At 64.3% G+C, this 66,647-nt stretch overlaps 1 protein-coding gene across 5 annotated transcripts; it reads right to left on the bottom strand.

Moving 5' to 3' along the window:
* Positions 1 to 12,987: 12,987 nt before the first annotated feature.
* Positions 12,988 to 60,241, bottom strand: SH3TC1 (SH3 domain and tetratricopeptide repeats 1). 5 transcript variants are annotated; one of them, XM_043573079.1, is made up of 19 exons: positions 60,123 to 60,241; positions 40,090 to 40,311; positions 38,431 to 38,505; positions 36,236 to 36,363; positions 35,401 to 35,506; positions 34,496 to 34,642; positions 33,637 to 33,841; positions 32,757 to 32,833; positions 31,825 to 32,020; positions 29,180 to 29,313; positions 27,673 to 27,714; positions 26,643 to 26,726; positions 24,338 to 25,996; positions 22,170 to 22,350; positions 21,025 to 21,175; positions 19,094 to 19,216; positions 18,280 to 18,430; positions 17,282 to 17,478; positions 12,988 to 14,925 (listed from the first exon to the last, which is right to left on the bottom strand). In XM_043573079.1, the coding sequence occupies exons 2-19, from the start codon at positions 40,277 to 40,279 to the stop codon at positions 14,668 to 14,670; spliced, it is 4,104 nt and encodes a 1,367-aa protein (XP_043429014.1). In that variant the 5' UTR covers positions 40,280 to 40,311; positions 60,123 to 60,241; the 3' UTR covers positions 12,988 to 14,667. The 5 variants fall into 5 exon arrangements, with proteins under 5 accessions (XP_043429014.1, XP_043429013.1, XP_043429015.1 ...); XM_043573078.1 differs by having other exon boundaries at positions 60,059 to 60,230; XM_043573080.1 differs by lacking the exon at positions 60,123 to 60,241 and adding an exon at positions 45,834 to 46,987.
* Positions 60,242 to 66,647: the final 6,406 nt, after the last annotated feature.

The raw sequence follows: 66,647 nt of genomic DNA, 5'->3' as shown, positions 1-66,647 counted from the left end.
ACAGATGGCCAGCAGACACACGAAAGATGCTCAGCACCATTCATCATCAGAAAATACAAATCAAAACCACGGTTAGATAGCACCTCCCACCTGTCAGAATGGCGAAAGTCAGCAACTCAGGCAACAACAGGTGTAGACGAGGATGCGGAGAAAGGGGAACCCTCGTGCGCTGTTGGTGGGCACGCACACTGGTGCAGCCGCTCTGGAGAACAGTGTGTGGTGTCCTCACGAAGGTCAAAACAGAACTACCCTACGACCCGCTTCAGGGATGGACCTAAAGGAAGTGTGAGCGGGCTACGGAGGGTTCTCTGCGCCCCCGTGGTCTTGGCAGCATCATTCACGCAGCCGAGACACGGACGCAACCCCAGCGTCCACCGAGGGACAAGCGGGTAGGGGGATGTGGCGAGTGTGGACCATGGGGCGTGACTCAGCCGTGAGACAGACGAACTGCCGGCGCTTGCGACGACACGGACGGACCTGAGTCGCGCGGAGAGAGACAAACAGCGCACGACGGTGCCCGTATGTGGGTCTACGGAGGCGGAGCTCGTCAGGACGGAGAGCAGAGCGGGCGCTGCCTGCGCTGAGGGCGGTGGGGGTGGGGAGACGCTGGTCCGGGGACACGAACTTCAGCGAGCGGGCGAATGTGGGGGCCCCACCCCACGGCGCGGTGGCCGCACCGTTTACTTGGGGGTTGCACAGAGCAGCTCTTAAAGTTCTCCCCACGAACACACGGACAGAAGTGGTGATTGTGTGTCGGGAGGGAGGTGAGCGTCCCCGCCCGCCCCTACCGCGCGGGCTCCTCTCGGGATGAGCGGCCACCCACTCCTGCAGGTGCCAGGACGTGATACAGACCCCACACCCTAGGTGTTGGTCTTGGCCTTCGTGTGGCCTCAGGGAGACAGCTCCCGCCGGTCCTCAGGCCCCCGCACACTGGGGCTCCTCACACCGGGTGCACACCGGGCTCAGTGGTTCTAAATCTCAGGAGGCTTTGCACACCAGGGCTCTGCACACCAGGCTCTGCACACTGGGGCTTTGCACACTGAGCTTTGCACACCAGAGCTCTGCACACCAGGCTCTGCACACTGGGGCTTTGCACACTGAGCTTTGCACACCAGGCTCTGCACACCAGGCTCAATGTTTCTAAGTCTCAGGAGGCTTTGCACACCAGGGCTCTGCACACCAGGCTCTGCACACTGGGGCTTTGCACACTGAGCTTTGCACACCAGGCTCTGCACACCAGGCTCGGTGTTTCTAAGTCTCAGGAGGCTTTGCACACCAGGGCTCTGCACACCAGGCTCAGTGTTTCTAAGTCTCAGAAGGCTTTGCACACCAGGGCTCTGCACACCAGGCTCTGCACACTGGGGCTTTGCACACTGAGCTTTGCACACCAGGCTCTGCACACCAGGTTCAGTGTTTCTAAGTCTCAGGGGGCTTTGCACACCAGGGCTCTGCACACTGGGCTCAGTGATTCTAAATCTCAGGAGGCTTTCCACACCAGGGCTCTGCACACCAGGCTCTGCACACTGGGGCTTTGCACACTGAGCTTTGCACACCAGGCTCTGCACACCAGGCTCAGTGTTTCTAAGTCTCAGGAGGCTTTGCACACCAGGGCTCTGCACACTGGGCTCAGTGATTCTAAATCTCAGGAGGCTTTCCACACCAGGGCTCTGCACACCAGGCTCTGCACACTGGGGCTTTGCACACTGAGCTTTGCACACCAGGCTCTGCACACCAGGCTCGGTGTTTCTAAGTCTCAGGGGGCTTTGCACACCAGGGCTCTGCACACCGGGCTCAGTGGTTCTAAATCTCAGGCGGCAATGGGACAATGTGTAGAATTTTGAGGAAAAGCTCTGCCCCCCCCCAAATTTCATTCCAATCAAGTTCCTCCAGTTTGTGAAGGAAACATACCGGTGCTTTAGATCTTTGAGGCTGGAAAGGTACGCCCATGTACTCTCGCTGCGAAAGACCGTCCGCAGATGAGCTAATGCCTCAGAGGTGAGTGGAGTCATGTGCCTGGCGGTTCGTAGCATGCGGCATAAAAGGACTGGAAGCAGCTTCTGAAGGTGGTTTAACCACAGAGTCAGGGAGGTGATGACACATCAGTCCCAAAACAGCAAGTGCCAAATTTAGTCCTAAAGGCAAAGTTGTATCTGTCACGCATTCATTCGGCAAATAGTAAACATTGCAGAGGACAGCGGGCAGGGGCCGGTCTTAGGTCAGTGGACAGAGTCCCTGCTGTGCGGGGCTGAGGTCAAACGGAGCAGGCGGACAACGAACGAGTCAGCGTAACACGTGTCTGGTGGTGTGACCGCTCTGGGAAACGTAAGCCAGCTGAGGCAGCTGGGAAGGCCTCCCCGGGAGGGGGACACTCAGCCCCGAAGGGAAGGAGGTGAAGGAAGGGGGATCCTGCAGGTTTGTGGAGAGGAGGGCTGCAGGCAGCAGGGAGGGCCTGTGCAAAGGCCCTGAGGCGCGGGGATGTTTGGAGTGCTCTGGACTGCTTGGAGGAGGTCTGGTTGCTGGCCGCTGACCAGACAGCCTTGTTGGGGGTCTGGGAGCTGGGAGGGGGGTGGAGGGGGGCAGAGGGAAGGGACGATGTTTACCTGCAGTTTTGCTCTAAAGAGCAGCAGAGAGAAAACTAAGAAGAGAGCAAAACCAATAGCGTGTCTTGGCCTGAAACACCAGGTTACGTTAAGATGCAGGAAGGGATTGGTGTGGAGGGAAGAGCACGGGAATCCCTGTGGGCTCGTGGGGCCGGGGGACGGGACTACAGGACACAGAGCTCGGGAGGTGTGAGGGAAGGTGGGAGCCTCCGCCTCCCAGATACGGTGGGAGGAGAGCAGATTTGGAAATTCTGCGTGTTATATGATTGTGACATTACAACACACACACACACACACACACACACACACACAGTTTTTACAGGAGGAAATGTTTGAAGTTGTCACTTCTCTGTACATGGTCTGTGGTTGGAATGTTCTTTTTGACTACTTTTCTACCCAAGAAATGTTTCTTAACTGCTTCTGTAAGCAGCATATATATATATTAAATTTCCTTTTAAGAAATCCTTCTCTGGGTGCCTGGGAGGCTCAGTCAGTTGAGCATCTGACTCTTGACTTCGGCTCAGGTCATGATCTTGAGGTTCGTGGGTTTGAGCCCTGCATCGGGCTGCATGCTGACAGCACAGAGCCTGCTTGGGAATCTCTCCCCGCCCCCCTGGCCCTCCCCTGCTCTCTCTGTCTCTCTCAAAATAAATAAACACACTTAAAAAAAATAAAAGAAATTTAACAAGCCTTTTTACATCCTTATGCAAATGAGTGAAGCTGGACCCCTACCTCACACCATATCCAAACATTCACTCAACGTGGATCAAAGACCTAAACGTAACAGTAAGACAATAAAACTCTTGGGAGAAAAATTAGGGAAAAGCTTCGTGACGTTGAATTTGGTGACTGTTTCTTGGATAGGACACCAAGGGCACAGGCCTCCGTCAAAACGAAACCCCTTGTATGTCAAGGACACAATCGGTCAACAGAGGGAACAGGCGACCGACACATGCACCTGTCCCTAAGGCCCGGCTCAAGGTCCTGTCCTCCACCCACACAGTTGTACTTGGGACCCCAGGCAGGGAAACGCCCATTCTGGGGTCACCGGGCAGGCTAGTGCCCAGGGTAGGTCTGACGCCAGTGTTTCTCACCCACGCCCAGCCTCCCCAGCCCTCCCTGGGCACCTGCTCCCGGGCACATAGCTGCGTCCTGGGTGGTGTTGCACCGGGAGGGTCTCAACCGTGCCAGGTGCCCAGAGCCTCGTTCCGTGTTCACTGCGGTCACGGAGTCCACTGGAAGGAGGGTGTTATAAGGCCACGTTTCCGTGAACACGGCCCCCTGGGGCTGCTCTCCAGCAAAGCTGCCCTTTGCAGCCCGGTGACAAGCAGAAGTGATTCAGGGTGTCCCCGTGCGAGGACAGCCACGTGGTCTCTCGTACCAAACCGAGTGAGGCTTCAGGGCAAGGTCCCTGCCCGCTCACCCCAGCCCGCGGCTTGCTCTTTCAGGGTGGGGCGGGGAGAGCCGGACGCACAGACAGGGACAGACTCCCCTGCAGAGAGAGCTGCTCGCCGCCGGGCTCCAGGGCTCCCAGGACCTCTCCCGAGGAAGAAGGCTTCACATAGCGCTTAGCTGGGGGTGTTTCTCCCCACGGCCCTTTCAGTCCGCCGAGCGCTGGGATTGCCTCGGAGGCCACACGGCCGTTGCTCAAGGAAGTGTGTCCCACGGGGCACGAAGGCTTCATGCTTCGTGAAGAGGGTGTCCCCGGGGTGAAAGAGACGACAATATACACGGAAGGGCCGTATGATGCCTTTTTGTAAAAATCAGATGTGCCTACTGGTCCCTCCTATCCGGGTCTGGAAGGAGACTCTCCAAACTGCGCCTCTCGGAGGCGGGACTCGGGCTGATTTTTCCTTTAATGATTGCCTTTCTCTACACAGACACATACTGAGGGTAAGACGGTCGAGAGTTACTTTGGAGCCGTGTTCGTGTGTGTGCACACGTGTGTGCGGGTGTGCGCGGGTGCCATGTAGGCGTGGATGTGCACGCACACACCTGTGTGCACATCGTGTGAGTTCGAGCGGTGTGGGCAGGTGTTTTGGGAACGTTGCTCCGTCTGGGTGCGTGTCAGTGTTTATAGGCCAGTCACTGTCTTCTGCAGCAGACAGGCCTGGTCCCCAGGGCCATTCCCAGGGCCAGGAGGAGGGTTCTTCCCAGACTTGCGGTCCTGGGGTTGTTTCCGGAGGGGGGAGGGGGGCTGGCCGCCTCCAGCTGGTGGCCGGCGGGCGTCTGGGATGCTCAGAGCTCAGGACTGACCTCGGGCGCCCGGAAGGCGGAAGGTCAGGTCCACCAACAACCTCAGGGGAAAACACTCACTTTCCCATCTGTCACCACAGAGGAGCAGAGCTTGGCCGGGCTGGGAAGCAGCCGCCTCCATTGTACAGATGTGGAAACTGAGGCCCAGGGAGAGCATGAAACTTGCCCAAATCACGGAGCTGGTGAGCGGCCGCGGGGCACGGACTCCTTGGCTCAGAGCTTTGCCACCACCCCAGGCTCCAGGTGGACGTGATTTGGGGGGACGCTATTCAACCCGTTCCCTGTCCTCAGGCTCTTTCCAGGCTCCCGAGCCAGATTTTCAGCCTGTTGGCAAAGGGCACTTGCTGTTGATTTCTCGAACCCCCCCCATTCCCGGTGCTGCTTCTGTCCCCCAGCCGCAGGCCCGCGGCCCTCATGAACGTGAAAGAAACGAGCCATTAGTGAGTAAGCAAAGTGTCAAAACAGACACTGATGATGGGGGCGGGTCCTCCCCTCACCCCTCCCAAAGGAAAGGAAACCCAGCTCTCAGAATCCAGACCCCAGACCCAGAACAAAGGAGCCCTCGGGGGGAGACAGGATCACACACACCGTGGAGGCCCTGAGCCGCCGGCTTCCCCAGAGGAAACCGCCAGCTTCCGCCTGGGCTCCTGCCTCCCACAGGGCCAGCCGCGCTCACACGGACCAACCTTCCCCGGGACCCACCACTGCCGGGAAGCCGGTCTCCGGTCTCCTTCCCAGGCTCCAGGACAGGCTTCCCCCTGTCCCTCCCTCGGGGGGACTCGGGCGGCTGGTATGGAGGGGACCGGCGCCCCCTGCCCGCCTCCGTCTGTGTTTGGTGGGGGGCCCACAGCCAGGGGTCTATCTGACATTACACCCACAGCCTCACCTCCCTTACTGCCCTCTATGGGGCAATGGAGGGGGGCCGAATGGCGCTCGACAGGTGGGAGCGGCAGGAAGACGCTCAGAAATGTCCACGTCCTAACCTTGGATCGTGTGAATGTGACCTCATACGGCAAAACAAGGACTTTGGAGATGAGTTTACGTGAAGGATATGAAGAGGGGGGTTAGCCCGGATTAGCTGGTGGGTCCGACCTGGGTTCGCAAGCATCCTTCTCGGGGGTGGGGGGAGCAGAGTGTGAGTGCACACACGGGGCGGGGGGGGGGGTGATGGGGGAGGTTTCCAGGATGCACCCTGGACATCCAGAGACACAGCCACCGGCCCAGCGGTGCGGCAGCCCAGCCCCCGAAGCCGGAAAGGGCAGGAAGCCATTGTCCCCGGGCCCCCGGAGGGAGGAGCCCCAGCCGACTCCCCCATTTCCGAGTCTGTCGTTTTAAGCCCCCCCGCGTGTGTTACAGCTGCCACAGGAAGCTAACGCACTCTTACCCTTGAACAAATGAATATGAAGTTAAAAAAAATCCTGAAATACTGACTCGCAGTCCAGACCCCTACGTCCACCTGCCGCGTTTCCCTCACCCCTGCCCCTTCCCCCAAAGGACCCACGCAGCCCGCGGAAGAGAGGGACGTGCCGGGACCAAGCCCACCAGGGCGGGAAACCCGGGCAGCGGGAAGGGTCCGACGAGCGGAGACTCAGTCCCTCGGTGGTCCCCAAGACTGCCCGCTGGACTCTGGACTTTCAAAAATTCTGACGCTGGGTCTCCACCTCGGGCCAAATGACGAGAAAGTCGGGCCCCAGTGACTGCAGAGACCGTGTTCTCTCCATTCGTAGGGACCCAATCACTTTGGTTTTATTTGTGTATGTATTTTTACTGTTTACTCATTTTTGAGTGAGAGTGTGCAGCAGGGGATGGGGGGCACAGAGGGGGGGACAGAGGGGGGGACAGAGGGGGCACAGAGGATCTCCAGCAGGACAGCAGAGAGCCCGAGGTGGGGCTCAAACTCACGTACCGTGAGATCACGACGTGAGCTGAAGTCAGATGCTTCACCAACTGAGCCCCCAGGCGCCCCTCACTTTGGTTTTAAGTGTGGCCACCTTAGGATGGGAACTTGGCCAACTGGGGATGTTCCTCCCCTTGCCCTCAGTTCTCAGGGGTAACGGTTGGCTCAGCTGCCGAGGAGACACCCCCAGCCCTGGACGCCCCTGCTGGCCGCAGGGTCTGGTGCTGGAGGCGGGGTGTCCCATCCTGCCGGCCCTCGCTCACACCCTCCTCGAGGGGGCTGCCAGCCAGGTGCCCCCCAGAGGACTCTCAACACGTCCACGGCCTCCACGCCGGGGGGTCTGACAGGCCGTCGCCCTCGGCCAGAGTCGCTCTGTTGCTGGAGCCGCGTCGGATAACGTTCTTCCCGCCACCCCGATCTGATTCCCTAAGGGAGTTCGGGGGCCCCACGGCAGAAGGGGCCCTTTGTAGTCAAAGTCCCCCCCCTTGGCCCAGAGCCTCCCCCACTCCCAGCGCCCCCACGAGAGGGTGCTTTTGTTAAATTGGTGAACCCGCGTGGGTACGCAACCCCCAGTTCACATCAAGGTCCCTCTCGGCGTGTGCCTTCTGCGGGCTCGGACACGCGTGTGATGGCAGGCAGACCCGCCGTTATGGTCTCGCCCGGCGCGGCCCACTGCCCTCAACACCCCTGGGCTCCGACCTGTCCTGCCCTCCCCGGCCCCCAGCCCCCGGCCACCGCTGATCTTACCGTCCCCGCCGTCCTGCCTGTTCCGCAATGTCCCGTGGATGGTTGGCCACACGGCGTGCAGCCTTTTCAGACTGGCCGGTTGCCCTCAGTCGTGCATGTCCACACTTCCTCCGGGTCTCTTGCCCGCTTGATGGCCTTCAGACTTTGCTCTGAGCCCTACGAGCCCGGCCCTCCCGGAATTAAAAACAAAACCCACCCGATGTCGAGGGCTGCTGAGTGGGGCCGGCACGGGGGAGGGGAGAAGGGGTGAGGGGTGCCAGGGAGGCTGCTACAGGCTCAGGACAGCCGGACAGCGGCGTCTGCTCCCAGAGCTGCCTTCAGTGACCTCGGGTGGGCCCCGGGGATTGGCCAGGCTGGGAGGGTCCCCTCCGCGGGAATCAGCCTCAAGGTGGCAAACCTCACGTGAGTCGAATCAGGATGGCGGTCGTCGGGGGCACCTTGTTTCTCCTGCCGGCGGCCTCGTGTTCGCCAAGGGGGCTCGGCTGGCTACGCAGAGGCCTCGGGGCTCCCGGCCCGCGGTAAGCAGCCGAGCCCCGAGCGTGCAGCCACGCTTTCCAAGCCTCTGCCTGCGTCCTGCACGCTCATGTGCACCGGCCAGAGCCGCTCGGGGGAGAGGAGACGCCGTCTCTGCAGGGAAGACGGTACCCGACCTCCTATCACGTCTGCGGACACAAAGAACCTGGACGTCTCCCGGGGCGCCTGCGTGAGGCTGGCCGGGGACTGTGTGTGCACGTCTGCTGTGGCATTTGCCCCTTTATTTAAAACAGTCCACCCTGTGTGCGTGTGTGTGTGTGTGTGTGTGTGTGTGGTTACATTGTATACACGTGCATATGTATGCTGTATGTATCACATGTAATAAACACACACACACACACACACACACACACAGAGTTACCCCCGCTCGGGACGCATGCAGGTGTCTTCTGCAAGTCTGTGTCTTGTCTTAACACCATGTCCGTGATGTCTTTTCATGCAGGATGACTTATCACTTCTTAAAAATGGTTATTTAGGGTCGCCTGGGGGGCTCAGTCGGTTGTTAAGCGTCCGACTCGGGCTCAGGTCACGCTCTCGTGGTCCGTGGGTTCGAGCCCCGCGTTGGGCTCTGTGCCGACAGCTCAGAGCCTGGAGCCCGCTTCAGATTCTGTGTCTCCCTCTCTCTCTCTCTCTCTCTCTCTCTTAAAAAATAAATACAACCATTAAATTTTTTTTAAGTTTACTTATTTTTGAAAGAGAGAGTAGAAATGGGGGAGGAGCAGAGAGCGAGGGGGACAGAGGATCGGAAGCAGGCTCCAAGCTGACAGCAGAGAGCCCACTGTGGGGCTCAACCTCACGAACAATGAGATCACAACCTGAGCCGAAGTCACAAGCTGGACGCTTAACCGACTGAGCCCCCCGGGTGGCCCCCACTCGTTTATTTTCCTTGGTTTGATGGTTTTCTGTGACCTTCAGGACCAGGTGGACTAGAAGTGGGGGGGCACCACCCGGCCCCCCTTGGACCCACACGGAACCCGTTCAGGCTCCACGGAGGGGAGAAAGCCCTCGTGGAGCTGGGGCGGGTCTCACTTGTTGAGGGTGTTTATCCCTGGCGGGGGGGGGGGCTGGGAGGACGCGGAATGCCTTCCTGCATCCGCCGAGTGGCTCCAGGGTCCTCTGTGGGTCTGCCCCATGGTGTTGGCAAACATTGGGGTGCAGCCAGATGAGCGGCTGAGTCCAGAGTGCTCTGGTTCCCTAAGAAGGTCCCTTCCTGCACCAGGAGGACCGTCCCCCGGGGCCAGGCAGAAGTGGGAGGCGACCCTGCCCAGGCAGGACCGTCTGGGCCGTGTCCTGGAAAGCAGATGTCCCTTTGGTCAGGGAACCCCCAACCTTGCACTGGGCTCCAGGATCCAGGCCGAGGCAGGAGCAGGTGTCTGTCGTGCTGGACCGAGAATTCCGGGGGGCATCAGCCGTGACCGCACTCTGCAGGGTCCTCCCTGCTGGCCCGCGGGCCTTGAGCCTGGGTAAGGACGGGCTCAGGGCCGGATGTGCACAGGGGCTGCCCCCATGGGGCAGGGTGGTGCAGAATGTGAGGAGAGGGGTCTGCTCTGGGCCTGTTCCCCCCCCCCCCCCGCCCCCGCGCCCTGTCCTGCCCCAGGGGTGGGGCCTGTTCTGGAACCTGAGACAGCTTCGGCTCCCTCCCTTGCCCTTCTCTGAAAACCCCGCCCAGCCCTCCCCTGGCCTCACCACTTCCCCAAATTGATGGGTCTCCAGAGAGGTTCCCCCGCCCTGCAGACAGGCGCACCAGAGCCGTCACAGACACGGAGCCCACCCTGCGTGTTCTGGGGGGGACGCCCCTGTTTCCCGGAGACACCCCGGCCCCGTGTTCCCTCTTCCCCGGGACACCATGCAAACCCGGCCCAAAGCCACAGAGGTTGTGAAATGCTTTCGTTTCTGGCTGGAGGTGAGGGCCGGCCTGGGGAGCACAGGCGAGGGTGGACGAGGGCCGTGCTCGCAGCTGGAAACGGCTGCCCCGGGGCGACAGTAAGGCCCCGCACCGCCCCTCGTGTCCAGGGGCGCAGGCCCACCCGGAAGATCCCCCTCTGCTCAGGGGGACCCAGACTGTCTGCAGAGGGTGGCTGAGAGCCCGGGGTCCCGACGCCCGGCCCTCCCCGTCTCTCCTTCCTTAACTGCAGGTGCGGGAGCCAGGCCCAGGCCTCACACGTGGACGAGTGGAGCCCGGAGAGCACGGACAGGTGGGCGCACAGGCGGGGACGGCGCTGGGGAGGGCAGCCAGCGGCGAGGCTGCACGCGGCCCCTGCAAGGTGGGGTCAGGCTGCAGGGCCGCCTGGCCTTTGGCCTTGGTCTGTGTTACCCGAGCCTCGTAGCAAACGATCACGAGCTTATCGGCTGAAAACGACACGCATTTGCTGCTTCACACTTTCTGGGGGTCAGGAGTTGGGCCCGGCTCTCTGCTCAGTGTCTCAGCCGGCTGCAGTCAAGGTGTCCGCGGGGGCTGTGATTTGAGCTGAGGATCGGGGACCCCTCCCAAACCACATGGTCGTTGGCAGAACTCAGTTCCTTGTGGTTGCAGGACTGAGGTCCCCGTGCTCGAGGGCAGCCGCAGGGGACCCCGGAGCTCCTTGCCATGTGGCCCCTCTACAGGACATTCACACCGTGGCTGTTTGCTTTCTCAGGGCCACAAGGAGAGCAGTTTAGATCTCTCCTTGCAGGGAAGGCTGGACCCTCTGTTAGAAGGATCGCCTGGTTAGGTCAGGCCCACCGGGATACTCTCCTGTTTGAGTAACCCCATGGTGACCCCAATAAGCCCCCGTTTGTTACGGCACCAGTGTTTCGAAAGCCGCCGTCAACCCTCCTAACACCTTGGCACGGAACTTCTCTCGTCCTTCGTGTCCAGGAAGCCGAGGCTCGCGGAGGGCAAGGCCCATCGGCACACGTGCCTTTGCCGGGCGTTCCGGGTCACACAGGGGCGGAGAGAAGCAAAGCCTGGGCTCGCACAGACCCCCCGCCCCCCGGCCGGCAGACAGGTTCCCCGAGCCGTGCAGCCGGTGGCCGACAGACCCCTTCCCAGGCCAGGTGCACGCGCCCCAGGAAGCTCGGGCTGACCCCCCCCAAACGCAGCTGCGACCACGGGCCACGCAGACCTTCTTGTCCCCAGCAGAGTGTCACGGCCGCCGAGACACCTCTCCTTGGCGAGGGAGGGCCCTCTGCAGCCGGGGGTCCAGGTCTCCCCGGGGGGGGGGGGCCCTCCCGTCGCCAGAGACCCGGCCTGGGAGAGCGCCCAGCCTCACACCAGGCACGACCACCGCCCGCAGCTCCCGCCCGCTCCCTGTTCGCAGGTGATGGGGCTGCCGTCGCTCCACGGTGGCGAGGAGGATGGCGGGTGCTGTGTGTCCTTGGGACGGTCGCTATCCCTCTCTCAGCTTCAGTTTCCCGATGCAAAGCCAGAGCCCGCCTACGCTTGGGTCAACATTTGTCCCTCGTAAGAACCCGGTGCCCAGAAAGAGGTGGTCTCCACGGAGGCAGAGACGGCCAAGCCGGGGTGGGGACGTCCGGGACCCTGAAGTTAGGAAGTGGGGCTGTGTGACCCTGGGGGGGTTGCCTTCCCTCTCTGTTTGGGGAGGTGGATGGCCGTCTCCAGGGACCCCTGGCAAGGAGTGGTTTTATCCCTGGCCCGGGGGCTCCTCCTGGAGGAGGGGCCATTTGTGTCCCCCCTCATCATCCCCACGTGGCTCAGCCCTGAGCACGGCCTGCGGCAGCTGGTGACCCCGCACGCGGGTCCCCGAACAGACCCGGTGGAGACGCCCCCTTCTACGGCTGGGGCAGCAGGGCTCCTGGGCCGCGTGCCCAGTCGGCGCACGGGTGCCAGGCACGTGCCCGTCTCACACGCGCTCTGCTCCAAGAGGGGCTCCGGGGTTACCGCCTGGGGCCCTGGTCTCTGAAGGGCGCCCCCGCTGCCCGCCCCCTCCTTGCTCTGGCCGAAAACGAGGGACCGGCCGCCCAGCTCTGTGCCTGGCACGTGCTCTCTCTTCTTCCTCAGGACCTTGCGGTAGGTTTGGTTTTGGTGACAGATGAAGAAGAGACTGAGGGTCTGAGACGCGAAGAGACTCGACCAGTGACTCAGCCTTTGGTTCAGAGTTCCGGAGCCTGTGGTTGTTGGCGCGCATCCCGCGTGCATCAGAAGGAAGCCGGCAACTCTTAGCCCGGGGTCCGGCACCGAGCCCTCGGCTCCGTGAGTCCTCCCTCGACCCCCGTACGGGGGCCATCGGTCTCATTTTATTTTCGACCAAAACTGGGGCTCCAATGAACTCACCCCAAATCCCCAGCCTCTGAGTGGGGGGCTGGGGGTGGAAGCCAGGAGTTGACCGACAGAACGTGCCCTCGGGGCCACCAGGCCTGTTGCCCCAGGGCAACGGGGAGGTCCCAGCGGGCAGGGGTGGGGCGCTGGGAACCCCGGGCGGGAGGGGTGAGGGTCACAGCTGGAGGTCAGGGAAGGCGCGGGTTCTGAGGCAGGTGGTGGCCCCCGAGTGACCTGCCCAACAGTCCGACCCGACACGGGGAGGCTGCAGGCCCAGCGCGGGTCGTCAGGTCGTCCTGTTTTCAATTACAGCGCGGCCTCCTCCCATGTTCCCCTCCCAGCGACCGAGAGAAGCCAGTTTGGGGTCAAGGTTAGAAGCTTCCCCGGCTTCTGCGCCAGCTTCTGGAAGGCTCTCTGCTGCCCCCTGGTGGGAGAGGCCGGGGCGGGGCCTGCAGGCCGCCGCTGAGCCGGGCAGGAGTGGGGGTGGGGCTCCCCCAGACCCCAGCGGCAGAGGCAGGAAGGATAGTGGAGAGCCCCTGCCGGCCTCAGTTTCCCCTTCCGCTAAAGGGGGGTCGTGGAGGAGGGGGAACGAGAAGTGACGTGGGCGGTGTCTGTGGGGAGGCGAAAATGTATCCGAACCAGGCACAGGCGGGTGGCTGAACCACATCTACCTGCACAAAACGCCTCTGAGTCGGTCACTTTCAATGGTTCATTTTATCTTACGTGAATGTCACCTTGTTTGACAAAATAAATTAAAGAAAAAGAGATCGGACCAGTGCCGTGCGGGTGAGAACCACTTGGGGTGCCCACGGCCTCTCTGAGCCTCAGTTTCCCTGGCTGTAAATGGAGGGTTCCTGGCACGTGGGGGCCCAGATGAGCCCCTAGACGCACTCACGGCAGCACATTCTGCACAGGGCTGGAGGCCACCCCCACCCCTCCCGGCCTGGCTGGCTGGCGGGTGCAGGTGGGACCGGCCGGGCTGGGCCAGAGGACTCTCAGGTGAGGGAGCGTGTGGGCCGCGTTCCCCTCGCTCGCCTTCGGGACGCAGGAAGGGGCAGAGGTGCAATGACATGCTGACACCTTCTTCCAGGACGCGCCCCTGGGTCCTGATGCTGACACATCCCCCCCCCGAGGCAGGCGGGCAGGTGGTACAGTGGTTACGGCTCTGCCCCACCTACCTGCTGTGTGACGGCGGGCAGGGCACCTACCCTCTCTGTGCCTCGACCGGAAACGGAGACAATAACAGACCCAACGGTGCGGGCCCGGTGAGGTCGGCGTGAGGGTTAAAGGCAGAGCACAGAGCCTGACACACAGTGAGGGCACGGGGAAGGGGGAAGATGCCCAGGGGATCCCACCACCGCCTTCCACTCTGACAGGCCAGGAAATGGGGGCGTGATTTGCCTGAGGCCACACCGCGCGGGGCCGGCAGGGGGACCTGGCCCGGGTCGGTCCGACTCAGTCCTTCCAGCAGCAGGGCGGGCCCCCGGGGACGGGGCTTGGTCCCTGGACGCTCCCCAGGCGGTAGGCCAGGGGAGGGGGCCTTGCGGGCTTTGGCAGGCTGCCGCAAAATCGTTTATTGCTATCAGACCCCTACCGTCCTGCCTCTGTTTCCCAGAAAATGAGCCTCCCAGAGACACTAGGAGAGGCGAGGACAGGGGACCTCAGGGCGAGGGGCCGGGGGCCAGCCGGGCGGACAGGGGACCTCAGGGCGAGGGGCCGGGGGCCAGCCGGGCGGACAGGGGACCTCAGGGCGAGGGGCCGGGGGCCAGCCGGGCGGACAGGCGTCCTCAGGGCGAGGGGCCGGGGGCCAGCCGGGCGGACAGGGGACCTCAGGGCGAGGGGCCGGGGGCCAGCCGGGCGGACAGGGGACCTCAGGGCGAGGGGCCGGGGGCCAGCCGGGCAGACAGGCGTCCTCAGGGCGAGGGGCCGGGGGCCAGCCGGGCGGACAGGGGACCTCAGGGCGAGGGGCCGGGGGCCAGCCGGGCGGACAGGGGACCTCAGGGCGAGGGGCCGGGGGCCAGCCGGGCAGACAGGCGTCCTCAGGGCGAGGGGCCGGGGGCCAGCCGGGCGGACAGGCGTCCTCAGGGCGAGGGGCCGGGGGCCAGCCGGGCGGACAGGGGACCTCAGGGCGAGGGGCCGGGGGCCAGCCGGGCAGACAGGGGACCTCAGGGCGAGGGGCCGGGGGCCAGCCGGGCGGACAGGGGACCTCAGGGCGAGGGGCCGGGGGCCAGCCGGGCGGACAGGCGTCCTCAGGGCGAGGGGCCGGGGGCCAGCCGGGCGGACTGGCGTCCTCAGGGCGAGGGGCCGGGGGCCAGCCGGGCGGACTGGCGTCCTCAGGGCGAGGGGCCGGGGGCCAGCCGGGCGGACTGGCGTCCTCAGGGCGAGGGGCCGGGGGCCAGCCAGGGCGCCTGCCCCCAGCACCGTCCCGGGGCCGGGTTGACTCTGCGGATGTTGAGCTCGGTGGCGAAGGTCCTGGCCTTCTGGTAGAAGAAGAGGGACTTCTCGCGGTCCAGGAGGAAGTTGTGGTAGATGGTGGCCAGGCGCGTGTAGATCTTCATCTGGGCCTTCTTGTTGCCGAGGTCCACGGCCGCTGCCAAGGCCAGCTGGTAGTACCCCGCCGCGTCGAAGGGGTCCTGAAGGAGGCCCGACATTAACACGCCCCCTGGCTGCAGGCAGGGGCTGGCCGGCCTGTGTCCCCAGAGGCTGCTCCGCGCCCGGCCCCCCATCACCTCCACCCAGTCCCTCCCGACGGACCACTCTAACTGGGACAAGCCCCAGTTCAGCAGCCCTGGCTCCTCCCTGCCCCCACACAGAGAGAGGATAAAAGCAGGTACGCAGAGCAGTTCAACAAACACTCCCGAGCCCCTACCAGGCACTGGACCCCGTGCAGGGCGGGAGCCACGGCCGACTCTGGGGCCACGTCGACCACAGGGGTGACCGGCAGCCGGTGGCAGCCCCAGGTGGCACCTGAGTCAGCCTGAGGTGGACTTGGAGGACTGCCTGGAGGAGGGGACAGCCTCACTAAGGAGCTGACCAAAGTGGGTGGTTGGGAGTTGTGTATCCGTGTGCCTGTGTGTGCATGTGTGTGCGTGTGGACGTGCACACCTGTGCCTGGAGCAGCCAGCGGGCGGCAAACGGGATTCACGCCCAAATCTGTCCCGTTCCAGCCTTGTTCTTTCGTCCCTGAGGCCCCGCGTACAGATGACCTCGATTCAGGGAGACCATTGGCAAAGATGCCCATGGCCCCCCAACCTCTAGAGCGGCACTTGCCCAGGCCTGTCCCCTATAGGGGGCTCGGAGGAATCTCTTGCCCTCCTGGGCACGTGGCTGACGGTGTGAAGTCGGCCCGTGGCCCCTGATGGAATTTCCAAGCCGTCGTCACGGTGAGGACAGACGTGCTGTCGACAGAGCGGCCATGGTGCGGCTGGCAAGCTGCCTGGTCCCAGCCTCTCGGGCTCAGGGACCTGGGCTTCTCAGCTGCAGCCCTGCCCCGTGACACCGTGGAGAGATAAGGTCCCCGTCCCCAGGGCCTGGGCGTCAGATCAGCTACCTCTGGGCCTGCAGCTGCCCCCGGCCCGGCCCCCGACCCCCATCTTGGACCTTTTTTGCCTCTCAGCCTGTTTCCCCCTCTTGTACAGAGCTGCTTAGGAATCAGTCACACGGGACCCGGGGCAGGCCCCCCCCCCCCGGATGGGCCAGGGTTCAGGGGCATGTATTGCAGACGACAGAGGGCTCTGGGTGTAAGAGCTCAGGTGGGGCTGGCCACAGTCCTGCCCCACCGCCAGGCTCCGTGGCCCTGACACAGGGGAGGGCACGGCCCAGAGCCCAGCCTGGGACATAGACACGTATGCAGGTCGCAGGGTCAGAGGCTCGTGGGTTCTAGGATCCCGGGCACTGGAGCCCCACGGAGCTCTGCTAATCCTACCCTGGTCAACTGACCGTGCCAGGCCCTCAGCCTCTGCCCTGCCTGGAGGGGGCTCCACTCTTCTAGAACAGTAAAGCGTTCGCTGGCAGAACCAACCACACAGAGCCTGGGTCACACGGAGCCTGGGTCACACAGACTGGAAGGTAGTGAGGCTACATTGCAGTACCCCCCCCCCCCCGCACCCCCGCCTGGCCCCGGCCGACAGGCTCCCCAAGAACCACCCAGCGGACACGGGAGGCTGTAGTGACCACATGTGACCACCAGGTGGCATCGGTGCACAGCCAAGGCTGCCCAGGGGAAGGGGGTTGGGGGCTACCAACTGGGTGGGGGTCTTTTGGGGCCACCCCAGCCCCGAGGGGCCATTCAGTGGGGAGGGGGAGGGAGAAGTCGGCCCCTGGGCTCGGGCACCCGCCCTTCAGCCGACACGGAGCAGGGACACCGCGCAGGGACGACGCTAGGCCCCGGGTGGGGTGATGGGGGCCCCTGCCTGTGCAGGCGAGTGATGGAGAGACATCTCCGGGTTCTGGTCTGTGAGGTCCCAGCTCCAGCGCCTCCAGCCCCCACAGGGCAGGAACTGCCCGGAGTGGTGTCCCTGCTACAAACCCCCGGGGGACTCGGGATTCCAGGAAGGAGTCGCTCTGCCCACAGTGGTCGGCTTCCTGGAGGAGGTGCCGGGATCTGGGTAGCACCCTACAACCTGGGTCTCTGGTGGGTCTCTAGTGACTCGTCCCCCTGCCCCCGGAACTCCCTGTCCCCCTCCTACTGCCTCGGCGGCTAACTCCTGCTTGACCGTCATGACTCGGCTTTGCCATTACCGTGCCCGGGAGGCTCCCCCGACTACACGGCCGCGTCTGCTCTGACCCAGTGGCTGCCAGGGTCCGTTGACACGTCAGCCGCCCCCACGGGCTGGGGGAGCTCCGACGGCGTCTGCTGACCTTGCCTGTGCCGCAGAGCCAGGCCCGGAGACGCCGGGGCCCCGGGGCCCGTGTGCGGTCCCCCTCCACCAGGGGGCAAGGGCTCCCGACGCGCCCGAGCCCTGTCCCCCCCCCCCCGCCCACGCCCACCTTCAGGTCGTAGAAGATGATGTCCCCGAGCACCAGGTACACTTTCACGTAGTACAGCGTCTCCTCGGCGAACTGCAGGGGCGAGCTGCAGAGCGACAGGGCCTTGAGGTAGAAATGCTCCGCCAGCTCGCCGTGGCCCAGCCGGTGGTGCAGGGCGGCCAGCCGGTGGTAGGCCACTCTCTCGTTCAGCCGGTCCCCTAGGGTCGCAGGGGAGGGGGCACGCGTGAGGCTACGGCTGCGGGTGGCGGCGGGCACAGGCCAGCTCCGGCCCCCAAGCCGGCCGCTTCCTGTCCCGAGACTCACTCTTCCCATCTGCACAATGGGCCTGATGTTGCAGGCTCGCTCAGGTCCGCCTCAGGAAGGTGGACCTGCCCATGGGGCCTGCTCTGTACCTGCCCGTGGCGCCTGGAAGGGGTGACGGGGAGCCCCAAAGTCAGGCAGTCGCAAACCCCGGGGCTCGGTCCACCCGCACACACGACGCTCGCCCTCCCTGGTGTATGAGCTGCTGCTCCCCCCCCCCCCGCCACGCCCTCCGGATGTCTCCAGATCGTCTCCCTTCCAGGCGAGCACTGTGGGGTCTGCACACCCAGTCCTGTCTCCGAGGGGAAGACAGGTGGCTGGGAACAGCACAGTTGGGTGCTGGGACACGAGGTTCCCGGGAGTGAGGGGATCTCGCCAGCCAGGTGACCGCGGGGCTGGCTGAGTGTGGCGAGGAACAAGAGTAAGGGACGGCACGCAGACAGGCGCGTGCCGGGGCTGGTGACAAGCCGGGGTGTCCAGACCGCGGGGCATGGTGGCCGGCCTTGGTGGTCAGCTGGCCAAGAAAGCCCAGCCACCCCGTGAGTGTGACGTGTCCCCCGGGACATCCCAGCCCGCCTGCACGGAGGAGGCGGCTTGCAGACGGAAGCAGCCCCGCACGCGGGCCGGGTTCCACGGCCTCGGGCCTTCTGCGCCCGCCCTCCAGGTCTCCCCCGCCGGGGCCGGGGTGCAGGGCTTACCCAGGGTGATGCTGAGCGCCAGGGCCATGTGGGCGAACTCCAGGCCCTCCCGGGGCGCGTCCAGCTCGGCCAGCAGTGCCACCAGCTTGTTGCACAGACGCAGCTCGGCCTCCTGGTTCCCTGTGGTGGAGGCCAAGGGCAGCGCCCGATCCTGCCACACGGGCGGGTGGGTCAGGCCTCACCCGCGGCGGCCGGCCCGGGGCCAACCCCCCCCTCAGAGCCCCGACCGCACGCTGGGAGCGTCCTCCCCATCATCCCGCTGTATCTGTGTTCGGCTCAGAGAGGTCCTGGCAGCCCCGGGGCACTGAGCCACCAGCAAGCTGGGATGTGGCCTGCAGCCCATCTGTCTCAGCAGCCTGGGACCAGCCCGTCCCCGGACGGTGAGAGCCTGCCCAGGAGGGCCCAACCCCGCGGTCTAAACACGCACGTTTCTCTGTTCCCCAGGGCTGAGCCGCAGGCCATGAGCTGGGCGGGCAGGCACACGCAGACCTGGGCCCCGGGGCTGTGTGTCCCGTGATACACCCCTGTGCCTCTCTGAGCCTCAGTTTCCTCATCTGCGAAGTGGAACAGGACTGGCCTCCCTGAGGTTTGAGGTGCTGTAAGCCTAAAGCTGCCTCCGTCCCTCAAACGGCCTCTCCTTTCTCTGTCCGTCCCAGGTGAGGGTGGACGACAAGATCATCCCAGGGGAAACCACCAAGCAAGTACGCGGGTGCGTGGGGCAGTCCTCCCTCCTGGCGGGAGGCCTCCGCCGGCCCCCCCAACTCCCACGGAAGGCGCCCCCACCCCTGAGGCCCACCCTCACCGCCCGGCTCACCCGATAGAAGGACACGGCTTTCTCCTGCTCCCAGGTCCCGTTGAAGAAGATGTCCCCAGCCGCCTCAAACAGCTCCAGCCCCAGGTTGGGGTCCCCCGTGCACAGGGCTGCGTTCTGGGCCACCTGCGGGCGTGCAGAAGCTCTCGTGAGACCCACAGGGCTCCCCAGACCCTCGAGGCAACCCCGAGGACCCACAGCACGTGTTCCGGGTGACCCTTTCCTCTCCTTCCAGAGGGACTGGCCTTGTTCAGTCCCTGTGCAGCTGGGGACTTCATTTCCCACTATGTCCCATGGGGAGGCCCGTCCAGCTAGGGCGCCGGGGGTCCACAAGTGCGGGCTGCTGAGGAGTTTGGGAGCCAGCTCAGAGGTGGCCTCCGGGTCCCGGCGGTCACACCCGGACCCCGGCATTCTCTCCGCTGGGGTCCCCTCCACTGTGTCCCTCCGTGGCCCTTAGCAACACCTGCCTGTCTCTCCGAGCAGACGACTAAGACTGATGCTTCTCTGCTGCATCTGGGGCCCAGCACGGTGGCTGGCCCATAGTAGGTGCTCAACAAACACCAGCTGAGTGGACAAGAGTGGCCTAGCCCTGCCGGCAATCCAGAACCTTCCACAGTCCCATGAACCTTTGGCCTCTGCCCCTGTGAATCCCCTACTGCCGGGAAGCCCTCTTCCCAGTTGGGCACTGGCCCCACGCACCCTGCACCCCAAACCGACCGGAGCTCGCCCTCCCGGCCCCTCTGTGCACAACCGCACCCCTGCCCGCAGCTCTGCCCGCAGCCCCGAGGCGCCTGCCCCCCGTCAGCGGTGAGCCCCGGGACCCTCGGCCCATGGCCCAGGGAAGTACACAGTAAGCGCTCAAAAGTGAAAACACTCATTGGCCTCACGAGCCTCTCAATCTATTCCAAGTCATGTCAAGCTTGGAACGCAACTGGAAACGGAGCTTCTGTGATAAGTGGGTTTTTTAAGGAGGCACGCCATTTGCCACTGAAGAAAATTCTTCTGTGTGCCAACGCGGTGGACGCGTCATTTGCACATTTATTGAGCGCTTGCTGTGTACCAACACGGTGGTGGCCGTGGTGAGGGGCACACGCCTCCGGCCCCTTGGGGGGTCCCGGATTGTTGTGGAAGATGCCGGGCAGTGGGGGTCCAGGGCTGGGGGCCCAGGGCTGGGGGTCCAGGGGTGGCGGTCCAGGGCTGGGAATCCAGGGCTGAGGGTCCAGGGTTGGGGTCCAGGGCTGGGGGTCCAGGGGTGGCGGTCCAGGGCTAGGGGTCCAGGGCTAGGGGTCCAAGGCTAGGGGTCCAGGGCCGGGAATACAGGGTGGGGGTCCAGGGGTGGCGGTCCAGGGCTGGGGGTTCAGTGGTGGGGGCCCAGGGCTGGGGGTCCACGGGTGGCAGTCCAGGGCTGGGAATACAGGGATGGGGGTCTAGGGCTGGGGGGGTCCAAGGGTGGCAGTCCAGGACTGGGGGTTCAGGGGTTAGGGGTCCAGGGCTGGGAATCCAGGGCTGGGAGTCCAGGGGTGGCGGTCCAGGCCTGGGAATCCAGGGCTGGGGGTCCAGGGCTGGGGGCTCCAGGGCTGGGGGTCCAGGGCTAGGAGCCCAAGGCTGGGGGTCCAGGGGTGGCAGTCCAGGGCTAGGGGTCCAGGGCTGGGGGTTCAGCGTGGGGGTCCAGAGGTGGTGCTCCAAGGCTGGGGGCCCAGGGCTGAGGGTCCAGGGTGGGGGTCCAGGGCTGGGAATACAGGGCTGGGGGTCTAGGCCTGGGGGGCATGGCTGGGGGTACAGGTTGGTGGTCCTGGGCTGGGAATACAGGAATGGGGGTCCAGGGCCCGGGGCTCCTGGGCTGGGGGCCCAGGGCTGGGGCCGCACAAGCAGCAGGCTCGCAGCTGGTGCCCCGCGGGGAGGGGGGGGGGATGAAGGACAGGGCGCCCCAGCACCTGGAGGTACACGTCTACCAGCTCGTTCTGCCGGAGGATGTAATAGATCTTCCCCGCCTGCAGCCACGCGTGCGCCTCCTTCTCCTTCTTCTGCAGGTCGATGAAAATGCCCAGACTGCGCTTGGTGTAGTCCAGCGCGGACCTGTAGGCCCTGGCATTAGAGCGGGGGTCAGAGCGCGCGCTCCCGGGCCGGCTGTTCCCGGGGGAGCAGACCAGGCTCTCCCTGGTGCCCGTCTGCCGGCTCGGCTCGCGCAGCGAAAGTAAGGGAGGCTTTTTGGATGGAAACGGGGACGGGGAGCGGGCCATTCTGTCCCCGCCCCACTCCCCGGACACAGGCGGGCGACCTCTCTGGGTGCAGCGGGGAACATGTGTGTGGGCAGAAATTGAGAGACAACCTAGGCCAGTGGTTCTCAAACCCCAGTGTGGCCGCGGGACCCTATTCCCAGGGTTTCTGCCGCAGCAGGTCTGGGGTGGGGCCCGAGAATGTGCTTTTGTGGCGAGCTCCTGGGCGATATTCTCTCCCACTTTGAGGATCAGCGATCAAGGTCACTGCCCATCGATCGTGCTGTGAAACTGAGGCCCAGGTGGGAGGGGCAGAGGCCCCCCAAGTCCTGTGGAAACCTGGCTCCTTCCCTGCCTCTCAGTGAGTCCCCAGCCGGGAGGGGTGTTACCAGTGACGTTCCCGGGACCGTCCATCTGATCGGGATGGCCAGTGTGGGCGTCACAGGGGACAGAGGACCCTGAAACCCTGCCCCGAAGAAGCAGGTGGACAGCCTGCGGATGAGAATCCTTCAGGTACACGTGGCCACTGTCCTCACGTCTGAGGGGACAGCTGGGAACAGACTGCCTGGCCCAGAGCTGGGCTGGCTGGTGGACACTCAGGGCAGGCAGAGGTCAGCTTACAAAAGCCACTGTGTCACGAAGAATGGCCCAGAAACGCTCGGTCTGCCTCCACTGTGGTGTGTACGTGGAGACGAGGGGACACCCTTCAGGGGAACCCTGTGCCACAGCGCCGGTGGGGACACCCCCAGGCCGGCCAGCTCGGAGCTTATCTGACACTAAGGAATGAAGTGGTCCCTGAGGAGGGGCCACCCCAGGACCAGGGCCGGGGTCCTCCCCGCCCCGCCCGCGGAACCAGCCCTCACCGCTCGGTGCCCAGGGACAGGTAGAGCCGGCTGATGGTCTCCAGGAGCTGCCCCTCCAGCACCTTGTCCGCCACCCTGCGGGCCAGCGACAGCTGGAACTCGTGGTAGACGACGCACTGGGCCTCGCTGGGCATGACCGTGCTGTAGAAGTGACAGAGCCTCTGGACGGCACGCAGCTGGCCTGGGCGGGGAGAACGAGAGGAAGGCATCACCGTCACGCACGGCGGTGACATCTGCAGGGTTTGAAGGCCCCTGCCGTGTGCCTGCCTCCTCCGTGACTCTAGTGGGGTCGGTGCAGCAGGGAAACTGAGTCCAGACCGGCTACGCGATCCGCCCCGGGCCGCACAACCAAGAGCACGCCGTGGTGAGCCCGCTGGGGCACGTCACAGACAGGGCGCTGACCGCGCGTCTACACGTCCCGGGCCCGGGGGTCCTGGCCAGCCTCTCCCGCCGCACCGGGCTGCCTGCTTCTGCTTCACAAAACCCCTCCTGGGGTGACGGACGGGGGCTGGCTTCACCCCACGCCGACGAGGCAGGGAGCACCGGGCTGCCCATGCCGCAGGCGGGCACACTGAGTCTGGGGCACACAGCACACAGTGGGGCTGCGATCCAAACCCAGCTCCCGGCGTTCCGGAGCCAGCGCTCCCTCGCGAAGCCAGGCTCCGGCCGAGAACGGCCGGACGCGCTCCCCGCCAAGCGGACCACCGACAAGGACACAGAAGATCAGAACAACACGGTGACCGGGGAGACCGCACATATGGCGTTCTCAGTCGCCGAACCACCGGGCGACGCTCAGTAAATGTGAGAGCCTGACGTCTTACAGAGCATGATCTCTGGCGACGGCGGGATGAAACCAGGAATCGGTAACGGACGGGAGTTCGGGAAATCCACGAATACGTGGACGTGACAAATGCACTGCCAGACGGCCGGGGGTCGCGGGAGAAATCGCGACGGGAACCGGAGGGTACTCTGAGATGAGTGGAAGTAAACGCAGGGCAGACCCTGACCCTGCGGGATGCGGGACAGCCGTGTTTAGAGGGACTTTCTGGCCGTAAACGCCTACCTTAGGAAAGAAGAAAATTTTCAGACGCCAAGTTTAAGCTTCCGCCTTGAGGAACGAGAAAGACAGGAGGTAACTACATCCAAAGCGAGCAAGAGAAAGGAAAAATAAAGATTCAAGAGTAAAGATAAAATAGTGACGTTGAGAATCGAAAAAACAAGAGAGGGAAACAAATGAAACTGAATGACGGATCTTTGAGAAGATTCACGAAATGGACTCATCTGCGGCCAGACTGAGAAGAAAAGGCATAAATGATCGGGATTAGCCGTGAAAGACAGGATGTTAGCACCGGCCTTACAGAAGGGTTTATGCCAACAAAGGGCAACCCAGATACAACGGATGAACCCGGGGAGACCCAAGCTGCCAAAGCCAACCCAAAAAGCAGCAGAGTGGCCCTCAGGCTCCTCGAGGTTCGGCATGGGGCAGAGGGGACAACAGGCCTGTGAGCACAGACAGGACCCGCCCGAGGCCACCGGGCACATCCGGGGACCCAGCTCTTGCTTCTTTCTGGAGATCCACAGGGTCCCCTTCCAGGCTCCGTGAGCGTCCGAGTGTTCTACAACCCTCAACGGCTCCCCAGGGCTCTCGGGAAAAATGCCAAACCACAGCCTGGGGTCCCTGGCCCCTGCCTAGCGCCCCCAGCCAAGGTGCTCGCCACCCACCCCAAACTCTGCATCTCCCTGCATGGCCCAGCTTTCCCCAGGGCCTTTGCACGGGCTTCGCCGTCTGCCTGCCCTCCATCCTATGCTTGGCTAAACCCTCCTCCACACGGAGGTCCCACTAGTCGGGACCGGGAGCCCCCGTCGTCACAATGAACACCCCCGTTTGCAGCTCCCGTGACCCGGGCATCTGTTTCCCACACTTGGCGGCCGGCCCCTGTGAGGACCGCACGGGTGCCGTTTGTGGCTGGAGCCTGCACAGAGCCTGGCGGGGGGGCTCCCACGAGAGCCGCCCCGCAGCCGGCCTCGGAGGCACCCGCAAGTAGCTGCGGGTTCCCGCCACTCGACACTCTCGACGGCAGGAGAGTCGAGAGCCCCGGGCGCGCTCTGGACGGACGTGGGGAGAAGACGCGTTTTGTTTCCGCGAAGCCAGCGTGGCCGCCACTCACCTTCCAGGTGGTCCATCTCCGCGGCGACCAGAAAGGCCCACTCGTAGTAGCACTTGGCCTGCCGGGCGCGGGCCCTGCGGGCGCACAGGCGGCCCAGCCGCAGGAGCACGCAGGTGAAGTCCTGGCCGCCCTCCCCGCCGGGCAGCCGCGAGAAGAGCTTCACGGCCTCCCGGCAGTAGTGCTGGGCCAGGCCGCCGGCGCCGGCCCGCAGGCACAGGGCCCCCAGGTTGGCCAGCGCCACCGCCTGGTTCCTGCGCCGGCCCCGGCCCCGCGCCACCCGCAGGGCGCGGTAGTAGCCCTCGGCCGCCTGCCGGGTCCTGCCCGTCCTCGTCAGCGCCACGGCCGCCATGTTGGCCATCACGCCCTCCCGCTCCGCGCCGGCCACCGCCCCGTCCCGCACGCACTCGAGGACGCCCAGGGCCGCCGGGCTCCGGCCGCCGAGCACGTGCAGCCAGGCGAGCGCCAGCAGGTAGTCCAGCGCCAGGCGGCTCCCGGCCCCGGCGGCCGCCTCCGCGGCCTGCGCCATCAGGGCGACGGCCCTGCCGTGCTGGCCGTGGCCGCTGTGCAGCCGGGCCAGGCTGGCGCACAGGGGCCCGCGCAGCGCCCGGCCCTCGCCCGGGCCCAGGGAGGCCAGCGCCCGCCGGAGGTGGGGCGCGGCCTGGGAGGGCGGGCGGGGCAGGCGGGGGGCGTTGCGCAGGACCAGGTCCACGCTCCGGAGCGAGCCGCGCAGCGAGGCCCGGGCCCGCAGCGAGGCCGCCCTGACGCAGCCCAGCGCCAGGCGCGGCAGGCACCGCCGGCTGTAGGTGTCGGCCAGGAGCAGGTAGCAGTCGGCGGGCCAGGCGGCCTCCGGGGAGCCCCAGGCCTCGTGCAGGAGCAGCAGCCGCTCCAGGAAGGGCAGGGCCTCCTCGGGCTGCCGCAGGCGGGCGTGGTGCCTGGCCAGCAGGAAGCAGGCCCGGGCCTCGGCCTGCGGGCTCCGGCCGGCCACGGCCCGCCGCAGGGCGTGCGCCAGCAGCTCCGACCCGGCCTCGGTGCCGCAGCCGTGGCCGGGCGTCCCCAGCAGCAGGGCCGCGGCCTTGGGCGTCACCTGCGCGCACCTGTCTCTGTTCCTCTGCTTCAGGTGGATGGTGGCCAGGCTGCAGTACACGGCCGCCACCAGGAAGAGGTCGCCGAAGCGGCCCCCCAGGGCGCCCAGCGCCTCCTCGAAGTACACCCGGGCCTGGGACAGCTTGAGCCGGCGCACGCACAGCCGCCCCAGGAGGAAGCAGACTCTGGCGAGGGCCATGGGGAGGCCGGCCTTCTTGGCCGCCCCCCGCGCCCGCGCCAGGAGCCCGGCCAGCTCCTCCTCGTCGGTGAGGCCGCCGCACACGGCGCTCAGCCCCGGCAGGGAGAGGTCGTACAGGCCGCGGAAGCAGGCCTTGTAGCCGGGCGCGTCCAGGAACAGCAGCAGCGAGCCCAGGGCCTCCGGGTCGGTCCGGTCGGCCCCCGCGTCCAAGCAGAAGGGGGGCTCCTCGGGGTCCGGTGGGCTCGCACCGCCGGAGGCCACGCAGAGACCCCAGGACTCTGGCTCCTCGGGGCAGTCCTGGCGGGATTTGAATTCTTCCAAAACGTTCTTCACCTTCTGTAGGGTCTCGTGTGGCTCTGGGTCCAGGTGAGGTGATTCTGCAAATCACCAAAACCCCCGGGTGGATGAGAGGCCGATCTGGGCCTAGGCCCGGGTAAGGGACAGACATCCCTCCGAGCCTCGGCACCCCTGTAGGCTGCTGCCCGAGCCTCCCCTACCTGAAGCCCAAGATTTACGCGCAATGCCGAGCCCAGCGCCTCGCACCCGGTGGGGACTCGGTCGTGGTTATGAGAATAGGGATCGATCTGGCCGAGCTTTTTGCCGAGTAACCCCTTCTGATGCTTCCTGTTTGAGAGCACTGCTCAGCGATCAGCGTCCTTTCCCCTCCAGGAAAAGCCACTTAACAGATGGACACGTCCACATTCCTGGCTGCCCCCGCCTCCGTGGGATTTCCTCAGCACTTGGGGGTCTCCCATCGGGTGCAGGACTCCCGTGAAATCATCATGGGCCAACCAGAGCTATGGGGCAGCACGTGCTCAGAAGCCACCCCCAGAACTGATGAAACCCGCCTCGATGGGGGACAATGTTTGGGTCCCTGGTCCAGCTCTCGCCCGGGACCACGTCAGCTAGGACCCCCTGGGTCTCCACCTTCACCCTGGCTGCTTCGAGAATCTGAGGCCCACAGTTACTAAAGGGTTAAGAAGGAAAGGGACGAGGCGCTGGAGAACCTGGGGGCACCCGTACCCAAAAGTGCCCGTGTGCGGGGCTGTTGGCTTTGGATGGGGTCAGTACCCGAAGACACAGCCAACGAGCAAACAGCTACGCTTCCTGCTGGAAAAACACGAGCTTAAAGGGGAATTTGTTTGCAAGGAAAGAACCAGAATCTAAAGACTCTTCTGTTTCGAGCTCACATAAAAAATATGTTCAAAACGAACGCTCTCTTTATGCGTCCGTAAAGTCGAGGAATAAAAAAGAATTCGGTGTGGTTCAGCAGCAAACGTCTGACCTGACTAATCCGACGTGTAGGTGCGAATGCACCCGCCCAACCTCGCCGCCCCCACCCCCCCCCATCCCGGCGAGTCCTGCCCTCCTCACCCAGCAGAGGCCCGGGCTGGACGGAGGGCCCGGAATGGCCCCGGATGTCCTGAGCCTCCCCATCGAGCACCCCAAGTGGCCCTTCCCTGTTTGCGCTTAGGTGGACGCCGAAGGGTCCTCGGGCGTTCAAGTCCCCAGGTTCTCCCCGAGGCAGGCCTTCTGTGGGGGGGGCAAGGTGCAGGTGTGGAGGGAGAAGGAGGGGGTCTCCCTTACCAGCTCCCAGGGGAAGAAGCAAATCTTTGAGGGGCTTCTCTAGCGTGAGACTCCAAATCCAGCACCCCCTTCGCCCTCCAAACCCAGCATTTCACTTTCTCAAAGCCGAGAGTTTCAGATGCTCTGGGTTTCAAGAAAAGAACCCATGGCCAAGTACAGGCCCAGGACCCCCACCTCAGCTGGGGACAGAGCGGGGACAGCCACGGCCCGGGCAGTGGAGGGGATCCCCCCCCCTTAGCTGGAGGGCTGGTGTGTTTGCAGGGACCACTACAACAGCAGGGGGGAGCTTTGCCCTCACCTCATCCCCTCCCCCTGCAGGACGGACCCCCTCCCGCCTTCCCCGACGGAGGTGTGAGGTCCGCGCACAGAGCCCCATCCGCACCCAGCTCTGTGGCTTCTGCCGGGCGTCATACCCCCGGGTCCAGCCCCTTGCCCGGAGGGACGCTGCCGTGTGGGGAGAACCCACCTTGTTCTTCCGGTGGCTCAAAGTCGGTCTCTTCTAATCTGTCTGAGAAGGGAGAGAACAGAGGCATCACCCTCTGGCCAGCACCTCCAGGTCGGGGCCATGTCGGGACGGGTGGGGACACCAGGACAGAAACACTCCAGTGACCTGAGGGGCTGCAGGGCTGGGGGGATCCCCTGGTCAAGAGGCCAAGCCCTTCCCTAAGCCTCAGTTTCCACCTCCTGAAAATGGGCTGACGCTAATTTGCTGGGAAAAGACGTGTGAAGTGTGATGTCAACTCTGACAAATGCACAGGGTCCGGGAAGCTAAGGGGCGCCTGGCGGAAGGGGGCCCCCAGAATGTCCCCCCTAGCGGGGGGCTGACATAGGTGCTAAGGTCAAATTTAAGTTTGCCTGTTTAGCAAGAGAAACCAATTTGTGGGACCTGGAAAGTTTAACTCTGTTACTGGTGGAAAAGTTCCCGATGTGCAAGTCGTGTCTGCTCCAGGGCCGTGAGGAGTGTGTGTGTGCGTGCACATACGTGTAACTGTGCTCGTGTGTGTGTGCACGTGTGTAAGTGTGTGCACATGTGCTTCATATGAGTGTGCTGCGTGTATTGTAAGCGTGCACACACATGCCACATGTATGTGTACACATACATGTGCACATGGGTGTGTTGCACATATGTGTGAGCGCGTGTGAGCACGTGTATACTGTGCGTGTGTGTAAGCGTGTGTGCGCACGCGCATTCACCTCTATGCACAGTATGAAGGAACCGGCTAGATTGCACCCCCTGCCCCAGGCAGTCCCCCAGCGGGTCTGTTCCCCTGTCGCCTCTGTTGCTGATGACACGGCTCCCGCCCCCACCCCCCCAGCACGGCAGCCGACAGAGGGTCCTTCCTGAGCGCAGGGCAGTGCGGGGAGAGGGAGCAGCACCGTCTTTAGGGGCTGGTGGCCCTGGGGTTCGGCCCCGGTCCCTGGCGGTCAGGCAACCAGGCCAGCCCACAGCCACGCGAGCCCGGGCTCCTGGTCCTGTCACGGAGGGCGGTCACTGTTACCCAGACTGGCGGAGCAGCGGCTCGTGGGCAGCGGGCCGGCCCCGGTGCACGGCGGGCACGCCTCGCGGCCACTGCGGGCATCTCCCTGCCGCTCGCCCTGTCCCCCTCTCTGCCTCTGGCCCGCTGCCGTCCCTACGGGCCCCTCAGGCAGCAGCAGCACCTGTGCGGTCACCTTTAGGTGCCCCGGGGTGGGCCTCTTGAAGGGACACGGGGAGGGGCGTCCTGAGTGGAGCACGGAAGCCAGAACAGTGCGCGCTCCGCGGAGGGGACAGGAGCCCGAGCAGGCCCGGTGGCGGCCGCCTGGGGCTCGGGGTCTCCCGGTTCAGCTGCAGACCCTCTTGTCCTTCTGGGAACCTGCCCACAGAAACCGTCCTAAGCACCCAGGGTCTGATGCAGGTCCTGCGACGTCCCCGCGGCCAGGGGGAGGGGAGGGAGGAGCCGTGCCCCCCGCCCCCACGGCGCCCTCACACCTACCCAAGCTGTACACGGTGCACGTGTCCGCGCCGGACATCCTCCTCAGCAACTGCCTGGCGTCCTCGTCCGAGAAGCGCCCTTCGTTGCTGAAGAACGACCTTTCTTCCTCATCGAGAAAAATCACGTTTTCCAGCCTGGAGAAAGGAAGGTGCTTTATTTACAGCAGCACGTTTCCTGCCCGAGACCCCCATCTGCTCTCTGGTGTGACAGACACCCCCGTCACACCTGCTCTGTGCCCGGCGGCCAGGTCACCGGGACAGAAACAAAATAGATCCGGCCCACAAGGCCCGCCTGGTCCAGCTGCAGGCAGACGGCCAGGAGCGGGAGAGGCTGCTACAGACAGGGCGGGTCGTGGCAGCCGGGGAAGGTGAGCTCCTGGGCAGCCTCCAAAGCCCCGCTTCAAGTGCCCTTTCCCCCGTGAGGCGGGTTGTGACAGCTGCAGGCGGAATGTACGTATCGCACGTACGTGTGTGTGCACGTGGGCGTGCACAAGTATGTGTTACAAATGTGTGCGTGCGCACGTGTGGATGTACGGGTCAGCCCCTTCGCGTCACGAGCTCCCGGGCTCCCCACGACGCCCAGCACAGAAATGGGGCGCTCCTGTCCCCGCCAAGTCCGGGAGATGAAAAACGGGAAGGGGAGAAGGGACAGGCATTTTTCGCTCGTGGGACTAAATCACCAGCGTTACGTGAAACTCTGAAATGCGCCTGGAAACCGGAAGGAGGTGTTTTGAGACGTTAAAGAAAATCTCAGAGTAGCTTCTGGTACATTCAACAGAACAACAGGCCCTTGTGCCTCAAAAACGTCAGTGTCCTAAAGGACCACGAGACGAGGGAGGAGAGGCTGGTGGCACGAGGCCTGGAACTTTCTCTGGCCCTCCGGGACACGACTGGGTCGCTGGCAAACCCCGAGGGTGGCCTGCAGGGCGCTGCTCCGTCACCGTCCCGATCCCGAAGGGCGCGCGGCGGTGCCCAGGCGGGCGTCCTGGCTTCAGGAGACACGCGCCGCGCCACTCGCCGGGAAAGGGGTGTCCTGCTTACAACCCGCCCCCGACGGCGTCAGTACAAGAAGTTTCGAAAAGCGAAGACGAACGTGACAGCGTGCCAACCCTTGGGTGGCCGGGGGGAAGGGCTTACGGGAATCTGACGCTCGTCTTGCAACCCCCCTAAGTCTGAAATTTTACCAAAATAAAGGAAAAAAGCAGAGGCACCAGGAGGTGGTTCATTAAACAAAGGATGAAAACCCAGGGTCTGGAACAGGGAAGATGTGCAGTCGACGTTTGTGGCGCGAACGAGGGGGTCCGCGGGGCTTTTCCAGGCTTCCTGCCCAGGCCGTGGGACGTCAGGGCCAGAGGACCCCTGAAGACGGGCGTGGGAGGCCAGGTCCAGACCCAGTAAAGGCCCTGTCCCTACGCCCACCTTCTCTGGGCTCATGACTGAGGTCTTGACAATGATGCTTTAAGCCCAGGGGAACGGAATTGCCACCCAAGGATGGGCACAGCTGTGCCCACTGACCGCTCCCCCAAGGACACCCCTGCTGCTGCCCAGGGCCGCACCGTGGGGACACTCAGAATTCTCAGAAGGGCAGGGGCGGGCATGTCACCAGCAGGGTGTCGGGGGGTCCCACAGGGAGAGGAGCAGGTCCCCAGGGATGAGCCGTCGGAGATGGGGCCTGGGGGCCAGTGAGAGCCCCAGGAAAACTGGAGGGCAGGGATGGAGGGGGTGTCTCACGTAGGGGCACACGTGTCAAAGCAGACTCGTTCCGGAAGGGGCCTGACGGCAAGGGGCAGCCTTTGACATTGGCGGTCACCAGGGTCTCTGTCGTGGGGGGCCTTGAAGGCCAGGCCTAGAACCTCGAGCACCTGACTTCGGCTCAGGTCATGATGTCGTGGTCCGTGAGTTCGAGGCCCGCGTCGGGCTCTGTGCTGACAGCTCGGAGCCTGGAGCCCATTTCAGATTCTGTGTCTCCCTCTCTCTGCCCCTCCCCTGCTCACACTCTGTCTCTTTCTCTCTCAAATTTAAACATCAAGAAAAGAAAAGAGAAGAGAAAAGAAAAGGGAATGGCAAGGTGTATGGGGGTGAATAGTGTCCCTCAAAATTCATGTCCACCTAGGACCTCGGGAGGTGATTTATTCAATGAAGGGTCTTTGCAGATATAACCAGTTGAGGTGGGGGTCACACTGGGGTAGGGTGGGCCCTAATCCAGAGACTGGTGTCCTTATAGGACGAGGCTCAGAGACACGTGCTGGGGTGAGGAGGCCGTGGGAAGACGGAGGCAGAGACGGGGGTGACGTGGCCACCAGGAGCTGTAAGGAGGGCGCCTCCAGAGGAAGTGGGGCCCTGTGGCACCTTGACTCTGGACTCCTGGCCCCGTGGGCTGGGACGGAATCTCCACCTGCTGAGCTAAGCCCCCCGCGTGGGATGCCGTGTTGTTCAGAGAACAGCCCCGGGCTGCACTTGGAGGAGGGACACGAGGGGTCCAGGTAGGAGGCTGATGCCAGCCCTGGGGACAAGGGAACAGGCGCCCGGGCGGTGGTGAGGGGGAGGGTCAGGGGTGCCATCCGGGACCTCGTCCACGTGTGTCACCAGGCTGCCCCCGGGGGTAGGGGAGCGGGCTCGGGAGAGGGCAGGGCCTCAGCCACTCACTCAGACACTTGGCCCTGCACACTGATGACACTCGTGCGCACAAACCCGACCTGGCCCGAGGCCGTGTGCCGGCCCAGGCACCAGGGCAGGCCGGGCACCCGGGCGCCCAGGACCTCGATGACGTCACCGCCTCGGAAGCTCAGCTCTTCAGGCCCGGAGCCCTGGTAGTCTGCCACTGCTGAGGCCAGGCCCACGGCTGCGGAAAGGAGGCCACGAAGTCAGTGCTGGGGGCGCACCCCGGGGCTCTTGTCCAAGAACAGCTGGTCAGGGTTGCCCCGAAGTGTGGCCGCTGCACCCAAGGGGCTGGACATCTAGGGGCCCCCGGAGGGGGCGCTTCCTCCGCACAGCGAGCATGGGAAACTGAGGCCCAGAGACATTAACTAACTTGGCCCGGGGCCATCAGCCCCGGGCTGGCCCAGGCTCTCCCTCGGGGCCTCGCAGCCACTCCACAGGTATACAGGGCCCTGCCAGCTTGGGGCAGAGCAGAGAGCACTGGACCAGGAGCCCAAGTCAGAGCCCCACTCTGGCCTTTCGGGAGAAGACCCAGCACCTAAGCCTCCAGACCCTCATGAGCTCACGCGGCAACATCAGCGGGAGCCTAGCCCACCCGTCCCAGGGCCCTCTGAGGTGTCTCAAGTGCGGCTGGAGAGAAAGCAGTGCTTGATGGGTGCTCTGTGAATGGGACCCTCGGGGCTCCCCGGAGGCAGCGACGGGGACGCGGCCCGGCTTCCCCGCACCCCGTGCGACAAAATCCGGGCCAGCCGGTGGACCTCTCTGAGCTTCGTTGTCACAGCAGGAGCTGCAGGGGATTCTAGCTACCCCCTCTGGCTTGGGGAGGATTCAGGGCGAGCACAGAAGCTTCCAGAATGCGTGTGCCTGCCCCTCCTTGCCCACGCCTTTCCCAGGGGAGAAAGGCCAGCGAAAGCATTTACCCATCAGCGGAACGTCTGACGTCACAGGGCCGCTCACGGAGTCGTCGATGGGGTCCCAGGCGGCCCTGAGGGCCCACCTGGAGGGAGACAAGAGAGGATTTCAGATGTGAGGCGAGTGGACGATGCGTAGACGGGATAAGTCAGCAGCCCCCAGGGACGCAAGCAAATTTCACCACTTGCCACCACTATGCACATACAGGCACACACACACCTGCCCAGGTGGGCAGCCTCAGACCTCGGCATGTGGCCGTGCCTGCAGGGAATCCCCTACCCGTCCTCCAGCTGGCCTCCTGAGAAACCTCCCTCCATTAGCCCGGGGCAGCAGCCAAGCCATTGCCAACTACTTCACAGATTCTAAACATCAGGTCATCGACTTTCTCTCTTTGCTTTGGCTGCCAGGAAGCTCCAAGCCAAGTTAACGCTCCACGCTCAGCTCCTGAGCAAGAACTGGCGTGCTACCCAAGCTTCCTCTGCCTTGGTTTTCATTTGTACAGATTTCCACATGCCTCCTTCCTACGGGTGCACAGTAGGCAGCTGGCTCCCTCAAAAGCTTTTCAGAACGAGCCAGAACACGAAGCAAGAGCTCCACGCTGCACAGTCTGGTGCCATCAAATGCCAGCCCTGCCAGGGAATGTCCGCGTCCCCGGGCAGCTCGCAGCCCTGAGGCCCAGAGCTGGGCTCACTGTCACAGCCACACACCGGAAGCAACAGACAAGGTCAGGACCGGGTCAGGACCGGGTCTGCCTGGAGCACCGTCCAGCCCCTCTGGCTGAGGCTGGACCAGCGCCTGGGGGCGGAGGGCGCGGTGGGGGCTCCAGGAGGCCTGACGACACACAGGACGGGACCGGCCGGAAGCGGAGACACAAAGGTCGGTACCTACTGATGAAATGGAATCAGAGGTTCCGGAGCGGCCACCGCTGCCGTGTCCTGGGAGCACGTGCCGGGGCTGGGCGCCTTAGAGTCCGCTGCCGGGGCTGCGTCTCCCTGGGGGACCGCCGCGGCTCGCCTCGGGGGCTGCGGGCCTGCGCCCCGGGGGCTCGTGGTCACTCTCACGTGGTGGTCGGGACACAGGACAAAGAAAGGGCCTTCGAAGTGACAGACAGTGGCCTTCAGTGTGGGATCCACCCGTCCCCGCCAGGCCGCACGCGTGAAGGCAGTCCTGCGGGGTCTCCCCAGCCCCGGTCTCTGCCGCCCTCCCCGGACTGGAAGGCGGAGCCGGCCTGGAGTCCCAGCTCTGCTCACACCTGCCCGGGGAGCCTCGCTGAAACTGCCCGGGGGCCTCAGTTTCCCTTCCTGTGGTCCCCAGGGTCCTGTCTGGCGGGACCACCGCTGGGAGCCCGGCCACAGCCGGCCGGCCGCCTTTCTTCTCGTCCACAGCCAGGGCGAGACCGGCAGCTGCGTGTCCTGTTTGCTGCTGACCCGACCCAATGACGAGGCCACCTCGGCGCTCAAAGCAAGACCGCGTCGGGTCAGGACCCCGGGATGACGGTGCCACTTGGCAGAAACCCTTTTTCTCTTCTTTCCTGGGGGCCTGGCCAGGTTTCTACAGCGAAGTGACAGGGCCTGGGCGCTTCGTGGCTGGGGTCCCCCCCACCCCCCACATGCTCCTCCCTGCACGAAGCCCCCGTCTGTCCCGGCGTGCACGCCGGGGCCTCCAGGACCCTCCTGCGGCCCGTGGCCCCCGTGGCCCCAGCATGACGTGCCCCCGGCCGACGTCACCGTCATCATGCAGCGCTCACCCTCCTGGGCGAGGAGAATCTTCTGTGTCCGTGTCAAGGCCTCCTGGTCCACGTGGACTTGGATGGTCGTCTCCTCGTCTTCGCTGGGCGCAAGCAGCCAGAAGGCCTGGTCCACGAGCAGGTTTTCCAGGCAGTGGTGAGTGAAGCCTGGGGGCCAGATGGGCCTGGTGACCGGCAGGCCCCAAAGGGAGACACGGAAACCTTCACAGGCCGGCGCGGGGGGAGCCCTGCCCTGCCCTGGGGCCTCGCGGTGCCGTCTACAACCCAGACAGCCCCAGGTCTGACCACCTGGGCTGTGAGTGGACCGGCCGTGACCGTGGGCGACACACTGGCCTTCTGTGACCCTCAGTCACAGTCCTCAGTGTCCTCGTCTCTGAGACGGGACAAGAGCCTTCGAGGTCGAGTGTGCTGGGGGGTAGGCACAGCCCAGCTCAAGGTGTGCAAGACACCGTTGCTCTCATTATCCACTCTGTCCGTCCTCAGACCCAGGTGGTGGGGCGAGGTCCCCGAGAGGACGTGGCCAGACCCTCGCGGATGCCTCCCAGCGGGCTGGGGGCGCTTTAGAAACAGAGCGCTTTGCATGAGCTGGAAATAACCCGGTCTGTGCTGAGCCAGTCTGAGCTCAGCGTCCCCTGAGGTCTGGCCGTGCAAAGCTACCACACGGTGCAGCGTCGGGAGGAACTCGGGGCGCGGCCCAAATGTGGGCACAGACGGGCGTGCCTCTGTGCCCCCACCCATCACGCCATTTCCCTCCCGAGAGCAGGTGAGCGAGCCCCACTGTCCAGGCTGTCGTGAGCAACCCTAACCTGAAGCCCAATCTATGACCTAACGTGCTAGGCGTGTGACAAGTGTCCTCGGGGGGCAGGGGGTCCCCATAACCAGCTCTGGGAAGGTCACCACCTTACCAAGAGCGTGGTAAGTGGAGAACTTCCAGATCTCTTCGAAAGTCTTAAACGACACCACAATCCGGTCCTGGTCACTGTGGATGGACAGCAGCCTGGCCGATAACTCCTTATGGGGAAGAAACAGTCCCGGGGGCCGTCAGGCATCCGACGGCCGGGAGGACGGAGCCACTCGACAGAAACATCGTGAGAAATGACCCAGGCAGGGGGGGAAGCACAGAGCCGATTCCTTGACAGCCCGAGGCCGGGGCCCTCGAGCCAGCCGTGGCTCCCCAGTGCCTCTGCCCAGCCCCGCTCCTTCCCTGAGCCCCTGGGGGCTCAGACTCTGGGCCCCGCTCTCGGTGACTCCGCACCAGGGACAGGAGGCTCTCGGGCAGGCCGCGCTCTCAGCCCCGTGCAGCCCCTTGTCTGTCCCAGCCCCTCCGGCGGCACTGATGCCGGTGGCCAGGCTCACCCTGCACCCGTCTCCTCTGACCCCCGTCCCGTGAACTGACTCCCCTGCTGGTGATGGGGCATCGGAATAACACCAGCAGGTACAAGGCACAGCGTCGTGTGTCCTGGGGAAGGGGAGCTACCAGGGCCCCACCCGACACGCTGACGATGGAAGCCACTCTTCTAATCTGGAGCCCCACCCTCGGTAAGCGGCCCGCGGGATTCGGCCGCTTGCCTGGCCCCACGAAGGGCGGCCAGTCCCAGGGCACCGCGCTGGTGCTCGGGTGCCGTCTGGACCTCCCCCTCCTCCCGGGGCCACCCCTGGCCTCTGTCCCGTTCTCAAGCCCGGAGCCCCTGCACCTTCGCTCACGCGGGCTCGCTTTCCACCCAGAGGAGCCAGACTCACCCCCAGCACGCTGGCCACCTCCCGGCTGTCATTTTCCAGCAGGCGGAGCCGGGCCCGCATGGCCCGCTGCAGGCTGGGGTCCGGAAGCCCCGTCTTCCTCCGCACGGCCAGCAGCTGCAGGGTCAGGTCTGGAAGGGGCCAGCGCCCAGCGAGCACTCAGCAAAGTCACGGGAGTCACCGTGACCTCCGGCCCCGACCTCTCCCACCGCCGAGCTCCAGACGGGGGCGTTCGAGCGTCAGCAGGCACCCCAGAACCCACCGTCCTGCCCCCAAACTGACCCTTCCGCCTCTGTCCCGTTTCCAGAAGGGCCCCCAGCCTCCTCCCTGCAGACCAAGGACACCTCCCTGCACCACACGGCACGTGGGTCCACCAGTGAGCTGTAAAACCAGGCCCCACCCACCGTGGCACCCCTCCCTGGGGCCCCGGGTCACGCCCCCCCCCCTCCAGACCATTCTCTGGTCCACGGAGAGCCGGGGGATCCCTGACACTGAGCTCTGGCTCGCTGTCTGCCCCAGCTCTCGGCACCCCCCAGGCAGTGCCATCCGGTGTCCTGAAGGGCAGCCGCCAGCCATGCGGGGCCGTTGAGCTCTTGAAATGTGGCCAGTGCATCCGTGGGAACTAGATTTTAAATTTCATTTAAGTTAAATCGGAACAAAAGCTCCCCCCCCCCCCCAGCCTCTTCTGTCCCTCCCATCTAGCCTGCGGCCTCTCAGCTGCCCTAGGACATCAGGACACCCCCCACCCTGCCCCAGGGCCTTTGCACTCACCACATGCTCCACCTAAAGCACTGTCTCCCAGATCAAATCCTGGCCTGCCTGCCTGGCTGCCCTACAATTCAGATCTCGGCTCAAGTGCCCCAAGCCCACCCCCACCCCTGTCCTCCTAAGAGGCCTCCGAACCAGGCTACGGAGATCCCTGGGGCACGGACTGCTCCAAAGAGGTGGAGGGGGATGATGCTGGAGGAGAAGAGAGGGGGAAGGGAGAGAGATAGGTGGGGGCGGAGAAAGAGAAGAAGGGAGATGGGGAGGGGAGTACAGGGGAAGGGAGGGGAGAGAAGGGCGGAATGGAGACTTCTGGAACCTGGAATCGGCCCCACTTCCCCAGCAGGAAGCGTGGCCGACATTTCACAACTGGTTCTAAGATGTGCCCCTGCTCCCGTAAGAGGGCGGGGCTGCAAACCAGACCCAGAAATAATCTGCCGCTTGCTCAACGCGCCCGGTCATCCCGAGTGACCACAGGCAGAGCCAGCTGCCCGGAAGGAAAGTCGGAAGAGGAGGGTGGCGAGGCAAAGGTGAGCCACTAACAGCACCGGGGTTCCTGTGCCACCACAGCTGGGGGTCAGGAGCAGGGGCTCAGGGGTAGGGGGCTTCTGCCCGCCCCTTCCCCCCACCACCCAGGGCTGCCTCCCGCGTTTGCACCCCTCAGAAAGCCCCCTGGCCCTCGGGGCCCCCTCCCCAGAAGTCAGTCCTCGGCCGCCGCTCCCAAGGGCCCTGCTCCTTCCTCTGCGTCCCTAACCCGGTCGTGTCCCACCTGTGACGCCTCCCCAGAGTGTCACTTCCCCTGCATGTGGTCCAGCCTACTGGGCCGTGTCCCCTCCTCGGGCAGATGCAAACACAGACTCCACAGAAGCCCTTTCCAAAGGCAGACAGACTCCAGCCTTCGGGCCCCAAGTGGAAATGCAGAGTCCTGGGCCCTCCCCCAGCGGGGCTGGATGGGGACCTGGGCACGGGACCCGGCCATCTGCATCTAGGCAGTCTCCCTACCCCCACAGCGATCCTCAGGCAGGAAGTCTGGGGACCACACTTTGAAAATCACTGGGTTAGGGGCGCCTGGGTGGCTAAGCGTCTGACTTCAGCTCAGGTCATGATCTCACGGTCCGTGAGTTTGAGCCCCACGTCGGGCTCTGTGCTGACAGCTCGGAGCCCGGAGCCTGCTTGGGATTCTGTGTCTCCCTCTCTCTCTCTCTCTCTCTCTCTCTCTGTCCCTCCCCTGCTCACACTCTGTTTCTTTCTGTCTCAAAAATAAATAAACATTAAAAAAAAAAAAGAGAGACAATCTCTGCGTTAGACTTTCCTGAACCCGCAGGCCATGGGACAGTGAGGGTGGGCGCAAGGGGGGGGCGCCAGGGAGCCCACATTCACGTCCCCACCCACACTGAACCCTGCGGTGCCACGTGGCATGTGAGGACATCTACCTGTGGGGCAGGTTCCCATCTGGCCGGGAGGGGTCCCAGCAGCCGGCCCAGAGCCGCCAGGGGCCGGGGAGGCATCTGTAACACAGCAGGTTTGGGGATCAAGGTCAGAACAGGCACAAACCCCCCCAATATTTCTGGGGGAAAAGAGGTGTGTCTGCACACCTGCGAGGGGACGAGGACGGGGCGGGTGTGAGGGTCTCCCTGTGCTGCAACATACGGCACGAGTGTTGTCTTGCTGTGCCGGAGTCTAGAAAGTTCTCACCGGCTAAAACCAAGGTTTCGGCAGAGCCGGCTCCTGCTGGAGGCTCCGGGGGGTGGGGTGGGGGGGGTGGTCTGTCTCCAGCTCGTCCGCCCCCCTCGATCTCTGGTTCTTCCTCCCGTCTCAGAGCCAGAAGCCCGGCAGCCTCAGTGTCTCTGATTCTGACCCTGAGGTTTTTTTCCCATCTCGGGATCCTCGACTTACCCCCACCCCTAAAATCACTTCTGCCATACGTTCTGGGGATTAGGACGTGGACTTCTTTGGGGCCACCGTTCTGCTGACCCCAGAGGAGAGGTGACAGCCCGGAAGGAACCCAGAGTCCGGGGCAGACAAGGCTGTGTCCTGTTCAGTCTGCACCAGTCGCTGACCGAGGGTGAACCGCGCCCCCTCGGCCTCGTGAGGTGAGCAGGGCGCGGCCGACAACCCGGCTAGGGTTGTGGAGACACCCCGAAGTGCAGGGTCGGTGGAGGGGGCTCACGCGGGGGCCAGAGGGGAGGACGGGCTCTGCAACTGAGCGACAGCCAGGAGTCTGCTGACCGGGCAGGTGTCTGACTGCAGGACCCCTCCCCCTTGGGTATCGGCACCCAGGAGGGCCACCCTGGCCCCTTCCGTGTCCCTCACACCCAGAAGGACCGAGATGACAGACGTGATGTGCCTTGTGAAGCTCTGTTCCCATCCTCCCAGCACATCCATCATCCTTGGCCACTCAGCTGGGCATCTCCTTGGGCAAGCCCCCTTTGGGAGACCCCCAACGGGCAGCCAGGCAGGGGACCGGGAGGAGGGAGGAGACGTGAGGACAGGGGAGCCTGGGGAAGGGCAGGAGGCACAGGCCGTCCCTGCCTCGGGGACAGGTTCCCAAGTGGGGAAACCGAGGCCCAAGTCAAGCCAGTGACAATCAGGATTACACCAGGGCCCGGGCAGGAGCGCGGCCATGCTTCTCAGAACAGCCTCCTGAGCCCACGTCTCTGGGTTCCTCTCCCCCCCCCCCCTGCCCCGCACCGAAAGAGGCCCGGCCTGGTCCTTGCCCGGTCCTTCCTGGCCACTGGGCCCCTCCCAGGGCGTCCTCCTCAGAGGAATGGGGCGGTCCCATGCTGAGCAACCCCAGGGCTTTATGTCCTGAGGACAAAGCAGGACTGCGGGAACGCAAAGGTTTGTGACAGAGCCATTCATCGAGGTGCAGCCGTTCTAGAACTTTCCCAGCCCCCTTCCCCTTCGCCACGCCAAGTTCTGCTATCGCGGACACGCGCCCCTGGAGACACACTAGCTGGGCCCCCGTCTCTCGCAGGGTGAGAGGGCACTCACTGGGCACGGGACTCTGTTTCGACACACACCCTGGCCGCAGACACGGCTCCGTCCGCGGGCGGCTGGACAACAGGGAGGACGGTCCGAGCTGTACTCACCACCTCTGACCACAGCCTGGGCTTCCTCGGGCCCCACGCGCTCCCAGGCGACCGACGAGCTCACGGCCGCTCTCTGGACCTCGTGGCCGCGGCCACTGCCTCCCGAGGGCCCTGCAGGCCCCCTCCCCATCGGGGCCGGCCCCTCGCCAGCCGCGTCCCCTGGGCCCTCCATGACGGGCGGCGGCACCATCAGCACCGGGGGCTCCGCATGCCCGCTGGCCGCTGTGGGGAGAGCAGAGGGTGGTGGTCAGCGCTGAGGCCTCTCCGGGAACACGGGTGCCCACGGAGAGGCCGCCACAGGGGCCGGGGTCAGGAGAGAAGCCTCCGCTTTGCCTGGAGGGTGTCTCCGCTTCCTTTCGGAGGTCTGTCCGTCTGTGCGTCACTGCCTCCCCGGCTGGGACGACCCTCCGAACCCCCAAGCCCCCAGCCACGTGCTCTTCCCGAGACGCGTGCGGCGTTTGCCCGGTGAGGAGGCCAACACCGGCCTCGCCTGCAGGTGGACAGACGGGGCCCCGTTCTTGCCAGCCCACGGGCCACCAGGAAATAGCTCAGAGCCCGACCCGTCCTGGTGCTCGAACATCCCTGCAAGCGCTGGACGGATGTGTGGGAACAGGGAGCAGAGAAGTCCTCGCGGGGCACCCGGCACCTTGCATTTGAGACGAGTCCCCCCTCGTGTCCCATCCAGCTAGAGCTGAGACGGACTCCCCCAGAGGCAGCCACCCAGGTCCGACTCGCACCAGCCTCAGTGTCGCTGTGATTCTGGCCCCGGGTTCCCAAGAGATCCCGTTGCCCCTTACAGCGACCCCCTCGGCTCCAGCTGGCTCAGCGGGCTCGGCCTGGGCTCTCGTGGGGCCGCTGGAACGCGGTCCCATCCCACTGGTCAGGAAATGGGCCAGGTTCCGGGCCGCCGCGGAGGAAAGGAAGCCGGTGGGGGACGGCAGGGAAGGAGGAAGTGGCCGAGGCAGAACCGAGGTGGATCGGGCCACTGCTCCCCACCCCGGGCGCCCTTGGGCCTCCCAGCCACCCTTCCCCCCCCCCCCCGCCCAGGAGCTGTCATCAAACTTCACTCGTGCCTGGGGTCAGAGATAAGAGGCTGTTACAAATGGACAGACGGTGCTCCTGGGGTGGGAGCTCTGTTACCACTCAGGACACAGGGCAACAGAGTCCCCTTTCCAAAGGAAGGTGGGGGGGGGGGCGGTGGCAGGGCCAGGGCTGAGGAAGGGAGGGGAGGACTCCCAGCTGTGGCCATTGGGACCGGGTGCAGCCGGGTCTTGGGGACACAGGTGGCAAGGGATGGCCCTGCTCGGTCACGTTTCGCATGGAGGTCGATGAAACAGTGCTAGGACGCACAATTAAGGGAATCTCCCTTATTTCGGGCCTCCCTGATCCCTGATGATGAGCTATGGGATTTCAAGCCAAAGCCGGAACAGGCCGGCGGGAATCCCCTCTGCACAGAGCACACAGAGACAGGAAAACACCCCCGGCCCCCCTCTCCGGGGACAACAATGCCAGTGTGGCTTCCTCCCGGCCCACCCCCTTCCCGACGGATGCTGGGGAGCAGGGCCCGGGCAGCGGACAGAGAACTCGGAGGCAGCAGCGTGGAGCCCCCAGCCTGGACAGCCCCACCGGCCCCCGGCCCTGTCTCCCCAAGGCACCTGCTGCCCATGGCAGGAGGCAGGACGCACACTGGGGCAGCCGGGGAGGCGCCGTGGGTCTGGGGTGCAGCCCAGATGAGGTGAAGGCCCCCAGAGGCGTTGCGCACCCCCACGAAAGCTGAGGAGCCACTGAAGCGTTTAAAGCCCCGAGTAGCGGGTTTGGTTCGGTGCCTTGGAAAGTTCCCGCTGGCACTTGTGCAGAACGAATTGAGGAGAGTGGAGACAGGGCCGCCCTGGGCCTTGGGTTTATTTCCTCCCCTCAAGTTTTCACCAAAAACGAAGGGGCAGCTGGACCTTTACTAGAGCCAGTGTGGAATATTTTCACAACTCTTTACAGAACCCCATGCGTTCAAAGCCCCTGTTCCCGCCTCCCTCCAGACTCCCCAAACCCGAGGACTGGAGAGCGAGCCGGGTTCCCAGAAAGCCACCCGCACGTGCCAGGGCTGGTTCCGGGGCAAAGAGAGCTCTCCTGACGCTGGAGGTGAGGGGAAGAGCGCCGGGCAGTCAGGAGGGGCGCAGGGGGAGGTGGGGACCGCGTGTGGAGGGGCTGACAGGTGGCCGTCCATGTCGCCAACGGCACGGTGGGGCAGAGCCCCAGAGACAGCCAGACGTCCGAGGTCGCTGCAGCCCTGCTGTCCCAAGGGGGGCAAAGCATGAGTAACCTCACAGCTGGGCGAGCGGAGAGCGAGGGCGGGGGCCCAGACCTCAGGCTCCCACCCCCTGACCCCAGGGGACAGGCCGACCCCTCCCGCCTTGTGCTCCTCCCAAGCTGAACAGGACGCGCAGGGTCACCGGTAAGGCCCCCGCCCGCCCTCCTTCCTGGCCTTGGGGATTAGCGGTCAGGGCTCCCGCGGGAGCCCCTGCTCGGCCCCCGACACACTCAGTCCAGCCACACGTGTCCTCCACGGGCTGGGCACCAGCAGGCGTCCCAGGGGCACTGGGCAAGCGGTGGCGGCTTGCCCAGGCTCCCGGACGGTGACTCGGGGTGGGGGGGGGGGAGGCCTCGGCCCCCAGGGGCTTTGCCCGGCCCACCGCCCCGCGGACCCTCCGTTTCATTCCCCGAAATGCTAGAGCCACTCCTGCCGGGGCCTTCTCAGCCCATTCCAAGCCAGGATTGCCTCTACGATCCGAACGACAAAGGCGGAAAGAAGGAAAAGTCGGAACAGCCACAATAGCTGCAGAGGCAGGGCTCCCTGGGTTTCTGGTGCCCCTCGTGTGGCCTTGCCAGACAGCCCCTCACTACGGAGAAACAGGGACCCTCCCCCCCCTACAGGGACCAACACTCCCCCAGCAGCCCAAGGCCCCCAAGGCTTACAGAGGCGATGCCCCTGCCCCTCCTCCAACCGGGACCTGATTCCCATCTGAGGGGCACAGCCTGGGGGGGGCGGGCAGGAGGCACCTGACCCAGGGAGCAGCCAGCACCCCACCCCCCCGCACACGGCCAGGCCCCGCAGCCCCTCCCCTCTCCAGGGATGCCGCCAGGGCCCAGGGGAAGAAGCCCACTGGGGTCTGCAGTCACCCAGGGCCGTCTCCACACAGCCTCGTCACTCAGGCCCTGGTGCCTGCACCCCCTGCTCCCCGCGCCGTCTCCCTCCTCGTAAAGCACGAGGCCCCCTCCGCATCTTCCTGGATATGGCTCCGTGTGCTGGCCGCCCGCCCCAGCCCCCAGCCACGTCCAAGCCCCAGTTGATTCTTTCCCTCCTAGCCTCACCAACGCCGCTCCCCACACCTGCTCCCGCACCGCTGCCCGCCACAGGCGGATGTCAGGACCGGGGTGCTCAAGGGGCTTTGAGGTCAGTCCGCCGTCCCTCTGCCCTTCCACTGCGAAGCCCACGCAGGGGCCCAGGCCTCCCACCCCGCCGGCCACGTCACCCTTCTGGGGACAGGTCCGCGTCCCCACCTTGGGTACAGGAGGGGCCCTGGCAGCCGGATGTCAGCCTTTCGTTCTGCCCGCCTCTGCCCGCGGGTCAGGACTCGCCCGTCCGTGTGCGCGTCCGGGCCCATCGTCCGGGCTCCCGGCAGCCTCAGGGACAGCTTCCTGAGGAAAGGGGAGGCTTCCTGGGCTCACAGACCCTCCCCCCTGCTCAGTGATGGATGTGCCCGAGCAGGCGGGGCCCCCAGTGACAGGCCTCAGCCCGGGGTTCCTAGTCGCGGCCGGAGATGAGGAAGTGAGCCCAATCTCTGCCCAGAGTTCCCTCCCCGCTGGTTCCTATAATGGCCTTGCCTGACCTCACAGGCCGTGGCTCCTGCCGTAGACGCGGCTCCCACACTGCCGGGGCCGCTGACCTGTGGTCCTGGGGGGCTGCTCGCTGGTCACCATCAACGACAGACTCTCCCTTCCGGCCTTTCCCTCTCTGTTCGGTGTATCTGGGACAAACCCAGGGGGCACCTGCTGGGTCCGCAGCAGCCCCCAGGCCCTGGCCAGCGCCCAGCCCAGGAGGGGGGAGTGTGGCCCCAGAGCACAGACACGTGGGGTCGATGGGCCGGGAAAGCCTGCGTGCCCCCCTCAGCCCACCTGGAGGGTGAGAACGAAAACTCGCGCCTCACGGGGACGTTGACGCCGTGAACAGATGGTACTCCAGGGTGGCAGCTGGCACTTAATAAGTGTGGATTTAGCAGAGGGCGAGATCGTACCCTTCCAGCCCGGAACACGTTCAGGGAGGTCTGGTCGGAGCATTCACTGGGCTCGTACTGAACAGATACCTTGTGGGCCCACGCAGACCTTGTCCAAGCTCCAAGAAGCATCTCTTGACAGCTGTCTGGTCACCCCAGGACTGGGGCGACCAGTGTCCCCCAGATTCGTACCCACCAGGGAACCCCAGAAGAGGAGGGACACAGACAGACAGACACGGGGTGGGGGCCATGTGACCACAGAGGACAGACGGAGGATGCGGCCCACCGCCCAGGAGCGCCTGGAGTCCCAGGAAGAGGCGGGAAGTTCCCTCCCCTGGAGCCCCTGGAGGGAGCTGGACCCTGGAGACACCTTGAGTTTGGACTTTGGGGCCCTGGACCGCGAGAGAGTCAGGTCTCATCGCCGGCCGCCGCGTGTGGGGCTGTGTCGAGGCAGCCCCGGGGAACTAATTCACCTGTGACCCCCGCGCCTGCTTTCTCTGCCGGAGGCAGGGTGGAGCCCACCCACGTCATGGGATTTTGTGAGAATCAAATCAGAACGGCCCATACGGGATGCGTCGTGGTCACTGACAGCGGTGTTGACGTTCTGAACAGACAGCACCCCCAAGTGCTAACCAAGCACGGCCGTTTAATCTTCGTGACGACCCAGGGAGCCGGGGTAGGGGGCTGCCACTGTGCCCTTTTCACAGGTGGCCAACCTGAGGCTTACAGCCAGGGACCCGGCCCCGCCGGGGAGGAGGGGGGAGGGGAGCACACATGGGATTCGAACCCAGAGGAGCCGAGTGCAGCACCTGTCTCGGGCCCCCGCCCCGCCTCCCGCCAGGAGTTCAGCCACAGAGCTGGGGGTCCTGGGGCGCCTGGAGGGGTCACTGGAAGCTGGGAGAGGGTCTCAGTTGGTGTGCTGGGAGCATGTACCCAGGGCAGGACCTGGCGTTGGAAATCCTGGGCCCGTGTCCTCCCCCACGACCGCCTGGTGGGTGTGCCTGGTCAGGGCACTCGCTCCATCTAGTTGACGGAAGAGGCCCAGGGTTGGTGACCTCGGAGTGGCCAGGCCACCGCTGCAGAGCCACCCTGGGCTGTCTTGGGGCGTCTCCTGCGGCGTGTGCCCGAGGTGGCACCGTTCCAGGGCGGGGGACGAGACCCCCGAGACCCGGAATCCCTTATCGCAGGCCACGTGCTCAGCCGGGGGACAGGCCAGCTGAGCGCCCGCACGGAGTAGGGTCAAGCGAGCTCACAGAAGCCAGGCTGGGCCAGCGTTCCCGAGTTCCGGCTGCCGTCTACTAACCGGGACCCAGACCTCCGGGCTCCCCAGGCCACAGCTCTGCTCCCACGGTCCCAACACAGCAGAAAAGGCTTTGAGAAATCCAAAGTTGAGAGGCTGTTCTTAGACCCCACCGTGCGCAGCAAGACCCGGCTCCAGGGCCAACACCTGCCCCGCCCGGCCCAGCGCCCCCATACCTGCTCCCGCTGCTCAGACGCCGCTCCCCGCCCGGGGCGGGGGGGTGGGGGTGGGCGGGCAGGACCGCAGGCACCCGGTGGCGGCTCCCGGCCCCTCGCTGGCTGGCCCCGCGGGCTGTCCCGGCAGCCGGGCCGGCCGGCCGCCCACAGCCCAACTGTCTGCACCGTGGCTGCCACCACCCCCTGCTTCCTGCCACACTTCCTCCCTGCGCCCCGGGCCTGTGGCGAGAGGTTGGCCCAGCGCGCCTGGCTTTGATCATTAGCTCCTCCCTGGACCAGCTCCAGGCCCCGCCGCCCGCCCACTGCCCAGCCCCCAGGCTGTGAGAGCCGGGGAACCACCCAGGTTCCAGCCTGGGCCCCCAGGCTTGGGGAAGTGCACCAGCCGCTGGCCGAGCGGCCCCACCAAACCTCAGCCCTGCTCTGTTCCTCTTCCACTTGCCCACACGGACACACACGCACGGACACACGTGCAGCCCCGTCCCTCTGCCAGGTGCTACCCCAGCCCATTGGCTCGCCAGGGACAGATTGGGGTCGGACCACAATTCTCCTTGCTCCCTGACTTCCCACCAGCTCTGGGCCCCACCTGGGGACCTGGGCTCCGCTCACCAGGGGTGGGGGGGAGCTAGGCTGGGAATGAACTGGGGTCAGCCCGCAGCCCCGTCCTCCCGTGCGCTCACTGAGTCAAGGGCACGGCTCCAGTCGCCAGCCCCAGCCGGGCCCCAAGAATCACGGCAGGAAAGCCACCTTCTTCCCTGTCCTGTGCTCAGACGGGCCAGGCTTTCACACCTGGCCTGGTTCAGACCAGGAAAAAATCTCCAATTCCGTAGAAATGTGACTGTTTCACACACAGTGAAACTGAGGCTCAGGGAGGTCACGTGATATGCCCAAGGCCAGTGACGATGAGAAGAGCCCAGAATGGGTCTGACAGATGCCGAAGCCCCGAGGCCGGGGTTTCTAAGGGCCGCACTGCTGACACTTGGGACGATCGCTCTTTGCCGTGGGCAGTGGCTGCTGTGTAGACGTGGGATTTCAGCAGCACCCCGGCCCGGCCAGCAAGACGCCCGTACCACCCACAGCCCAGCTGTGATGGCCACACACATCTCCAGACATCAGTCACCTGGGGACAACAGTCCTCACCCTCCTGCCCGCCTGTCCTTCCTCTCACCGGCTCCTGGTGTCACCCACAGCCACCAAAAGTTACCAATTCCCCTCCCTCCCTGCGGGGCCAGAGCCCAAGTGCCTCACTGGGTGGAGCCGGCCACTGAGGCCGAGAGCGGGCGAGGGGCTCCCTCTGGGGGCTCCAGCAGGTCACGGGCACAGCCATGGCCGGCACACGCCCAGCCCGGCCACCCCGCCCGCTGCACAGAGACCCCACAGCGGGAGCCAAGGGTCAGGGGGAGGCGTTTTCACAGTCTCCCTGGCCGCGGGCAGACCTGACGCTCCTCTGTGGGTCCCAGGGGCCGGAGCAGGGGTACAGCTGCTTCCTCGGGCAACTCCTTCCCTCTGGGAGGTGTGGCCTTGTCTCCCTGGAGGGACAGCTGTGAGGGTCACACTGCCAGTGTCCTGGGGCTGCCGTGACGGAGCTCCACAGACCGGGTGCCTCGGTCCCTCCCCGTCTGGAGGCCAGAAGTCTAAATCAGGCCTGGGCAGGCCTGCGCCCCCTCCGGAGGCTCCTTCCCGCCTCTTCCAGCGCCCTGTGCCTCTGCCCTCACAGCCCTGGGGCCCGGTGATGCCCTCGTCCGTGTGAAGGGCCCACTGCGCATTGGAAGTTGGATTCTCCTTGCCCCCCCTCTGCAGGATGGGTGCTCCTCCCCTGCGGCCACTCTCCGGGGCGGGCCTGCCTCCCCCATCCAGACACAGGGGCCCCAGCCCCCTTTGCAGGGCAGCTGGCCACCTGCGGATGCCCACGGACGGGCCCACAGCACCCCCGGGCCCCCCTGTCACCCCTCCGGCCTTCTCACCGGAGGGGAGGGCTCCTACCACAAGAGGTAGGAGGTGGGCACCTGCGTCCGTGGACAGCACCTTGAAGGTCAGCTCTGCCGCGCTGGCCACACGACCTTGGGGTTTTGGATTCTCACGGAGGCCCCAGATGGGGTCAGATGCTATTCCGCGGTCTTAGTCTCCGTCATCATGAGGATGAAACTAGACGCAGGAATTGCCCTAACAGAGCAAGTGCAGACGGTTGCTACAGCTGCACGTAAATGTCTGTTCATTTTACAAATGCCCGTGTCCAGGCTCTCCGGTGGCCGAGGCCCACGGGCACCAGGGGCACAGCTCTCCAGGCAAACGAGAGCCCTCGGCTGCCCACGCCTCATTATGCCCCTCACAGCCCGGGGCTGGCCTGTGCCACGGCCCGGGGGACCCCGGGGGCTGCTCCTGGGCACCAGCACGGAGACCTCCCTCTCCGCCCCCTGCGTGCCCTCCACGCATCCCCCTGCTCCTCTCGGCCTCCACCCCGAGCCTGTGAGGTGGGACCCCCGGCTCCCCAGCCTGCGCTCCAGAACCCCACCGTGCGCACGACACCAGATGCTTGGCCTCTTCTCCCTTTGTTTTTCTGGAAATTGTGCTGAACGAGGTCTCAGATGGGCTCCACATCCATAACAGGGTCTGGACACACTTCCTCTCCTGGTCATTGTCCCCTGCTGCGGCCCGAGACCCTGCATCCTGTTTGTCTCCGCAGCTATGCTCTTGGTCCAAGGCCAGGGGCGGGGGTTTCCCAGGGCCTCCCCGAGTGTGCCCAGCGTTCGTCCGCGCTGCAGAGCACTCAGACTCCACAGGATGCACCCCAGTTCCCCACGGCACACCCCAATCCGGTGTCTCGACTTTGCACGGCACACCCGGACTCTGCCGATCGCACCGACCCCAGAGAATGCAGCCCCAAGCACAGGGTGCCCGATTCTGCACCGTGCACCCCCAACTCCGGAGTGCACCCCAATTCCGCAAGTGCACCCCAGGAACCCTCCAGAGGAAGAACAGGAGCTTTCTAGGTCAGGGGACTTTGCAAACAAGGGTCCCTTGTGGAGGCTGGGTAGGCGGCCGGCCCACACTGCCCAGGCTGTGAGTCCCTCTGGGAGAGCCTGTCACTCCCCGGGTCTCGATGCCCCCTTGCAGAAGGTGGAGTCCCACGTGGAGGTCTCTAAGTGCCCTCCCCCCACCCACACACGCCTCACAAGGCTGCGGTAATAAACCCCATCACACTTGCCAAGAAAATGCTAGATGCGTGGGTTAGAGCCCTCCTGGTGTGAGTGTTACCGCCACGCGCTGGACGCAGAGGCGGCTCCCGCCCAGGGTCGCGGGGCCCGCAGGCAGTGGCGCCAGCCGGGGTCTCAGGTCCACCCAGCACCGGGGCGGATGCCCTGACTCCCAGGAACCCGGAGAGCAGGTCCGGTCCGAGGCCGGCGTTTTGCAAGTCATCAGACCCCATGCTTCGAGCACCACAGTCTGATTTTAATTCTCTCGGACGGCAATTCTGCCCCCTTTCACATCACAGGGACCGGCCGATGTCTCGCTGAGTCGTAAGGTGCCGGGGGGGGGGGGGGGGGCACGGCTGGAAGCTGCCCAGCTGTCCACAGACTCCAGTGTCCATAGAGCTTTTCTGAGCACCTGCCTCTGGGGCCCGCCTTTCCCCTCCTCCAGGAAGCCCTCGTGCAGGTATGAGGGTGCTGGAAGGAAAGCAAAGCAAACCGTGAGGGCGGCGCTTTCCCCGACAGAGGGGCGAGCACCTTTGGGAAGCGGGATGGCTCGTGTCCCGCATTTTGCCGCTCGGGACGAAGAGACACGTTTTCTAGCCAGTGTGGAAGCCGTGGGCACGACTCCCCGCACCCGGGAGAGCACGCGTGTCCGCGGAAGCCCGGGGCCTGACACACCACAGCCCACGCTCAGGGTGGGAGGCTGGCCTGGCCTGTGTCCTCTGTGCGGCCTCGGGGAGTCGCACAGGACTCGGAGGACACGGAGGCTCAGAGAGGGGACGGGGGGAAGGAGCCGCACGGGCAGGGCCTCCCCGAGGGGTCATGTGGACGGTTATGCTGAAGCACACGGAGCCTGGCACTCTACGTCCCTTGACCACACGCTGCCACTCGGTCCCTGTCTCCCCAGTGTCCTTTGCAGGGAAGACAGTCTAAGGCTTCCTTCCAGATGGAGGCTGTCCCAGGTGGCCCTGGGAAGTACCCGAACCGGTTATGTGTCCTTCCCTTGGGAAAGTCTGCACCACCCCGGGGGACCAGCTGTACCTGCAAGCCCCCAGCCCAGCCCAGCCCAGCGGCTGTAACTTCCAGGATGCTCTCCCAGGGTTCCTGGCGGCCCCTCTCCCGCCCTAAATCTGCCTGACTCCACCCTGGACCCCACCTTGTGATACAGGCAGAGATTTCTTTCCTCCGAGCCTTAGGCAGCTCCTGCCGAACCCGGGGCGCTGACTCACCCCTGCTCAGCGGGGATGGAACCCCGGGCTGCAATCCAGAGCTGGGACGCCGGGGGCCCTGCCTTTCACCCTTCGCTTATTATTGTTTAGCTCTTGGGGCAGATAGCAACAGCTGTGGTCAAGTGAAGATAAAAGGCGATTCTGAATTTCGTCACGTCCTCCTAAGGTATTTCCAGTTCTCTGGGACTGCGACCCAGGCCTCCCCCGGCCCAGCTGGGCTCCCCAGGACACCCTCCCTTGCCCGTGGCCCAGCGTCTTGCTAGATCCCCTACTCGATCTTGAGTCTTCCCGGGGCCAGGGCCAGACAGAAGAGCCCTTAAACCCAGCCTCCACCTAGACAACCCGTATCCAGACGCGTAGCTCTGCGGCGTTATGGAAGCTGGAGAGGCCAGGTCACGCTCTTGCCCCCAGGGTTAATCCACAGCCGGTCAGAGTGGTGAGTCTCAGGAATGCAGAGGCCCCCAGGGGCGGTAGGGTAGGGTGTGTGACTTCTCCGTACTCCCTGGGCTCCGGGTCTCTCCAGCCGCCCTGGGCGGTAAGAAACAAGACCCGCCGAGGCCACACAGGCAGTTCTAGAGCGGAGGCGACAATGCTTTCTCATCAGGCGGGTCCAGGCCAGGGGAGCGTGAAACAGAGGAAGCCACGTAGGCAGTAGGCGGCATTCACGCAAATGGTCCACAACAGGTGCACCTTGTGCAGGTGAGACCTCGTATACAAAACAGGGGTTGGATCCGGCCCTCAGAGTGGGCCCTGCTCTGGAGAATGGGTGGGGTGGGCACACGTGGAAAAGCATCTCAGTATCCCCGCCCCCCCACCCCCCCCGAGGCAGGAAGGAGCCAGCCCACAGGCGTTCCCTGCCGCCCTGGGATTGGGATGTACAAAGGTTCAAGCGGAGCGGGGTGGGGGCCAGTCCTGGCGCCGGGGACGGGGCACAGGCTTGGAGCTGGCCCAGGGGAGAGTACATGAAGCTGCGTCCTGCCCCCTCCAACCCCTGGTCGTGGCTGTACCTGCAAACACAGTTAGATTGCCAAGTATTAGCGAGGACCAGCACTTCGCGTGTAGGAGCGTCAAATAAACCCAGGTGACTGGGGAAAGAAACCGAGACTCAGGAAGAGAACGCCCCTCAGCCAAGGTCGCGGGAAACAGGGTCCCCAGCGTTCCCGTGGTCCACGCTAAGCAACACCCCGTCGTCTTTCCCGGTCTCTGGCTCCCCATCTGTGTGATGCAGATGTGACCCGGCCTAATGCAATCTTCCAGACAGGCAAACAGACGGGGCAGCACGCACCCTCCGGGGCCCATGTCCCTGAGCCCCACCCGGGTCTAGGAACCCGGAAGGTCGGGCTGGACATGCCCGTCGGCACGCCCGGGTCTGAGGACAGAGGCATCGGGGATGGAGACAGACTCCGCGAGCCTGGAGCCTGGCACCCAGCTGCCACCGGCCACACAGAAAGGGCCAGAACGGGGCCGTGCCCAGCAAGGCACCGCCGGTGTTTGTTATTTTTGGCCTCAGCGGCTGAAAATGCCCCGATCAAAGATGAGCAAAGCTCGAGTCGGCGAGATTTCAGGAACTGCTCTTTGCAAAACAAGGATATTGGGACCAAACAGGCCTGTGATGACTGACGGCCACCCCGGGGCCGGGTCACAGGCTGCAGGAAGCTGTCAGCAGTTCCCGAGCCTCGGCCGGGACTGATGACGCTCCCCGCCTCCTCCCCACCCTCCTCCCGCCCCCCCCCCCCACCCCAGGTCATGACCATCCGGCCTTCACGCCAGGGACTCGCTGACTCGGCCGGGCAGGGCGGCCCGAGAGCTGGCCGGGCGCGCCTCCAGACCACGGTCCTGCATCTGGAGCGGCCAGGGAGGCCAGGTGCTTCCAGAAACGGAGACTTAAGTGGGGTGCCCCTCCTTGCACCCCAAATAACACGCCTCGGGCCCTCAGAGGAAGCCGGTTAGAAGGCATAGAGACTATCTTCGCTGCCCGCCTAGGGAGCCTGTGCCTCACGCCTGCAGGGGCGCCACGGTGCCCGCCAGCTCTCAGTAGCCCCCTCCTCGACGAGGGATGGGGTCCCAAGGGGCCACACGGCTGCGAGTGGCCAAGTCTCAGGAGCACCCCGGTTTCTCCCTTTGTGGTACAGGCGCGTCCTACCCACCGGACCGTCTGGCTGTGGGCCGTGGGGTGACCCAGGGCGGGGTGCACGGAGGAGGCGGGAGTAGCGGCCCGAGTCGCCCCGGCTTACAGACGAGACCCCAGGGACACCCTGATCCCGCTGAACCTCGCTCCCCAGAGCAGCAGCATTCCTGACTCTGGGTGTGGGACCCCGGCTGGAATTCTGGACATTCCCCGGAGCCCAGTCACCAGGGGGCGGATCTGGAAACTCGCTTACGCAAACATTAACCCAGCAGAGCACACGCGTCCCAAAGGCCTCCCGGGCGTGAAGGTGAAGTCCTCCCAGCCCCGAAACCGGGCCCAGGTCGGGGCAGTGGGTGGGGGGGGCGTGGGCAGGCTTAGGCGGGAATTTCCGCAGGACTCACTCCCGAGGCCCCCTTGGCCTGTGCTGGGACATGCAGGAGGGTGGCCCTGTCAGCCCCCAGGTCGCTGAGGGCATTCGGGGGGCACGTATTGTTTGGCTACTTCCCCTCTTCCTGCTCCCTTCCCAGCAGCACCTCCTTCCCTGCTCAGCCCGGCCTCGCCCCCCCACCCCCACCCCTGCCTCAAAACCGGCCTCGTCCAGGCCACCGGCTCCCGCCACGTCCGCCTCCCTGTTTTCTCGGCCCAGCGGACCACACGCCCCCTCCGAAGGCCTCTCTCTGCACCTGCACCGGCCACCCCTCTCCGCCCGCACCGGCCCCGGGCGCTCACGCAGTTGGGGACTTCTGGAGCCGTCTGTCTGTCTGTCCACACTGGCGGTTCCAGGGTTCCATCTCTGAGCCCTGGGGGCGGAGCTGGAGCACAAGGCACTCCTCTTGGGGGGACCTGGACACCTGCCCCCCACGGCCCCCGACCCGTGGCCATCTGAGCCCCCGGCCCCGGCCCTGCATTTGCATGTCCCTCTTCCTGGTCCGCTTCTTCACCAGGCTCTGACCGCCACTCGCCAAAGCGTCCCGCTGGCCCTGCTTCCTTCCAGCCTCCCCCGAGCCGAGCGGCACAAGCCCCCCCTGCCCCAGCCCCCAGCGCCCTGAGCTCGTCCGCACCGTAACTGGGGTCTCCGTAGAGGCTGTCGCTTGGTTAACACGCGATGGACCCACAACGGGGGCGTCGATGGGCCCCACACGCGCTTGTGAAATGACAGAGACACAGAGCCGCTGAAGGGCGCGGTGGGCGGCCCAAGCCCCGCAGGACCCCGAGCGCCAGCCTGGGAGCACAGATCTGCCTGCCGGGCGCGCAGAAGGGGCGGATCCCTGAACGACGCCCCTCGGAGGCCCTGAGCCCTACAGACGCTGACCTTTTCCACCTGCCCATTATCCAGGGGCTCCCTTTCTTCCTGGCCTCCGGGGGGGCCAGCTGGGCGGACGAGACCCGAAGCGTGTGTGAACGGCACCGGGCGGGCCCTGGCCACAGCACTTGTGCCCTCTGACCCACGTCACAGAGACGGGGTCAGGCTCACAGCCTCCTCCGCACGGCCCGCCATGGGCTCTGAGCCCCACACCTGCGCCCGTCCCACGCCGGCCGCCCAGAGGCGAGCTCTCATGGGCCGTGTCACGGCTTCCGCGACAGCCTAGCGGCCACCCCCAGGGTCCCCTCTCACTCGCTGTGGGATGTGCACCTCCTCCCCCTCCCTCGCCAGCGTGCAGAGAGCGTAGCTCTGGGGTCCAGCCACCCCATGCACCGGTTCCCGCGGACCCGACGCTGGCTGTGCGCAGCGCGCGGAGACGGTCGCACAAAGCAGAGCTGTTACGGTCATTACTATACAATGAGGGCAGGGCTCGGGGGCTGCAGCACCGCCCAGCCCCGCACCTGCCGGCCCTACTCGGTGCCCGGCCCAGGGCGTCAGACAGCCCCGCCTGCAGAGCCCTCAGCCTACTGGTGACAGCAGCCAACGAAACGTATGGAGACAAGACAGCACAGCCGGAGCGACCGGGACAGGGGATGCCCAGAGAGGCCGGGGCCACCACACGGCCAGGATCCCGCCTGGGGACAGCTGGGGAGGCTGCCTGGAGGAGGCGCTCGGAGCCAAGCCTGGGCACGTGAGCTACATCCCCCAGCTTGAGCTAAACACAAAGCCCAGGGCTTCTTATGGCCCCAGAAAGTAGGAAGTGGGAGGGAGGGAGGGACAAAGGACAGACAGATGGATGGATCCCACCCTGGCGGGATGATGTCAAAGGGACGCAAGAGCCAATTAAGAGCTCCCAATGGCCAAAGCGAGAACACTGGGAGCATCGAAATAAAGTAGAATCGGGTTGTAACCCAAGGTATAAAATAAACATCCTCAGCTGGGCCTGGCCTCTCCTCTGAGTCCCCATCATCGCCCACCCCACTCACCCCATCAGGGAGGACAGGGAGCTGCCCGCACATCACCCCTCTCGGCCCTTCTCCACCGTGAGCGAGGGCTTTGCACGGGATGCTCCTCTGCCTGGAGCACAGTCTTCCCTCCCCGGCTAACTCTCATGCCTCCTTCCGAATACGACTCGGCCCTCACCGCCTCTGGGAGCCTTCTGGGATTGCTCCCGCTTGTGGGAGGGGTTGGCAGAGGAGGGGAGGGAGTGCTTTGCCTTTGCCCTGTCCACCTGGGCCCGGCCGACCCTCCCACAGCTCACCCCTCACCGCACCCCTGCAAGTCTCCCAGAGCCGGCCGAGGGCGGACAGGCACTGCGCCCTCTAACATGGTGCCCGGTGCCTGGCGGGGGCTCAGCGACGTCCTGTTCACTGACCCGAATCCCAGGCTAACGGGCGCCTTGGGTGAGTCATTTGCCTGTCAGCCTCAGGCACCCTATCCATGGGCAGGACAGGGTCTGGGACGGGGGCGTGGGTGCCCCATAATTACGGGAGAGAGCCCGGTGACGCGGGGCCACGCTCAGGGCCCGAGCGCCGGGCACCTGCAGACACAGCCTCTTTTTTTTATCTAATTGTACCTAAAACAGTTCAGATTTAGAGAAACGTCGCCCTGAAAGCACGCAGCTCCCACACACCCACACCCGGCGTCCCCTGCGGTTAACACGTCCCATGCCTGTGGCACGCTTGTCACACTTGGTGAACGAGTCACACACTGACTCGTCATTATTCACCAAAGTCTACACTTGGTTCAATTGCCTCTGTTTTCCCCTGATGTCCTTCCAGTCCTCAGAGCCACCGAGGGCACCACCACATTTGAGTGTCCCTGCTCTTCATGACTTTACTTTTGGGAAGGACTGGCCACAACCTTGTTTGGGGAATGTCCTTCCGTCGCGATTGGTCTGGTGTTTCCCCATTTAAAAAAAAATTTTTTTTTAATTTATTTTTGAGAGAGAGAGAGAGAGAGAGCAGGGGAGGGGCAGAGAGAGAAGGAGACACAGAATCGGAAGCAAGCTCCAGGCTCTGAGCTGTCCGCACAGGGCCTGATGCGGGGCTTGAACCCACAAACCGTGAGATCGCGACCTGAGCCGAAGTCGGACGCTTAACCGACGGAGCCACCCAGGCAGCCCGAAAAAAAATTTTTTTAATGTTTATTTATTTTTGAGAGAGAGAGAGACAGAGACAGAGTGTGAGTGGGGGGAGGAGCAGAGAGAGAGGGAGACACAGAATCTAAAGCAGGCTCCAGGCTCTGAGCTGTCCGCACAGAGCCCGACGCGGGGCTTGAACTCACGGACCGCAAGATCATGCCCTGAGCCGAAATCGAGAGTTGGATGCTTAACCAGCTGAGCCACCCAGGCGCCCCTTCTCACTTCCAACAACCAAACCTGCTGCTGACCTGTCGCCGAGTCGGGCCAGGCCTGGGCCCCGCTGCCAGCGGCTGTTTTTAGCCGAAGCGCGCCTGAGAAGCCGGCCCTCTCAATGCGGGCCCTACGCCGCACCAGAGGAAAGACCGAGCACCCCGCAGAAGAGCAGTGGGACCGGGTCCTGTCTGTTAAGACAGAGCAAATGATGCTCAAGCTCCCCAGCCAGGCGTGCAAAACGATCCCAAGGGACTCGGTCACCTCCCGGTTCAGCGAGACCGGGCCTCGGTCAGCCGGTGCCCGGGACCAGTGGGAGGGCGGGCGAGCCACCAACAAAACCGTGGCCCTGAGCGGCAGCCCCGCCTCCGGAATTCCCCGGGGCACACGGCCACCCACCAAGGAGATGGCGGGGCTGCCAGGGCGTCCAGGCTCCTTACAACAGCTGCACCTGGGGAATAGCCCGGGCGTGGGACTGACGTCGCTCCAGCCAGCACCCAGCGCCCAGCCGCACAGAACGGGAAGCTCCCCGCGGCCGACCGGGAAAGGTCCCCGAGACCCAGCGAGGGGGGAGACTGAGGTGCGGGGGTATGTGCGTCATGCTGCGTCTTGGGCTCTAAAGGGGGTCGGAACGCGTCTGCGTTTGCTGGCGTTTTGCCGGGTGGTGAACCTCATCACCGGGTGCTGTGACGCCTTGTGCACACCACGTGTGCGGATAAGGACACAGTAGGAGGTCGGGGCCGCCGGGACGGGTGCAGGGGGCGGAGCAGGGGTCCGTGTTACGGAGGCGTGAGCCACCCTCACTGAAGGCGGCGGCGGGTGGGCCAGACCGAAGCCAAAAGGAGCCACACGTTCTCACCGGGGGCCAGCCGGTATCGCCGCTCAGCACGGGGCAGGGGTGACAAATTCTCAGACTTCTGTACAGGTGCCGAGCCGCTGGAATTTGAACAATTAAGTAAATGGACGGTGGATGGTGAAAGCCAGGTTTGTCACTGTCGGAGTAGGGCTACAGAAAATCAAGGAGAGGGGCTGGAAGGATCCATACGGTGATGGATGACGGGCGGGGACGTCAGGTCTCAGTTAATACAGACACATTCTGCATACGGAACTGCTTACATCGGTGTGTGTGCAAAGTACTTAGACCCGCGTACGTAGACGGGTTAGACGCGTACGCGCTGACTTGCGGATACGTGCACACGCACGGGTCAGTACACTCATAGTTGCGGATCTGTGTGAAAAAGAGAAGACCTAGGTAGCCGCAAGCACGCCCAGAGTGCGGACAGATCTTGGTTCCTAAGACCATCCTCCAACTGAGGGAATCAGGACCCTTGGAGAAACGGCCGGCTCTAGGACCAGGCCAGCAAAGGGCCAGGGTGGGGCCTGGCTTGTGTCGCCACAGAGGAAGGAAGTGAATGAGTGGGTGAGCAAATGGATGAAATGCCACCAGGACGGGGTGAGTCGAGGGGACACAGGAGCCCACTGAGAGAGCTCCCAATGGCCAAAGCTAGAAAGCTTTGAGCAACAAAATTAATTAGTATCAGATTAGAACCCACATTACAAGATATCCATGAGTCTATCCAGGATAAATCCATGAGCAAATACATAAAGGCGGGAGAAGGCACAGATCTCTCCCCTGCAGAAGAACCTCCAGTGATCTACGTGGAGACACCACCCCCGAGGAGGGGGGCCCCCTCCCCAGTCCTCAGGTGGGCACCGAGCGCCGTGACCTCCCGCTAAGAGCGCAGCACGGGACGGCGGGGAGGGGGCCGTGCGGTGGGGAAGCCAGGCAAACCCGGCCGCGGCCGGGGGGTCAAGGGCAGCATCCCAGTGATGGCGGGTGCCCTTGACGGGACTCGAGGAAAGGGCACTCCACCACCCCAGTCTTCCTCCCAGGGACCCGTGATCCCCGTGTAAGCACGGGAGACGATCAGACGAGTCCTGGCCGAGGGACCTCGCACACAACCCCTGGCCGGGACTCCTCGCAGAAATTGTCACAACACGGCAAGTCTGAGGAACCGTCCCAGCCCCGAGGAGCCGGGAGACGGGCGGACAAAGCGTCACGTGACGTCCTAGGCGGGCTCCTGGGCAGGGAGGGGACACTAAGGGGAAATCTAAGGGAATCCGAGCCAAGGATAGACTTTACTTAAGAATAAAGTCTGGTGGCTCAGTCATTTAAGTGTCCGACTTCAGCTCAGGTCATGATCTCACAGTTCGTGGGTTCCAGCCCCGCGTCGGGCTCTGTGCTGACGGCTCAGAGCCTGGAGACCTGCTTTGGAGTCTGTGTCTCCCTCTCTCTCTGCCTCTCCCCTGCTCTCTCTCAAAAAAAATTTTTGTTGGGGCGCCTGGGTGGCGCAGTCGGTTAAGCGTCCGACTTCAGCCAGGTCACGATCTCACAGTCCGTGAGTTCGAGCCCCGTGTCGGGCTCTGGGCTGATGGCTCAGAGCCTGGAGCCTGTTTCCGATTCTGTGTCTCCCTCTCTCTCTGCCCCTCCGCCGTTCATGCTCTGTCTCTCTCTGTCCCAAAAATAAATAAATGTTGAAAAAAAAAAATTAAAAAAAAAATTTTTGTTTATTAAAAAAAAAGAACAACGGACCCATAGTTGTGCACCAGCTGAGGCAAACGCACCCTTCTAATGTAAGATGTCAATGGTCAAGGAGACTGGGTGGGAGGGTATGAGAACTCTGTGCTAGCTTGGCAGTGGTTCTGTAAATCTAAAACTGTTCTGAAAGGTGAAAAAGGTGGAACACCAGGAAGCGGGTGGAGAGGGAACCATTAAGACCCACACGCACTGGGGGTACAGCCGGGCCTGCAGCTGACGGCCTGGGGCGAAGTCCCAGGTCCACTTGCTGTGGCCCTGGGCCAGCCCAGGAGCCTCCCAGCGCCGCACCTGCGCCTCCCTCAGCGGGGCTCAAGGACACCGAGGCAGGCCTTGGGCGGCCCATCCTAGCCTCCAGGGGTCTCGGCCACGCTGCGGCACCCAGAGCCTCGGGCCTCTCCGTGTGAGTCAAGGAGGAGGAACCCTCACGGTCCTGTCCCGAGAACCCTGCAGCCACTGGGGAGGGGGACGGTCACAAGGGTCCTTGTGCCTGTGCAGAAACTGAGGCTCAGAGCAGAGCAGCACCTGGGGCCACGGAGGGGCCCCTCACCCCGGTCAGCCTGTGCCAAGTCCACAGCGGGGGTCGCAGGACTGTGGGGGCAAGGCCCCTCCCTGGTCTCGTCCATATCTGGCCCTATTCCTCTCCCCACGGCCCTTCCCTGCTCCAAGCCTCTCTCAGGTCCACCTCTGAAGGCGCTGTCGTCCCTGGGGCTGGCGGGGCGACAGGGACTTTGGCCCCGGGGGGCTGAGATGGGGGCTGGAGAAAGAGGGGGGACAGAGAGCAGGGTGCCGAAGTCCAGGCAGGTAGGGCCGCACCAGGGCGAGGGAAAGCCAGGACCCCGGCCCCTGCCACCAGCCCAGGGCTGTGGCTCCTCTCCATGGTCATCAGCACAGACGGAGGCCGCTGACCGAGTGTGGGCCTGCACGGGGCCCCCGTGACTCTCTCACCCTACAGACAGGGACACTGAGGTACAGAGGGGCAGGGTCACTAGCTCCCAGGTGCTGGGCCAGGATCAGAACCCCTGGGCCCACTGTCTCCTGAGCCCTCCCTGGGCCCCAACCTGGGGGCAGGCACATCCCCCCCTCACAGTGGCCACCGCGACAACATCCAGCGTCACCTGCCGGCTCTCAGCTCCGTTCTCAGGCGTGGGGACACCAGGCTGGCCTTTCCTTGGCCACCTGAATCCCAGCCTGAAGCAGCGCCCGCCCTGCTGCTCCCCGACCAGGCGGGATTGGAGGGCACGCCCCACGCACGCCCTCCCCTGACCCCACCTGTCCAGACAGGTGAGCGGGAGGCAGGCCGGGGGCTGCCGCCGCGTAGGGGTGGCTCCTCCCGGGGCAGATCCAGCCCAGTGGCTGGGGACTTACCCTGCCAGGGGGCAGACGCTGCCAGCGAAGGAAGAGAGGGAGGGAGGCTGCCTGGGTCCCTCACCTGCGGCTGCCGTGGACACTTGCCACTTGCCTCCTGGTCCCGGGCCCCACAGGTCGGTGGGTCGGGCAGGGGCAGGATGCACACGCTTTAGGCCCCCAGGCTCCAATCAGGTGGCCCGATAGTCGCCCAGGTCATCGGTCACGCCCACAACTACGGCCCGCCCCTCGAGTCTCCTCCCCCCTGACCTTCCTCCTCCTTATCTGCTCGGAAGTCCCCGGTCAGCATTCCCGAGCTGGGAGGGGAGGGGTGGCCTGGGGGGAAGTGCAGGCTCCAGGCCTGGTGTGCGGGAAGGAGGGGGGGGGACCCTCAAGGAGGAGGGAGGCCTGGCCCCTGCACGGCTGCAGGGGGCGGGGACAACCCACCGCTTAGCTGGGCTGAAGAGAGCTCGCCCCTCCAGGGGGCCCTGCTTCCTGTAGCTGGGCCTGGGGGCAGCTGGCCGGGGCACTCAGCAAACACTTATTGGACACCTACTGTGTGCCGGGCCCAGCATGAGGCCAGCAGTGGGTCAGCGAAGGGGGGCAGGGTCTCTCGTGTGGGGTCCAGAGAAGCCCACATTTGCTCATGATGAGTCACCTGCCGTGTCCTTAAATTTGGAGTCTAGACTCCAAGGTCCGGCCCAGAAATCTGGATTTTCAACAAGTTCCCAAGTGACCTTTGACACCCCCGTCCCCAAAGGGCACGCCTACCTTCAGATTAAGCGACAGGGGGGCACTGACCCGCCCGGCCCCGTCCCCTCCGCAGACCCCTGACCACGAAGGGAGGCAGACACCTGCCCTACCTCGTCAGTGCTCGTGAGGATAACTGGCTCGCGACTGTTGGGGGCGGGCACCCCAGCTGTGCATCTTCACCAGGCATCCCGGTGACTCTCGGCCATGGGAGGTGATTCCTGCTGTCACGGGCGGAGGTGGGCAGGGAGTCACTGGCTCAGGAGTCGGGACACACTGGGCTGTGGGGCCTGAGCGCCCGTCCTTGTCACCCGTGGGGACGCGTGAACGAATGACCTAGGCAGTGTCTGAGGCGTTCTCCGCTTTGCGAGAGCGCGGGGTAGGGTTCTGCATGGCCCTGCCGGCTGACAGCCAATGGCACCGGCCGGGCGGCCCCGACGTTGTCCAGTCTAGAGACCTTCCCGCAAAGCCTCACGGGCTTGTCCGTGTGTCCGGTGCTGCTCCAGGACTGGGCTCCTTCCAGGGAGGACGGCCGGGTCCCAGAGCTGCCACCCCCGTGAGGGCCGCCCACCGCCAGCTGCCCTCAGCACGTGCAGCCTAGAGACTTCTGAATGCCTCTCAAGGATCCAGGGGGTAGAGATCCCACGAGGAAGCCAGACGCCCGGCTGTTCCGGAAACTCCAAGAGCCTGGCTGCATGGGGCGGCTTTCCCGCCTGGCCCACTCGGGGCCGGGGAGCTTCCCAATGCCCACGGTGACGTGGGGGCTCCACCGATTCACTGGGTGGCATCCTGCAGGGACTGAGCTGTGACCCCGCTTTCCCGGGCCTAGTGGGGGCCCAGCGGCCAAGCCCCGTGGCTCGGTCCCCAGGAACCTGTCGGGCGTCCTGGGGCCCGTGGGGATCCTCCAAGCTCTCGGACGGTGCCCAGGGGAGGATGCCGGTCACCAGCCCGGAGGGGCGTAGAGGTGGTGAGGGTGAGGGCCTGCGGGGGGGCCAGCACCCCACTCACGCCTTTGATCTCAAAGGCTCTGAGCACCCCACCGGGTCTGCCCTGGGCCTGCTGCCGGCTGGGACATTAAAGGCCCCAGGCCACACAGCAATGTGGACACAGTCTGATCCCGAAAGTCTGCAAGCAGGGGTCCTACTGTGGGACTTTCCCCTGCTGGAGTCTTGGGGTCTAGGAGCTCTGCCCACCCCCTACCCCGGCCTCGCAGTTTCTCTCACGGGACCACACTGGGTCAGGGCCCCTGTACTTTTTTTTAATGTTTATTGTTATTTTGAGAGAGAGAGAGAGAGCAGGGGAGGGGCAGAGAGAGAGAGAGGGAGAGAGAGACAATCCCCAAGCAGGCTCTGCACGGACAGCAAGGAGCCCGACGTGCGGCTCCAACTCACGAACTGAGAGATCACGACCTGAGCCGAGATCAAGGGTCGGAACGCTTCACCGACGGAGCCCCCAGGCGCCCCAGGGGCCCTGTGTTTTTAATCCTGGCTCCATACAGACAATACACAGCCATCTCTGGGCCTCAGTTTCCCTGTTTGCAAGCTGGAAGTGTCTGTGCTGGGAGCCCTGTGGGTCAGACCACAGGGGTCACGACTCCTCATCTGCGTGTGCGTGGTCCTGGCTGAGGGGCCCGTGTGGGGTGGCGCAATGCCTGTCCTTGCTCTTGGAGAGAGAATTCTGTCGGCGACACAGCGGTGTCCCACAGGCCCTCTGACCTAGTGTTGATGGGCCGAGGACGCGTGTAAGAAACCCCAGGGCCTCCTTGGTGTGGATAAGGTGGCCGGCCGCCGTCTCGCCTCGGGCACAGGCGCCAGGGGGCCCAGAACTCCCTTGAGAACAAGTCACCTAAGCCCTAAATTTATTGTCTCCGTCCTTGAGAGATCATATTAGAAATCCTGCTTATAAACAGTAAAGCCAAGGGCACCTTCCTTTCCGCAGCCGGGGCCCTAAAGGGCTGGCCCGGCCACCTGTCCCCCGAGGGGACACGACTGGACGGGGCAGCCCTGAGGGCCCATGCGGTCACGTCGGAGTAAGGGAGATGCACAGAAGCCAGGAGATCCCAGGAAATGAGCGTGTGTGTGGAGAAAGGGCCGCACGGACCTGTTTTCCTGTGGGATACACAGCGCTGAGCTCCCTGCGGCCAGGGAGACAGAAACAGGCCGGGAATAGGGGACCACGAGGGGGACAACCACCTGTACACTTGAAAGGGTGTTCTGCACGCCCCAAGGAGCCAGAGCGTGGTGCTTCCGATGGGGCCACAGGGCTGTCCTCCCCACACCCCTGTGCGGGGGCCGGGGACTCTCAGTGGAGGGGCGGGGGTGCTGGGTCCTGGCTGGCCCGTCACTGAGCCCAGGAGGACATTCTCCACAGCATCCTCCGGGGTGGGGCGGACCGCAGACGACTGGAGCCCCTTTTTGCTTTTGAAAATGCTCTTTAGAGGAAGCAGCAAAATCAGACAGGAGAAAACAACATTCACAACGTAACCTGAAGGTGATTATTTCTGTCATCAGGGAAAGCGATCAGCCTGAGAATGAAGACCGTCTTTTGCACCAGGTTTGTGAACGAAGGCGGATCTGAGCAGGTCTGTGAGCCTGAGGATGCAGCAGGGACTTGAAATTCGGGCTCCTGGAGCCGGTGGCCTCAGTGGCCCCAGGCTGGAGGCCCCCGACACCATTGTGAACAAGCCCACGGGTGAGCCCAGGGAGCCTGGGGGATGGTTCTCTCCGAGTGGCTAGGGACGAATCCCCCGCACAACTGGGCCTCGGTATTCCCCGTCCAGATCCAGACATCAGGCCAGCTCTCTGCAGGTCCCATGTCCCCATATCTGTCCAAATCTAGAGGGACGGCTCCTACTCACCACTGCCCTCTAGTGGAAAATCAGAAGACGGAGCACAGAGACCATATTGGTCACTGGCTCTGGGTCCCCTGTGAGCCACCCCCATGGGGAGGCCGGAGGCCCTGTGGTTGTGACCGCCCCTCCTTGGCGACAGCAATGGCTCACCCAGGAAGTGGCGGGCTGGGGTTCGCCTGGTTCTCTCCCCGCCCTGGATCCCCGACTCTTATCACACAACGGCATTACTAGCTTAATGACGGATGAGAATGCCCCGGCCTGGGCTCACATGGGTCACCCCACCTGTCCACAAAGCCCCCCTGGAGGTCGGGCTTCTGGTCTCACCCTCTTAAGAGTGAAGGGTGGAGAGAGGACGCAGGGAGCCCGAACTCACACAGCTGGTGAGTGGGGCCCACTCACCCCACAGGTACGACCCCACAGGCAGGACTCGGGACCAGCCACGAAGTGGGGATCACAGGGTCGTCAGCTGACTGTGTCTCAGTGACGACCGCGTGCTAGCTCCAGCCGCTGGAGACGGGCAGCGAGCTGAGTGATGGAGAAGAGAAACAGGGCTTTCAGCTGGCAAACCCGGCCTGGGTCCCGCCTGCTCCAGACATCAGTAGGACACCCTGGGCAGATGTCCCGTCCTGGCCCAAGGGACATCTGTGAAGTCAGGAACCGGCCCCGCCGGGCCATGCCAGGACTCGACGCAGCGACATCCACCCATGGAGTGGCCGCAGGTCCCCTCCCTTGGAGACTACAAATGCCGCCCCACCTGGACAGGAGCAAGCCGTCCCCTGGCTGCACCCTCCTTGCGGGGAGGGGTGGGGGGAGACAAATGCACCTGACCCTGACAACTTAGGTTGTATTTTCTTGAGTCAGACGCTTAACCTCGCTAAGCTTCCGCTTTTATCTCAGAAATGGGACTCATGCATGAGCCAGCTCAGAAGTGATCCCCCCTGGCGGAACTTTGGAGGGGACCACGGCCCCGGCGACGGCCTGACCGCAGCCTCACGAGAGCCCTTGAGGCACAGAACCTGTGGGACAAACGTTTCATAAGCCAGCACAAACCACAGGGCCCACCCCCCACTCACCCGGAGGGTATGTACCTGAGGGAAGGCGCGAAAGGCGGGTCACACCATGGTGGTGGCACCGAGCACTCTTGGGGTTTGCACATCTATTGACGCTGACATTTGCTGGCTTCCGGTTGACCCTGGGGGCACACCTCCCTCGTGCCTCAGTTTCCCCGTCTGTGCAGTGGAGCCAGCAAGCTCGGGGCTGGAGGGGGCAAAGCGCAGGCGATGTCCACGGTGCAGGCGGTTGGCGGTGCTCCGAGGCCAGGTCTCGGCTTGCCGGAAGGTCCGCTCCCTTCCCCCACCGCCCCGGAAAGTCAGTTCCTCATTTGGAGAAGGCAACACAGGACCGCCGCAGGTCTGTTTGCACCTTGGTAGAGCAGATGACAAATGGGACCCGATTTTCTGGAAAGACGAGGGAGAGTCTCATAAATGCTCTGGTGGCCCTCTTGGTCCTCGAGATCCACTAAAAAGCGCCTGTGATCACAAATCCCTTGATCTCGGTGGTGTTCCTGGCTCCGTTGATGGAGGCCCATGTGACCGCAGGCAGGGTGCTCACCTTCTCTGAGCCTGGGTGTCCCCAGTCGTGACGCGAATTGCCCACGGACCAGCAGACATGCAGTCATGCCTGAGTTCTCTCCTCCCCACTCCCACCTGCCCCAAAGAGTCCACCTGGGAAAACCCAGGTCCCCTCAACTGCCTTTTCATCGGAGTCCCAGAGTTTTTTGGGTTTTTTTTTAAATGTTTTATTTATTTTTGAGTGTATGAGCAGGGGAGAGGCAGAGAGGGAGGGGGACGGAGGATCGGAGGCAGGCTCTAGGCTCTGAGCTGTCAGCACGGAGCCCGATGTGGGGCTTGAACTCATGAACCACGAGATCAGGACCCAAGCCGAAGTCGGACGGATGCTCAACTGACTGAGCCACCCAGGCGCCCCGAGACTTTTGAAATCAGTCAATCAATCTATCAATCAATTATATAAAACCTTCAGGTGCTGCTCATCGGGGCAGGTCCTGACTGATAGCTTAATCCCCTGCAGATTTCCCTTCTTCTGTCTTATTCCTCCTCAACCACATTGTCATCATCCCCATTTTATGGATGAGTAAACTGAGGTTCTGAAGGGTCAGGAGGCTCGCCCGGGTCACACAGTACAGCTGGGACCCTGCTGGGGCTGAGCCCGGGTCTCCAGCACTCCCGAGGGCTGCATCTTCCAAGGATCCAGGAAGGCCAGCACAGCAAGGCCACGGGTGAGGTGGGGGCCCAGGAGACCCCGAGGAAAGCACAGGGGAGGGGAGGTTCCCTGGGGCATGCCGGGCGCTTTCCCTCCCTCTGGCCCAAATGCCTGGGCTGTCTTTGCCAGGCCACCCGGGACCTCCGCTCTCTGCCTTAACCTCCAAGGGGCAGGCACGGCGGCCTCGGTTCTGGGCAGCTGCGGGCCGTTCTGTCCAGCAGGCGAGCTCTGCAGCGGGAGATCCTGGTCAATAAGCCACCGGGAGTGACTTCTCCGGAAGGACAGGCCCAAGCAGGCAGGCACTTCCTGCTCTCTGCGGCCCCCACGCAGTGGAGGGGCAGGGCCGGCTGTGGCCGACCTTCCAGACCCCAGACTGGCCCCGTGCGCCTGTTACGTGCCAGGCCCTGCAGGGCACCAGGGTGGGCCTGGGTCTCCGGTCCCTGAGCTGCCACCTCCAGAGATGTGACCCTGGGAAGGCCTCTCTCCCGATCAGCCTCAGCGTGCTCACCTGGGCACAGGGATCATCGCACAGAGCCAGGCGAGGAATGTGAATAAAGTATGTGTGTCCAGCACGGGGAGGGCCCCTGTTTGCTGTTGTTTTTATCATTTTCACCAGTTTTACAGGCGCAAAAGTGTACTTTGCTTGGGCGCACAGTTACGTGAATTTTAATGCTCACGTACTCACCCCACGGAATTCGAAACGATTCTGTCACCCCTCCAGACCAAGCC

The sequence above is a fragment of the Prionailurus bengalensis genome, chromosome B1 (assembly GCF_016509475.1).
Source record: "Prionailurus bengalensis isolate Pbe53 chromosome B1, Fcat_Pben_1.1_paternal_pri, whole genome shotgun sequence".
NCBI classification, from domain to species: domain Eukaryota; kingdom Metazoa; phylum Chordata; class Mammalia; order Carnivora; family Felidae; genus Prionailurus; species Prionailurus bengalensis.
Note: the sequence above shows the minus strand (reverse complement) of the source record. Positions and strands in the feature narration are given on the sequence as shown.

Coding starts and splice junctions, on each gene's coding strand:
- SH3TC1 (XM_043573079.1), bottom strand. CDS start 40,279: ATGGTGCCGCCGCCCGTCATGGAGGGCCCAGGGGACGCGGCTGGCGAG. Junction 33,842..34,495: donor GATTCTCCTCGCCCAGGAGG/GTGAGCGCTGCA, acceptor GTCACTTCGAAG/GCCCTTTCTTTGTCCTGTGT. Junction 18,431..19,093: donor AAGCCGTGTCCTTCTATCGG/GTGAGCCGGGCG, acceptor CCCGTGTGGCAG/GATCGGGCGCTGCCCTTGGC.